The sequence below is a fragment of the Salvelinus namaycush genome, chromosome 18 (genome assembly GCF_016432855.1).
Source record: "Salvelinus namaycush isolate Seneca chromosome 18, SaNama_1.0, whole genome shotgun sequence".
In the NCBI taxonomy this organism is placed as follows: Eukaryota; Metazoa; Chordata; class Actinopteri; order Salmoniformes; family Salmonidae; genus Salvelinus; species Salvelinus namaycush.
Genome location: NC_052324.1, coordinates 21,770,315 through 21,839,738, shown reverse-complemented (window position 1 = coordinate 21,839,738; position 69,424 = coordinate 21,770,315). Strand labels below are relative to the sequence as shown.

Here is a 69,424-nt window from a genome sequence, read left to right as displayed (position 1 = left end):
ACTGTTACACTGGCAATAGTAAAGTGCCTATAAGAACATCCAATAGTCAAAGGTATATGAAATACAAATCGTATAGAGAGAAATAGTCCTATAATTCCTATAATAACTACAACCTAAAACTTCTTACCTGGGAATATTGAAGACTCATGTTAAAAGGAACCACCAGCTTTCCTATGTTCTCATGTTCTGAGCAAGGAACTTAAACGTTTGTCAGGGTTGTGTGCGGAGAATATTCGGAGTCAAACGCAGGACACAGGTGTTGAGCGAAACCACAGTGTTTTACTCAAAATTAATGCATAATTCCACAAATGGAAATAAACAGATACATACACGTATCAACTACAACACCTAACGCACAAACAATCACGGACAAAACAGAAATGAAAGCCAGAGGGTTAAATAGGGAACATGATGGGGGAATTGAAACCAGGTGTGTATAATACAGACAAAACAAAACGAAACTGAAAAATGGATCGATGGTGACTAGAAAGCCGGTGACGTCGACCGCCGAACACCACCCGAACAAGGAGAAGGGCCGACTTCGGCGGAAGTCGTGACAGTACCCCTCCCCTGACGCGCGGCTCCAGCAGCGCGACGACACCGGCCTCGGGGACGACCCGGAGGGCGAGGTGCAGGGCGATCCGGGTGGAGACGGTGGAACTCTTGTAACATGGATGGATCTAGAATGTCCTCCACCGGTACCCAGCATCTCTCCTCCGGACCGTACCCCTCCCACTCCACGAGGTACTGAAGGCCCCTCGCCCGACGTCTAGAATCCATGATGGCCGTTACGATATACGCCGGGACCCCCTCGATGTCAAGAGGGGGCGGAGGGACCTCCCGCACCTCAGACTGCTGGAGCGGACCAGCCACCACCGGCCTGAGGAGAGACACATGGAACGAGGGATTAATACGGTAATCAGGGGGGAGTTGTAACCTATAACAAACCTCGTTCAGTCTCCTCAGGACTTTAAATGGCCCCACAAACCGCGGACCCAGCTTCCGGCAGGGCAGGTGAAGGGGTAGGTTTCGGGTCGAGAGCCAGACCCGATCCCCCGGTGCATACACCGGGGCCTCACTGCGGTGGCGGTCGGCACTCGCCTTTTGTCTCCTGATGGCCCGTTGTAACCGCACATGGGCAGCGTTCCAAGTCTCCTCTGAGTGCCGAAACCATTCATCCACCGCAGGAGCCTCAATCTGGCTCTGATGCCATGGTGCCAGGACCGGCTGGTAACCTAGCACACACTGAAACGGTGATAGGTTGGTAGAGGAGTGGCGGAGGGAGTTTTGGGCCATCTCCGCCCAGGGGATGTAAGCTGCCCACTCCCCCGGCCGGTCCTGGCAATAGGACCTCAGAAACCTACCCACATCCTGGTTGACTCTTTCCACCTGCCCGTTGCTCTCGGGGTGGAAACCTGAGGTAAGGCTGACCGAGATCCCCAGGCGTTCCATAAACGCCCTCCAGACTCTAGACGTAAATTGGGGACCCCGATCAGAAACTATATCCTCAGGCACCCCGTAGTGCCGGAATACGTGGGTGAACAGAGCCTCCGCAGTTTGTAGAGCCGTAGGGAGACCGGGCAAAGGAAGGAGACGGCAGGACTTAGAAAACCGATCCACAACGACCAGGATCGTGGTGTTACCCTGCGACGGGGGAAGATCCATCACAAAATCGACCGATAGGTGTGACCACGGTCGCTGTGGAACGGGAAGGGGTTGTAATTTCCCTCTGGGCAGATGTCTAGGTGCCTTGCACTGTGCACATACCGAACAGGAGGACACATAAACCCGCACGTCCTTAGCTAAAGTGGGCCACCAGTACTTCCCAGCAAGGCAGCGCACCGTCCGACCGATACCAGGATGACCAGAGGAGGGTGACGTATGAGCCCAACAGATCAAACGATCGCGGACATCAAACGGAACGTACATACGCCCAGCTGGACAGTCAGGTGGAATGGGCTCTGAACGTGACGCCCGTTCGATGTCCGCGTCCACCTCCCATACCACCGGTGCCACCAGGCGAGAGGCTGGAATGATGGGAGTGGGATCTGAGGACCTCTCCTCTGTATCATACAGCCGGGACAGTGCATCTGCCTTAACGTTCTGGGAACCTGGTTTGTAGGAAAGGGTGAAATCAAAATGGGTGAAAAACATGGCCCACCTTGCCTGGCGAGGGTTCATTCTCCTCGCCGCCCGGATGTACTCCAGATTGCGGTGGTCAGTCCAAATGAGAAAAGGGTGTCTTGCCCCCTCAAGCCAATGTCTCCACGCTTTCAGAGCCATGACAACAGCCAGCAACTCCCGGTCCCCCACATCATAGTTTCGCTCCGCCGGGCTGAGCTTCTTCGAAAAGAATGCACAGGGGCGGAGTTTTAGTGGCGTACCCGAGCGCTGAGACAGCACAGCCCCTATCCCCGCCTCGGACGCGTCCACCTCAACTATGAATGCTAAGGAAGGATCAGGATGAGCCAGCACGGGAGCTGAGGTAAACAGAGCCTTCAGGTGACCAAACGCCCTGTCCGCTCCAGCTGTCCACTGCAGTCGCACCGGTCCTCCCTTCAGCAGTGAGGTAATGGGAGCCGCTACCTGACCAAAACCCCAGATAAATCTCCGGTAGTAGTTGGCAAACCCTAAAAACCGCTGCACTTCCTTTACCGTGGTTGGAGTCGGCCAATTACGCACGGCTGAAATGCGGTCATTCTCCATCTCTACCCCTGACGCTGAAAAGCGGTACCCTAGGAAGGAGATGGACTGTTGGAAGAACAGACATTTCTCAGCCTTGACGTACAGGTCATGCTCCAACAGTCGACCAAGCACCCTGCGCACTAGGGACACATGCTCGGCGCGTGTAGCGGAATATATTAGAATGTCATCTATATACACCACTACACCCTGACCGTGCAGGTCCCTAAAGATCTCATCCACAAAGGATTGGAAGACTGATGGAGCATTCATTAACCCGTACGGCATGACGAGGTACTCATAATGCCCAGAAGTGGTGCTAAATGCTGTCTTCCACTCATCTCCCCCCTTGATACGCACCAGGTTGTAAGCGCTCCTGAGGTCCAATTTTGTGAAGAAGCGCGCCCCGTGTAATGACTCGGTCATACTCGCTATAAGTGGTAGCGGGTAACTGTATTTTACCGTGATCTTATTTAATCCGCGATAATCAATACACGGGCGCAAACCTCCATCCTTCTTCTTCACAAAAAAGAAACTTGAGGAGACAGGTGAGATGGAAGGCCGAATGTATCCCTGTCCCAGAGATTCGGTGACATATGTCTCCATAGCCACCGTCTCCTCCTGTGACAGAGGATACACGTGACTCCTGGGAAGTGTAGCGTCTACCAAGAGATCTATCACACAATCCCCCGGTCGATGGGGTGGTAATTGAGTCGCCGCCTTCTTACAGAAGGCGAGTGCCAAATCGGCATATTCGGGAGGAATGTGCATGGTGGAAACCTGGTTTGGACTTTCCACCGTAGTGGCACCTAAGGAAACACCTACACACCTCCCTGAACACTGACAGGACCATCCCTTAAGAGCCCTCTGTTGCCACGAAATAATCGGATCATGAGAGGCCAACCAGGGAAGACCCAACACAACAGGAAACGCAGGAGAGTCGATCAGGAAGAGACTGATTCTCTCCTCGTGATCCCCCCGCGTTCTCATAGCGATGGGCGCTTTGACCTCCCCAACCAGCCCCGACCCCAAAGGACGACTATCTAAGGCATGTACAGGGAAGGGAACATCAACTGGAATAATAGGGATCCCTAAGCTATGAGCCAAAGAGCGGTCAATAAAGTTCCCAGCTGCGCCTGAATCTACTAGCGCCTTATGTGGGGAAAACCCAGGAAATTCTATAGATAACCACATGTGTGCAACAGAAGGCTCTGGGTGAGTTATGTGCCTACTCACCTGAGACGACCCACCAGTGCTCCGCCTGCTACCTCGACTCCCAGGAGAAACACCCCAGCACCGGACAGCAGTGTGCCCTCTGCGTCCACAGTTGGTACATGGAGTGGTTCCCCCTCCGGTCTCCCTCCTAGCAGCCCCTCCCAACTCCATAGGGGTTGGATCCAAGGAGCTGGGTAATGGAATGGGCGGACCCCGATCTAGACGCCCGCGGGAGGCCAACAGGTTATCCAGCCGGATAGATAAATCCACCAGCTGGTCCAGGTTGAGAGTGGTGTCCCTGCAGGCTAGCTCCCTACGAACGTCCTCTCGTAGACTACACCTGTAGTGGTCGATCAGGGCCCGCTCATTCCATCCCGCACCAGCGGCCAGAGTACGGAAGTCCAAAGCGAAATCTTGAGCGCTCCTCATCCCCTGCCTTAGATGGAACAATCGCTCTCCCTTCAGGTGGATGGTCAAAGACTGCCCGGAAGCGGCGAGAGAAGTCATCATAGTTATCCAGGGTAGATCCTTCTCTTCCCCAGATGGCGTTGGTCCACTCCAGGGCTTTACCAGTCAGACAGGAGATGAGAGCGCCCACCTTCTCGTGTCCCGAAGGGGACGGATGAACAGATGCCAGGTATAGCTCCAGCTGTAGGAGGAAACCCTGACACCCGGCTGCTGTTCCGTCATACGCTCCTGGGAGCGAGAGCCGAATTCCACTGGTTCCGACCGGTGGAGGGATGGATGGTGGTGTAGGTTGAGGTGCGGGTGTTGGTGCTGGGTTATGATTTACCGGGAGACCTCCTCTCTCCCATCTGTCCATAGTTTGCAGCACGCGATCCATGGCTGTCCCTAAACTATGCAACATGGTCGCGTGCTGTTGAACCTGCTCCTCTACTGGGAGAGAAGGGCTGGCTGCGCCTGCTGACTCCATATGAAGTTTGGTCCGTGATTCTGTCAGGGTTGTGTGCGGAGAATATTCGGAGTCAAACGCAGGACACAGGTGTTGAGCGAAACCACAGTGTTTTACTCAAAATTAATGCATAATTCCACAAATGGAAATAAACAGATACATACACGTATCAACTACAACACCTAACGCACAAACAATCATGGACAAAACAGAAATGAAAGCCAGAGGGTTAAATAGGGAACATGATGGGGGAATTGAAACCAGGTGTGTATAATACAGACAAAACAAAACGAAACTGAAAAATGGATCGATGGTGACTAGAAAGCCGGTGACGTCGACTGCCGAACACCACCCGAACAAGGAGAAGGGCCGACTTCGGCGGAAGTCGTGACAACGTTAGCTTTCTTACATGGCACATATTGCACTTTTACTTCTTCAACAGTTTGTTTTTGCATTATTTAAACCAAATTGAACGTTTCATTATTTATTTGAGGCTAAATTGATTTTATTGATGTATTATATTAAGTTAAAATAAGTGTTCATTCAGTATTGTTGTAATTGTCATTCATACAAATACATTTTTAAAAATCGTCCGATTTTTTTTTATTTTTTATTTTATTTTATTTTTTAATCGGTATCAGCTTTTTGGGGCCTCCAATAATCGGTATTGGCGTTGAAAAATCATAATCGGTCGACCTCTACTCTCTTGGCAGGTTTGTTGTGGTGCCATATTCTTTCAAATTTCAAATGCTCCGTGGGATGTTCAAAGTTTCAGATATTTTTCATAACCCAACCCTGATCTGTACTTCTCCACAACTTTGTCCCTGACCTGTTTGGAGAGCTCCTTGGTCTTCATATTGCCGCTTGCTTGGTGGTGCCCCTTGCTTAGTGGTGTTGCAGACTCGCCTTTCAGAAAAGGTGTGTGTATATATATATATATATATATATATATTTATATACTGAGATCATGTGACACTTAGATTGCACACTATTTAACTAATTATCTAACTTCTGAAGGTAATTGGTTGCACCAGATCTTATTTAGGGGCTTTATAGCAAAGAGGGTGAATACATATGCACGTTCCACTTTTCCATTTGACATTTTTTGAAACAAGTTATTTTTTTCACTTCACCAATTTGGACTATTTTGTATATGTCCATTACATGAAATCCAAATAAAAATCAATTTAAATTACTGGTTGTAATGCAACAAAATAGGAAAAGGGGGGTGAATACTTTTGCAAGGCACCGTAGTTATAACATGGTTTTAATGTGATATACTGGGCCTCAGATGTTAAAAATGCCTTGTTCCCTTGCTGCTGAATCTATTAATATTTCTATGAAAGCTTCTCATCTACTGTGGGAATCCTCTTGCCAAATTCACTTCAGAAAGTGACAGCGAACAGCTGTCATGTTTTTTTAAAATCAACTATCTTCCCATAGCTTGGCAGCTTATTTGAGGGGGCCTTACGGAGAGGGAGTGCAGATGCAGAGTTAGTTTTACGCCCTGTTAGGCTGCAGTGCAAGCCTAGTGGAAATCCCTGGCCCTCGCCTTCCTCAAACTCCTGTTTTGGTTCTTTCATCCCAGTACTGTACCAGGGGTATAAACGTTCTGATCCAATGTGTCCAGTGTTGACCAATAAAAATCCCTGTATGAAGACATCAAACTTGTACACGTTTAGTTAATGTAGAATGAGCTATTGAGAGCACTTGTCGACGCAAGCATATGCCATTCTTTTTTTGTTCTCATTAGTATACAAGAATACACACTTGGACAAGCTTGTTGAAAAGAGTGGCCTTTGTCCTCTGGAACCCCTAAGAAGAAGGATTCCATCAGAATTCAAAGCATGAAGCTGGCATTCAGGTAAGGAAGGTGGCCGGCTGTGGGCCTGCTGGCTACATTTTTCCCTGTACCAGGTTCCTTTCAATATTTTGTTGGCTGCCTGACTGATATTGCTTTGTGTTATTGATGCTTCACAGTAGTGTTATTCAAGTATTCCTGTTTCTGAATGTCGTCCAAAAAACGAAGTGTTGCTATAGTAATGGTTGATGGGGTTGAATAAATCATTTATATGTGGGGATCATTTCAAGTTCCTTTTAAAGAAAGGTATTCCCGTACTGGGGGTACCCCAAATAAAAATGTGATTCACATTTAAAAAAATATTTTACATTTTTATATTTTCCAACGTGGCTATACATTTGGGTTGAGTTTTTTTCCCCTTGCCTGAGTAGCCTCGTTTCACTGCTAAAAATACAATTAAACCATCTAGTGTTCAGCGAAATAACGTCAAATATAGGTAGCCTAGTCAAATAATTAACATCCAGTCACATTAACCGTTACTCTCTTGCGGGAATTCCACATACTGTGTATGTAGCCAAACATAGCTGCTGCTCATGTTGGTATCTGTACTGATGGCGCAAAAGCCATGACAGGGAGACGGAGTGGTAACGCTCGTGCAAGCAGTTGCTCCCGACGCCACTTGGGTACACTGCAGCATCCGAGAGGCTCTTGCTGCCAAGGGAATGCCTGACAGCTTGAAAGACGTTTTGGACACTACAGTAAATATGGTTAACTTTGTTAAAGCAAGGCCCCTGAACTATTGTGTATTTTCTGCACTGTGCAATGATATGGGCAGCGACCATGTAACGCTTTTACAACATACAGAAGTGTGCTGGTTATCAAGGGGCAAAGTATTGACACTTTTTTAAATTGAGAGAGACTAGCTTTGTTTTTACTGACAATTTTCACTTGTCTGACCGCTTGCATGAGTTTTATACGACTAGCCTATCTGGGTGATGTTATTTTTCGCCCAAATGATCTAAATCTAGGATTACAGGGACTCTCCGCAACTATATTCAGTGTGCGGGACAAAATTGAGGCTGTGATTAAGATGTTGGAGCTCTTCTCTGTCTGCATTAACAAGGACAACACACAGGTCTCTCTATCATTGTATGATTTTGTGTGCGAATGAACTCAAGCTTATGGACAATGTGATGGGTGCTTCGCAATGAGTGAGTTGGGTGCGCAATTACGCAGGTACTTTCCAGAAACCGATGATACAAACAACTGGATTCGTTATCCCTTTTCGTACTCTGCCTCTAGTCCCCTTACCGATATCTGAACGAGAGCCTCATCGAAATTGCAACAAGCGGTTCTGTGAAAATGTAATTTAATCAGAAGCCGCGGCCAGATTTCTGGATTTGGGCTGCGTTCAGAGTATCCTGCCTTGACAAATCGCTCTGTTAAGACGTTGATGCCCTTTGCAACCACGTACCTATGCGAGAGTGGATTCTCAGCCCTCACTAGCATGAAAACTGAATACAGGCAAAGACTGTGGAAAATGATTTGACTGACACTCTCTCCAATACAACCCAACATTGCAGAGTTATGTGCATCCTTTCAAGCACACCCTTCTCACTAACAATTTTCGATAAACAAATAAGGTTTTATATAGAAGATGGTTAAATAATGAGCAAAATTATTGATGAATATTATTTGTGCCCTGGTCCTATAAGAGCTCTGTCACTTCCCACGAGCCAGGTTGTGACAAACTCGCACTCATTCTTATGTTTAATAAATGTATTGTTTAGTGTGTGGCAGGCTTACAATGATGGCAAAAAAAAATTGCGAGTGCGTTGACCCTGGTGCTAGAGGGGGTACGCGGCTGGAGGTTGAATGTTTTGAAGAGGTACGGGACTAAAGTTTGGGAACCACTCCATTAAGGGATACATTAACCAATTAACACTAAAATAACTCGTTTTGAGACTGCTGAGGTATTATTGCAGGTGGTGTAGGATATTTCCTTTCAAATAAATTGTGAATATGAATATCGCTAGCAACAGAAACCAATTGAATTAAATACCTACAGTAGAAAAGAGAATACAACTGCTGGTAAGCTTTGACATGGGCATACATTTTTGCCAACACATGACTGAACTTTGTTTAACCAGCTAAACAACTGCTCTTATTGAAAATGTGTTTGGAGTTACCTTTCCAGCTCAAGGAGTACCGGTACTGAGTCAATGTGCAGGGGTATGATGTTGAGTTAATATGTACATGTAGGTAGGTGTAAAAGTGACTAGGCAATCACGATAGACAAACCGTAGCAGCAGCGTATGTGAAAGTGTCTATGTGCAAGTGTCTCGTCAATATGTGTGTGTGTTGGAGTGTCAGTGTGGTATGTATGTGTGGGTAGAGAGTCTGTCCAAATAATCAAATGGCTACCCGACTATTTGCATTGACCCCCTTTTTAACTGTTCAAGCCATAAGACTGCTGGGGGTAGAAGCTTTTCAGGAGATTTTTGGTCCGAGACTTGGCACTCTGGTACCGCTTGCCGTGCGGTAGCAGAGAGAAGGGAGAGAACAAGATGCTCTCAATGGTGCAGCTGTAGAACTTTGAGGGACCGTGCCAAATCTTTTCGGCCTCCTGAAGGGGAAGAGGCGTTGTCGTGCCCTCTTCACGGTTGTGTTGGTATATTTGGACCATGATAGGTCCTTAATGATGTGGACACCCAGGAACTTGAAGATATCAACCCACTCCACTATAGCCCTGTTGATGTGAATTGGGGCGTTCCCGTCCCTCTGTTTCCTGTAGTTGACGATCAGCTGAAGCGTTACAGATACTGCGCTAGAAATGTAAAGGTCATTTCCAATTTGAGCTGAGATATGCAGCATTTACTTGTGTCGTTAATGAAGGTGTTAGAGTTGTGGGGCCACGCAGTCGTGGGTGAACAGGGACTACAGGAGGGCTCTAAGCGCACACCCCAGAGGGGCCCCCGTGTTGAGGGTCAGTGTGGCAGATGTGTTGTTACCTACCCTCACCACCCGTCAGGAAGAGGGAGGTGTTCAATCCCAGAGTCCTTAGCTTAGTGATGAACTTTGAGGGCACTATGGTGTTGAATGCTGAGCTGTAGTCAATGAACAGCATTCTCATGTAGGTGTTCCTTTTGTCCATGTGGGAAAGGGAAGTGTGGCGGGCAATAGCGATTGTGTCATCTGGATCGGTTGGGGCGATATGTGAATTGGAGTGAGTCCAGGGCAAGGGTCTTCAACCTTCTAGCACGAGAGCTACTTAAAAAAACAAGAGTGCTACGAGCTACAACTTTTTTCCCCCTAGTGTTCACATAGGCACATTCTTCTCCCCTGCAACTCTTACCCGGGTCCTTAGTGTACAATAGAAAGTAGTGCACTGTTTTCTGTCAATATTCCTGGTAAATTGGTTATTAAACAACTCTAAAGGGGGCTCTATAAAATCTATTACACCCCCCCCCAAAAAAAAAATTGTTGTATATTTTCCCAAATTATGTTCGGTTTTATTTTTTACTCAAATTACAATTGCCCAAGGAGAAAGAGCAAAATTGCATGTTCTGAGTACATGTCAAGACATTTTTTTTTAGGTCTGGAAGAAAACTAACCTTTTCATTCTCGAGTATAATTGCGCATCTAGCGAGTGAGAAATGTGCCATCTAATGTTCAGGTCTAATGATGGTTCTGTACTGCTGCTGCTCATTTCCTGGCAAAGCTAGAAAATAACAAATACTAGATACAAATGATATACTTCTGCCAGGTAAGCCTACTTTGCAGTTAACATTTAGTTTTAGGTAAAGTATTTCTGTCAATCAACAAGACGGTTATCACATCAACTGACTACACAAGAAGTGATGGACAAACGCGTGCACCACAGACAGACGGGCAATACTGCTGGAAATTAATTGCCAGATATTATGTTACGTTTGGCTTTTTAAGCCAATAGTGGCTAACCAGGGGTGGGATAATGTCAATGTTGCATTGATTAGATAGTAACTGGGAGCGTGCAGTGTCTAATATTTGTGAGATTTATGATAGTTTGCAGTGGAACACGTGAGAATTGCATGTAGTGTACTTTCAGAATTGTTTGGCGAGTTACTCATGAGTGTGCTGGTAGCTCACGATCGACCTGTTGTGGAGACCCCTGGTCCAGGGTGTCTGGGATGAGTGTGTTGATGTGAGCCATGACGAGCCTTTTCAAAGCATTTCATGGCTACAGATGTGAGTGCTATGGGGCAATAGTCATTTAGACAGGTTACCTTGTCATTCTTGGGCACAGGGACTATGGTGGTCTGTTTGAAACATGTACACGTCCTGGTAATCCGTCTGGCCTTGCGGCCGTGGGAATGTTAACCTGTTTAAAGTTCTTACTCACATCACCTATGGAGAGTGATCACAGTCGTCCGGAACCGCTGGTGCTCTCATGCATGGTTCAGTGTTGCTAGCCTCCAAGCGAGCATAGAAGGCGTTTAGCTCGTCTGGTACGCTCGCGTCACTGGGCAGTTCTCATGGCTGGGGTTCTCTTTGTAATCTGTGATAGTTTGCAAGCCCTGCCACATCCGACGACCGTCAGAGCCGGTGTAGTAGGATTTGATCTTAGTCCTGTATTGACGCTTTGCCTGTTTTTCGGAGTATCTTAAAAGTGTCGCAATAGGCTATGGTAGTTGGCACTTTCTCTTCCAATTATAATTTAGGATGTCAAAATAATGATTACTTCTCCTTTCCATTATCAATCATCTAATGAAAAGATAAGTGTGCTAACGTACGATGGTTTGGCTTGGAGGGGGTCCCTGTTCTATATATCGATTCATTATCTGGCCATGCACTCAGTGACATGTTGTCCAGCCAGGACTCCTTTCAGCCAGGGTAAATTATTGCCAGTGATTCTGCTGAGACCCCATCCAGTACTCAGGTGGCATCCCAACAGTGAGGAACTGCCTCAGCAGCCTTTCAGGGGAATTTCCCTTTTAGGTGGCTTTGTTTCCACTGCTGATGGACAGGGCAGCATTATGTTCTGCCTCTGTGTGATGCAATGGCTTCAAATGGATCCATTGACCAGCATGCAATACACAGAGGAGCAAGAGGAAGCAGTATGAAAACCTCAAACCATTGCATGGTTTACACAACCAACCTTTATCAACTCGTTGCAAGCACTATGGAGAAGATGTTTTCGGCCCTTGCACCCTTTCAGTGCTTTACTATTTTGACTTTTTCTGCGCAAATTCAGACTGAGGCAAGTTCAAGACCAAAATAATGGTTGCAACCCCACTTGGAAGAAAACTACATGGTTAGGAACTGTAAAAGCAACTTTTTGTACAATGTACTGCATTTAATAAAGATAGTGCTTCTGCTGAGAGCTTCACCTAATCCTTGAATTATCTGGCCTATTCACCACAAGGTTAAACATTTATCCGACCTTCCCCATAGGCCTATGCCATTTTTATACGCTTCCTTAGGTCTGACCGGATTATTCAACAGCTCACCATAATAAGTGGGGTGTTGTTTATCCTGTTATCAAGTAAGCCCAATAGAGTAGGCTGTGAGGCCTATGAAAACATGCGGTAGGGGCAGAATTCTGCTCTTTCACAATATCAGTGTATCACTCAAGAATGTGGCTGTTTTAGTGCAGAACTGTCAATGTAGTGTCTGCTCAAAGATCATAGCATAGTGTAAAGCTAAAATGGATCATATTCAGTCAAAACCCTTTAAAAACTTAATATTTCTGTCTTGTCAGGCATGGTGGCAGAAAGTGGTGGGCACATGTCCAAATGGAGCTAGTCACGAATAAAAGGATGGTGAGATGAGCTCAATCCAATTAAAATCACACCGCTCTGCTCTTTTTGTTTCCATCATTGAAAATAGTCAACCAGTTATGTTTTACAACAACAGTGTCTGAGTTTGATGGATTATTTAAATCAGGAAACTGCATCTGGTCTTTCATCTTCTATTCTTTGAACATTTTGCCTAGATTCAGCAGAAGGCAAACTGTTGCCAGGCCACTGATGATAACAGATTGTGGATCATGTTCAATCTCTATAAATTAATAGGCTACATGATTCTCTGCCTCTAACCCTATTACAGGGGCTGAGTCACTGGCTTACTGGTGCTCTTCCATGCTGTCCCTAGGAGGGGTGCGTCACTTGAGTGGGTTGAGTCGCTGACGTGATCTTCCTGTTTGGGTTGGCGCCCCCCCCTTGGGTTGTGCCGTGGCGGAGAGCTTTGTGGGCTATACTCGGCCTTGTCTCAGGATGGTAAGTTGGTGGTTGAAGATATCCCTCTAGTGGTGTGGGGGCTGTGCTTTGGCAAAGTGGGTGGGGTTATATCCTGCCTGTTTGGCCCTGTCCGGGGGTATCATCGGATGGGGCCACAGTGTCTCCTGACCCCTCCTGTCTCAGCCTCCAGTATTTATGCTACAGTAGTTTGTGTCGGGGGGCTAGGGTAAGTTTGTTATATCTGGAGTATTTCTCCTGTCTGATCTGGTGTCCTGTGTGAATTTAAGTATGCTCTCTCCAATTATCTTTCTTTCTCTCTCTCGGAGGACCTGAGCCCTAGGACCATGCCTCAGGACTACCTGGCATGATGACTCCTTGCTGTCCCCAGTCCACCTGGCCGTGCTGCTGCTCCAGTTTCAACTGTTCTGCCTGCGGCTATGGAACCCTGACCTGTTCACCGGACGTGCTACCTGTCCCAGACCTGCTGTTTTCAACTCTCTAGAGACAGCAGGAGCGGTAGTGATACTCTCAATGATCGGCTATGAAAAGCCAACTGACATTTACTCCTGAGGTTCTGACTTGTTGCACCCTCGACAACTACCGGGATTATTATTATTTGACCATGCTGGTCATTTATGAACATTTGAACATCTTGGCCATGTTCTGTTATAATCTCCACCCGGCACAGCCAGAAGAGGGCTGGCCACCCCTCATAGCCTGGTTCCTCTCTAGGTTTCTTCCTAGGTTTTGGCCTTTCTAGGGAGTTTTTCCTAGCCACCGTGCTTCTGTACCTGCATTGCTTGCTGTTTGGGGTTTTAGGCTGGGTTTCTGTACAGCACTTTGAGATATCAGCTGATGTAAGAAGGGCTATATAAATACATTTGATTTGATTTTGATTTTATGTATTTTAATGTTGCTTAATTGTTTATTTGTTAATTTATTTGTGAAGTAGCTTAATATTTGGTTTTTGATAGGCCCAACCATTCATAATAATTTCCCCCGGTCTCAGACATACATGTGTGGGTTATATGTTAATGTGGTAACCTAATAGGCTACTAGCTGTATAAATGCTACTACTAGCCTACTGTTTTTAGGGTCTGGATGTGGTTTTAGTAAAACTTGACTAAGAAAAAAGGTAGGCATTAAAGTCCACTCCACCCACTGGGTACAGACATCAATTCAATGTCTATTTCACGTAAATTCAATGTAATTTCGTGGAAACAACGTTGTTTCAAAACATCGCCTGCGGAAAAGAGGTAATCTGAGTGGACTTTTAGTCCGACTCAGGAGGTGCGCACAACATCCAGCACTTCAGAGAAATTTCCTCGCTAATGTTGTACACTGGATAATGAAAGGGCAGGGGTGTATGTTTCATGATTAACTACTCATGGTTTGATTGTGATAACATACAGGAACTTAAGTCCTTTTGTTCACCCGACCTAGAATACCTCATTCAAATGCCGACCGTATTACCTCCCAAGAGAATTCTCTTCGGTTATAGTCACAGCCATGTATATTCCCACTCAAACAGATACCACGACAGCCTTCAAAGAACTTCACTGGACTTTATGCAAACTTGAAACCACATATCCTGAGGCCGCATTTATTGTAGCTGGGGATTTTAACAAAGCAAATTTGAGGAAAACGTTACCGAAGTTCTAACAACACATTGACTGTAGTACTCGCGCTGCTAAAACACTCGACCTGCTGAAACACTCGACCACTGCTACTCCAGCTTCCAGGATGCCTACAAGGCCCTCCCTTTGGCAAATCAGATCACAACTCAATTTTGGTCCTCCCTTCCTATAGGCAGAAACTCAAACAGGAAGTACCCGTGCTAAGGACTATTCAACACTGGTCTGACCAATCGGAATCCACGCTTCAAGATTGTTTTGATAACGCGGAGTGGAATATGTTCTGTGTTGCCTATGAGAACAACAAACTCAGTCACCGTATCAGTGTATTCGTTTATCAGGAAGTGTATAGGTGATGTTGTACCCACTGAATATTAAAACCTACCCTAACCAGAAACCATGGCTAGTTGGCAGCATTCACGCAAAACTGAAAGCGAGAACCATCGCGTTTAAACATGGCAAGGTGACTGGGAATATGGCCGAATACAAAGTGTAGTTATTCCCTCACTAAGGCAATCAAACATGCAAAACGTCAGCATAGAGAAAGTGGAGTCGCAATTCAACGGCTCAGACATGAGACGTATGTGGCAGGGTCTACAGCCGATCACGGACTACAAAGGGAAAACCAGCCACGTCGCGGACACTGACGTCTTGCTTACTGGCAAGCTAAACACCTTCTTCGCCCGATTTGGGGATAACACAGTGCCACTGATGCGTCCCGCTACCAAGTACTGTGGCCTCTACTTCTCCGTGGCCGTCGTAAGACATTTAAGCGTGTTAACCCAGACGTCATCCCTAGCCGCGTCCTCAGAGCATGCGCATACCAGCTGGCTGGACTGTTTACGGACATATTCAATCTCTTCCTATCCCCACATGCTTCAAGATGTCCACCATTGTTCCTGAAACCAAGGCAACTGAACTAAATGACTATCGCTCGGTGCACTCACTTCTGTCATCATGAAGTGCTTTGAGAGGCAAGTTAAGGATCATATCACCTCCACCTTAACTGACACCCTAGACCTACTTCAATTTGCTTACCGCCCCAGTAGATCCGCAGATGATGCCATCACACTGCCCTATCCCATCTGGACAAGAGGAATACCAATGTAAGAATGCTGTTCATTGACTATAGCTCAGCATTCAACACCATGGTACCCTCCAAGCTCATCATTAAGCTTGAGGCCCTGGGTCTGAACCCCACCCTGTGCAACTGGGTCCTGGACTTCCTGATAGGCCACCCCCAGGTGGTGAAGGTATGAAAAAACACCTCCACTTTGCTGATCTTCAACACTGGGGCCCCACAAAGATGTGTGCTCAGCCCCCTCCTGTACTCCCTGTTCACCCATGACTGCGTGGCCATGCACAGCTCCAACTCAATCATCAAGTTTGTAGACGACAACAGTAGTAGGCCTGATTACAACAATGACGAGACAGCCTACAGGGAGGAGATGAGGGCCCTGGGAGTGTGGTGCAAGGAAGATAACCTCTCACCCAAAGTCAACTAAACTAAGGAGCTGATCGTGAACTTCAGGAAACAGCAGAGGTAGCACCCCCCTATCCACATCGACAGGACCGCAGTGGATTAGGTGGAAAGCTTCAAGTTCTCCAGCGTACACATCACTGACAAACTGAAATGGTCCACCCACACAGACAGTGTGGTGAAGAAGGTGCAACAGCGCCTCTTCAACCTCCGGAGGCTGAAGGAATTTGGCTTGGCACCTAAAACCCACAAACTTTTACAGATGCGCAATTGAGAGTATCCTGTAGGGCTGTATCACCGCCTGGTACGGCAACTGCACCGCCCGCAACCGTAGAGCTCTCCAGAGGGTGGTGCGGTCTGCCCAACGCATCACCGGGGGCAAGCTACCTGCCCTCCAGGACACCTACAGCACCCGATGTCACAGGAAGGCCAAAAAGATCATCAAGGACAACAACCACCCAAGCCACTGCCTGTCCACCCCACTATCATCCAGAAGGCTAGGTCAGTAGAGGTGCATCAAGGCTGGGACCGAGAGACTGAAAAACAGCTTCTATCTCAAGGCCATCAGACTGTTAAATAGCCATCACTAGCCCACTAGAGGCTGCTGCCCTATATACATAGACTTCAAATCACTGTCCATTTTAACAATGGAACACCAGTCACTAATAATGTTTACATTTTGCATTACTCATCTCATCTGTATATACTGTATTCTATTCTACTGTATTTTAGTCTATGCTGCTCTGACATTGCTTGTCCAAGTATTTATATATTCTAATTCCATTCCTTTAGATTGTGTATATTGTTAGATATTACTGCACTGTTGGAGCTAGAAACACAAGCATTTCACTACACCCACAATAACATCTGCTAAACACGTGTATGTGAGAAATAACATTTGATGTGTACTCACACCTGCTTTACTTAACAAAGGGCACATCTCAATAGATGGTCTGGGTATCCTCATGACATGGCACAAGTGGGCGGGGCGGGGGGGCATTCCTCTTTTGTTCTCCATCTCTCTTTTATTGACCGGTTGGTTGTTTAAGCTACAAAATCAACGCCAATGATTTGTATAACTAACCCAAGATAGACCAATGCCTGTTTCCAACGGGAGCAAATTAATCATAGTGGGCAGAACAAGCTAGGTGGACAGAGCCAAGCACGAGCTAGCGAGAGCCTATTGGCGTGTTCTAGCATGTATTTGCATATTTATGTTAGGGAACGCCTACTCTGAAGTGTGCATGTGCAATAACTCAATTCGGCCTTGCACTACTAAACAATGCAATTGTTTAAAGCTTTCGCAAAGGGTAAAGTCTACAAAACAGAACTGTATTGAGATCAAATGTTTAATCGATTAGTAAATTAGCATCTCACTCCATCTTCTCCCACTGCCGGTCACTGAGTTTCCTCTCACCACCATATTTGGTAATGAGTAGAAACGCAAACAGGATTTCTCACAGTTATACATCTGGTGAAATATCTGTCTCATTGTATCTGTGCTGACGCGTGCGAACTATGGGGCAAAACAAGCGGGTGGCTTAGATTGTTGACAACATGTAAACTATATTTCTTCTCCGATGTTTATTGAAAACAGATACATTTGTACAATGAGCACTTGTTGTCTTTCAAATACATCGTTACAGTTGTTGGTTACCTAGCAAGTGCATTTGTGCCAAATTAGCAATGACATGAAATCAGTCAAAAGAAGACATGGTATCAATAACTAGCTGAAACGAGTTACGTACGATTCCCCACATGGCAGTTTCTTGTCATTGTTGGTAGCTATCTGGCCATCCAGAATTACAACTCACGAACTTCTGCCCCATTGAAGCGTGCACATCGTTGTGATATTTGTCATCTAACCCATCAGTTCATGCAAGCAAGCGGGAGACGGATGACATGACTCAGAGGGCACCATCAGACCAACAACTCCATGAATGGCCTACTACTCCATGAAGTTTGCACTTGTGTCCAACATTTTTTGTTGTTGCTCAAAACACATTGTTTTACCCTAGTGGGTGTACATTACTGTATTTACACCTGGGATATTGTTTTTCAGAAATTGTTGGAATGTGTCTTTAATAACTGGGTACCGTGGGCGGAGCTCCGAAGTCAATGTTGTGTCATGAACAACAACTGCTTGATCTGGTCGCGCAGGGCAGAAGGAACTGTTCTGGCGCAGGCAGCAGATGCAGGGTCCAGGTATAAATCCAATTACAACGAAGACAGAAATCCTGTCCTGCTATTTCTCAGCAGACATGGAAGATAAGTCTATCCTTGAGCAGGAGTTCAGACGACAGACGACTCCCGCCATCAACCAAAAGCGGGCAAGTTAAAAACAGCAGAAACAAATGATCAAGATGAATTATACGACCGACTTCTTCAGCGACATATACAGCACCGTATCAGTAAGCTGTTTGTAACACACGCAAAGGATTTTGCCATCGCGTCTAACGGAGTTCTTCCCGCGGACTATTTCTGTAATTCGATCGTTATCATGGAAATGTACACTGACGTCCTACTTGTCACCGCAAATGTTGGATCATTATTCGACAATGTAAGTATTAAACACATGTTTACTTGACTATATACTGTTTTTAGTCACTTTGAATTGCGATTATTCCATTTTTCAGTGGAACAGCGAGTTTCCTATGTAAGCAGTTAGATCTGCCGGAGAACACTAGAACCGTACAAGACAATTCTACTGCTTGTAACAACATTCCATAGATTCGAATGGAGACTAATTCAAATCCCACAGGCTGTCATCGGGCATGCGATCCAATCCACTATTTAAATTGATCATTAATAGGCCTTATAAAATGAGTTAATTTTCAACATCAGGCTTCCTTGGACTATTCATTTTCATCATGAAAACCATTATTTATGTAGCCTAAATGGTTTATTTTTAATCGATATGTGGATCATAACTTTGAAGTAACTTTAACGCGCTGTAGCTGCGCCTTGGGACACTGTTATTGCGGCTTCTGACGACATACTTGTTTTGTTATTTACTTCGATCGACCTATACAACTGCAAGTCCTCTGCCTAGTTATCCTCATCCCGTATTTAGAGAGTTTTTTTTGCGGCATGATTATTGAGGTTGCGTGCGTGTCCTCACATCAGCTCCGCGGAGAGAACCATTAAGCACCAACGGGTCCCAGACAGTTTAAATCAAACAGGAAATTGATGGCGTGCAACAACGTCACATTTAAAGGAGAAGTTCACTTTTTTTTTTTTTTAATGTTTGACTCACCCTGAAAGTAGTCTATGGTTCTGTTTTTGATAGGGCAATATTTAGATTTCTGCCTAAATAGACGTAACTATTTTTCATGGCCATAAATAATAACTGGCAATGTTGCATAATTTTAGAAAGGTCTAGTCTGGAACTCACCTTTCTGGTAAAAATAGTTTATACATTGCTGAGGTGTACTCACTTTTGAAGACACAAGCTCAAGTACATAGTGTACACACAGTACATATATTGTGAAATTATGAAAAAGCATATGATTTTTCCCCTATTCAACAAAAGTGAGGCAATAGGGCTTGAAATGACAAATGACAAAAACAAATTACTATAAGATTTCACCTTTCTTATAACTGTCAAATATGATCATAAAGTACAATATTGGCACCATTTCATATAACTGAAAACAGATAATTTTCTCTTAAACATCCACTGAGTGCTGCAGACACCATTGAAATGTGTGCAGGCTTGTTACAACTGGGCAATTCCATGGTAACGGAATGAGACTCCGATTTTTCACTTAAAATTTATGCCAAACAAAAACCATTGATTTTAAAAGTTTAACAAACCATACAGCTCAATGCACAACAACTACTTTTAACAATTTTCACTGAACATTTTACAAGACACATTTACTGAAAGAAATGTGCAGTTGCAAAGTTTTTCGGTAAAATCTCTCTCAGTTTGTTAACGTCGGTAGCCCTGCCCCCTGGTAAACAGTGTATGATCGCTGGATGATTCGTTTTAAGTCTAATACTGCGGGTAATGGAGTCGCCAATGACTAGGGTTTTCAATTTGTCAGAGCTAATGGTGGGAAGCTTCGACGTCTCAGACCCCGTAACGGGAGGAGTAGAGACAAGAGAAGGCTTGGCTTCTGACTCCGACTCGCTGCTTAATGGGGAAAACCGGTTGAAAGTTTCTGTCGGCTGAATGAGCGACACCGGTTGAGCATTCCTACTGCATGACATTTAGCAGATGCTTTTATCCAAAGCAACTTTTCCCCCCCTTTTTCGTATGGGTGGTCCTGGTATCGAACCCACTCTCTTGGGTTCCACTGTCACTGGTCATTGCTCACATCAACACCATTATCCCAGAAAACCTAGACCCACTCCAATTTGCATACCTCACCAACAGATCCACAGATAATGCAATCTCTATAATGCAATCTCTATTGCACTCCACACTGCCCTTTCCCACCTGGACAAAAGGAACACCTATGTGAGAATTCTATTCATTGACTACAGCTCAGCGTTCAACACCATAGTGCCCTTAAAGCTCATCACTAAGCTAAGGACCCTGGGACTAAACACCTCCCTCTGCAACTGGATCCTGGACTTCCTGATGGGCCACCCCCAGGTGGTAAGGGTAGGTAACAACACATCCACCACACCTCAACATGGGGGCCCATCAAGTGTGTGTGCTCAGTTCCCTCCTGTACTCCCTGTTCACTCATGATTGCATGGCCAGGCACGACTCCAACACTATCATTACGTTTGCTGATGACACAACAATGGTAGGCCTGATCACCGACAATGATGAGACCGCCTATAGGGAGGAGGCCTGACCATGTGGTGCAAGGACAACAACCTCTCCCTCAACGTGATCAAGACAAAGGAGATGATTGTAGACTACAGGAAAAGGAGGACTGAGCACACCCCCATTCTCATCGACGGGGCAGTAGTGGAGCAGGTTGAGAGCTTCAAGTTTCTTGGCGTACACATCCCCAACAAACTAACATGGTCCAGGCACACCAAGACAGTCCGAAAGAGGGTACGACAAAACCTATCCCCCCTCAGGAGACTGAAAAGATTTGGCATTGGTCCTCAGATCCTCAAAATATTTTACAGCTACACCATCGAGAGCATCCTGACGGGTTGCATCACTGCCTGGTATGGCCACTGCTCGGCTGCATGGCACTACAGAGGATAGTGCGTACGGCCCAGTACATCACCGGAGCCAAGCTTCCTGCTATCCAGAACCTCTATACCAGGCGGTGTCAGAGGATGGCCCTAAAACTTGTCAAAGACTCCAGCCACCCTAGTCGTTGACTGTTCTCTCTGCTACCGCACGGCAAGCGGTACCGGAGCGCCACGTCTAGATCCAAGAGGCTTCTGAACAGCTTCTACCCCCAAGCCATAAGCTACCCAGACTATTTGCATTCCCCCCCTCTTCTACGCTGCTGCTCGTATGCATAGTCACTTTAATAACTCTACCTACATGTACATATTACCTCGACACCGGTGCCCCCGCACATTGACTCTGTATAGGTACCCCCTGTATATAGTCTCTTATTTTTATTTTTAGGTATTTCCTTAACTGCATTGTTGGTTAAGGGCTTGTAAGTACACATTTCACTGTAAGGTCTACACCTGTTGTATTTGGCGCATGTGACAAATAAAATGAGATTTAATGGCCAGTGGGGGCCATGCTGAATCTGATGTTGGGTCATGATCTAGAGCTAGGCTACTATGCTGGAAGATTTTATTCACATACTCTACTTGTAGGCACCAGGAACCCTTGTTGTCACGATTACCTGTAATATATACATTTACCTATCTGTATGATCTTAAGCATCTCAGATACCTTCCCAGCTGACACACTGATAGTGATAGGCTACTGGAAACACCACTGCCACAGCCTTATTAGTCACATGGTGTGTATTATGATTTGAGATCATGGAGACGGTTGCCTTGATGATATGATACTTTGTGTGTGTGGAAATAATAGGAAGGAATCAATATAATATATGAGTAGAGAGTGATTCCTCATGAAACCCAGGACAAAAAAAGGCTAGGATTTGGGGGATTTTCACAAAATGTAATCAGTAGAGTAGTCCTTTGGAGGACGGATTGTTGACAATTGTATCTAAAAGTATAATTGTGAAATAATTGATCAAAGTTGGCATATTTATTACATTTTGGCCTTCCACAAGCTCATTGGTTCATTTATTAGCATTGGTCAGAAAATGACCAAAACCCTGTGACGTGTCTTAATCAATCAATGTGATTTTTTTTCACTGAATCTCTGTCAGTATATTTGGTTAATTCTATGGCGGGGAAAATAAGTGGAAGTGGTATAGCTCATCTATTTGTTTGCTCATCTATCACTGATCAGAAACATTTAGCATGTAATAATGTAGCCTAAATCTAGTGTAGGTCTATTATTTTGCTGGGTCGTGTTTAGGTTGTGAAATATGAACACAAGACTTCAGTGCTTCAATATAGATTGCTATTATTTTCTATCAGTATCATTTTGAAGATACTCTCAATATTAGACCTTACACCTGCTCTCTAACATAACAGAGTGATGGTAAGAAAGATATGAAATGCGGATCAAAAAAGCATGGGCATGCCTTGGGCTCTATTTTCAAAATATATATTTTTATGACAGCGGTTGGCATGACGCAAGTTGTGTGGTAAAAATATAATTTGTATTTTAGTTATTTCATTATATTCTTAATTAACCTAGTATAAAATATGAGTGTGTTGACTGTGATCAGGGTAGCCTAAGTGTGTCTTGTCTGTTTAATGAACAAAATAACTATTGATTTCATGCTGCAGCCATATAGTCTGCACAGACCAGTAACATCATTCAACTCAAAATATGCCATTCTATTCTTTTGAAAATACATTTTATTAGTCTTATAATGTTTCTTAGGAACTGCCTAAAGAAATGAATGGATTTATTTTTGATGGTGTATATTCTCAATAGATTTATTAAAATAGACGCCCACCCACATCTGCCCTCCACTAAAACCATTCGTTGCTGGCATGCTCATGGGAGTTATAAAGTGTGGTACAAATGGGCCTGTTTGTAAGGAGGTCATATAAACATTGCCCAATTTGTTTTACAAGTGTAATAGCATAAATCCTATCTGAAGGCAGTATCATATTACAGAGCAAGTGGTAAAGCTTCATATGACACCAATGTTTGCTTTGTAACACCAACAGATGGAACACTATGGAGTCTTAAAGGAGGCCTAGGTAAGGCGAAATGTCATAAATATGCCATGGTCTTTACACTTCAAAAAGCACAAGAAAGAGGATTTGACACCCACCATCTCAGATTGTTCTGAAATATTTTATGTTGTTAGAAACAGATCAAATGAGCCTTCCTGCAACATTATTTTGTTGAAATATAATTTGATCTCTGAGAAATGAAGCTAATTGATTGCATCCAAATTGGACATTTTAAATTGATAGGATTCATATAATATTCAATAATTATAGTACCTGACATAGTACCTGTACCAAACTTTTCTAACAATGAGTTTTCGACATGTGAAATCCAGAGGAATGGTGAAAAGCCACCCGTGGACCCCCTACACCAATCCCACCCGTGGACCCCCTATACCAATCCCACCCGTGGACCCCCTATACCAATCCCACCTGTGGACCCCCCACATCAATCCCACCTGTGGACCCCCCACACCAATCCCACCCGTGGACCCCCCACACCAATCCCACCCGTGGACCCCCTACACCAATCCCACCCGTGGACCCCCTACACCAATCCCACCCGTGGACCCCCTACACCAATCCCACCCGTGGACCCCCCCCACACCAATCCCACCCCAACAACAAGTATATAGTATCAGTTCTCTGTGTCTGACAAGTAGTAGGGAGCTGCGGCTCAGAGTATTGTTGTATGTAATTTATTCTCAGTGAATTTGGTGATGCGTTTCTTTCCCCCCTGTTCAGAGAAATTAGTAATTGAAGTTGTTAGCTGTATGTCCCATCCTACATCCTGATATTATCCGTTTCTGACCACTAGTTTGTGCAGTTCCTGCTATTAGGTGAAAAGTTTGAAGATTCCCCCCTACCAATTTTAAAAGGATAGTTCACCCAAATGACAAAATTACAGTGGTTTACTTACCCTGTAAGCAGTCTATTGACAAAGTATGACAGCAACCCATGCTTTGGTTTTGTTGGCCACTGTTTCAAATGCTAACTTTATAGCATTTGTAGCAGAAATCCAATGTAAGTAATGGTACCTACAGTATGAGTCAAAAGTTTGGACACCTACTCATTCCAGGTTTTTTCTTTATTTGTACTATTTTCTACACTGTAGAATAATAGTAAAGACATTAAAATGATTAAATAATACATATGGAATCATGTAGTAACCAAAAAAAGTGTTAAACAAATCAAAATATATTTTGTATTTGAGATTCTTCAAAGTAGCCACCCTTTGCCTTCATGACAGCTTTGCACACTCTTGGCATTCTATCAACCAGCTTCATGCGGTAGTCACCTGGAATGCATTTCAATTAACAGGTGTGCCTTGTTGAATTTATTTACTTCTTAATGCGTTTGAGCCAATCAGTTGTGTTGTGACAAGGTAGGGGTGGTATACAGAAGATCGCCCTATTTGATAAAAGACCAAGTCTATATTATGTCAAGAACAGCTCAAATAAGCAAAGACAAACAACAGTCCATCATTACTTTAAGAAATGAAGGTCAGTCAATCTGGAAAATTTCAAGAACTTTGAATGTTTCTTCAAGTGCAGGTGCAAAAACCATCAAGTGCTATGATGAAACTGGCTCTCATGAGGACCGCCACAGGAAAGGAAGACCCAGAGTTTAACACTTTTTTGGTTACTACACGATTCCATATGTGTTATTTCATAGTTTGTCTTTAGTATTATTCTACAATGTAGAAAATAGTAAAAATAAAATAACTTTTGACTGGTACTGTATATTAGAATTTTCACACATGTTCAAAGTTACACAATGTTACTTATAGATGATTTGGATATGAAACGCCAAAATTATTTAGTTACCATTGACTTGAATTGGTGCCACAAATGCTCAAAAGTTAGCATTTGAAACAGTGGCCAGGGAAACAAAACCAAAGCATTAACCTAACAACTTCAATTACAAATTTCTCTGAACTGGAGGGGGAAAATACATTACATAGGATGAAGAAACGATACTCAGAGCCGCAGCTCCATACTTCTTGTCAGACATTGAGAACTGATACTGTATACTCATTGTTGGGATTGGTGTGGGGGGTTCGTGGTTGACCATTTCTTTGGATTCCTCATGTCTTACTCATTTTTAGAATTTGTTTTGGTCCAAATCGGATGTTCTTTATTTATTGAATATTATATGAATCCTATGAATTATAATGGCCAATTTTGGTGCAATCGTTTAGCTTCATTTCTCAGAGTAAATTATATTTGAACAAAATCATGTTGCAAATTCTAATCTTATTAGTTTCTAACTACTTTAAAAAAAATAAAGGTTAAATATTTTAACTAGGCAAGTCAGTTAAAAACTATTTCTTACAATGACAGCCTACACCAGTCAAACCCAGACAACGCTGTGATACAGCCTGGATTCGAACCAGGGTGTCTGTAGTGACGCCTCTAGCACTGAGATGCTGAGATGCAGTGCCTTAGACTGCTGCGCCACTCGGGAGCCCTAACTACAGAAACGATTTCATAACAAATCTGAGATGGTGGGTGTCATGGCTTGCTGAAACAACACGCCAACTTTGATAAATTATTTCGCAGTTATGCTTTTAGATGCACATGTCAAATATAAGTCAACAATCCTTCCTCAAAAGACTATTCCATGGATTGCATTATATGAAAATCTCGGTATTTCTTTTGTCTGGGTTTTGTGAGGAATCACTCTAGCCCTACTTTAGGTGGGTGTGCTCTGATAAACTCCAGTTCGTTAGTCTTTAGTTTTGGGCCGTGATGTTTTGGGAAAAAGGGGCTTGGCTGTCATTGTGACAGGGACAGGGGGGAGGGAGGAACATACACTCATGGAAATTTGGCTCAGGACCATGTTTCCGGTTGCCGTATATGGCACTGTTGAAAACATGTTAGATCCCATTGGCTGGCCTCGCTTTTTAGGGCCTGTTCACATGAAGGAAAAATGTGAGGGGTCTGCACTGGAAATCAAGGTTTGTTAGGGCTAATGTATACATCTCGATCAAATCAATGCACATGAAAGTCACCAGGCCATGAAATTAAAGGACATTTTGTTGTTGAGGAGAACAGTATAAATCACCTCTAGGTTTAGAATAATTTTTATGTAGGCTGACTTTTCTTTAGAGGGCATGATGGAGCAGAGATTGACCCATCATCCATGTACTGTACAACAAACAGTCTCAATTACAGGTTTTTGCTATTAAACATGCCTGGTGTTGTTGCCTTCTTCAGCAAACATATCCTGTTGGCACAGTATACAGTTAAGGTCATAGCAATGGAAATAATATAATTACCCTGGTCAGAAAAACAGTCAATGTTAGATGGACATAGGGTCGGAAACTTTCCGGTGAATTTCCGAACATTTTCCATGGGAAGTTAAGCCTTAGAATTTGGGGAATTTTGCTTAAATTCATCAAATAAGTTAGCTTATAACAGTGAACCTTTTTTTGTGGGGTACACAAGGAAATTCTAGGTCTTGTGGCATATTTTGGTTAAACTATCCCCAATTCAATGGAATTGCAACCCTCTGCATGTACAGTGCATTCTTCCATCACATATACAGCTGATTCTCAAGATCTTGCACACTAATGAGATGCTATTGAGGCCACTACTACACTGTCTGAGCCAAGGACTACATGCTTTCTGGTAAGTTTTGATTACAATAATGGGTGGGGTGAATATATTTTATGACATGATTTTTTGTTAACTAGTAAATAGTAACCTACTGCAAAGTGTGTTTAAATCATTTCTTACTTGTTAACAATTTCTGATGGTTAGTTTTTGCTACCATGTGGGTTTTAGCTTGCTTGAGCCTGCTAACTGAGGAGTCTTAATTTACCTGTTTCCATTCATGTTTCATTTTAAAACATTTATCTTACAAAGGAGTTGTTTAATCTAACTGCTTAACTATTTATCTGCATATGGAATTGTATTATTTTTTAAATTTTCTAATCTTTACAGGAAAATGCCACAGGCACTATCTGATGTGTGGAGACATTTAACTGCAGCTAATGTTGAAGGAAAAGCTGTATACATTTGCAAATACTGTGCCAAATCATATAATATGTGAAGAATGCAACAAAGATGCAGAATCATCTGGCCCAGTGCATAAAGTTCCCTTCACACTCACAACAAACAACCTCTGACAAAATTCCCTCTACTTCTATTTGAGGTGAAAATTATGAATCGGACACCTTATCAATAGCACTTTGACTCAATGGAGGAACGTAGTCAGAGAAATGCTGATGAATGTCTTGCTCGAGCTGTGTATGCAACTGGTTCACCGCTGATGCTCACAGGCAATGTGTATTTCTGAATGTTCGTCACCCAGCATACACCCCTCCAACCAGACATGCTTAATCTACTCATTTGCTGGATGCAGAGTTCAAGTGAAGGTCAAGCAAATCATAGAGAAAGCAGACTGTATTTCAATCTCTGATGGGTGGTCGAATGTTTGTGTGCAAGGAATAATTAACTACATCTACACCACTCAAACAGTATTCTACAAGTGCACAGACACAAGGGACAACAGACACACTGGTCTCTACATTGCAGATGAGCTGAAGGCAGTCAATGACCTTGGACCACAGAAAGTATTTGCACTGGTGACAGACAATGGTGAGAACATGAAGGCTGCTTGGTCTAAAGTGGAGAAGTCCTACACTCACATCACACCCATTGAATCTGCTCCTCAAGGACATCATGGCACTGAAAACAATGGATACACTCTACAAGAGAGCCAAGCGAATGGTTAGGTATGTGAAGGGTCATCAAGTTATAGCAGCAATCTACCTCACCAAGCAAAGTGAGAAGAATAAGTGCACCACATTGAAGCTGCCCAGCAACACCCGTTGGGGTGTTTGACATTTTCCTGGAGGGGAAGGAGTCTCTCCAAGAAATGGGCATGTCACAGTCTGCTGATATGGACAGCCCCATCAAGAGGATCCTCCTGGATGATGTATTTTGGGAGAGAGTGTTAACCAGCCTGAAACTCCTGAAACCTAAAGCAGTAGTATTTGCACGGATTGAGGGAGACAATGCCATCCTGTCTGATGTTCAGACTCTGCTTGCAGATGTAAGAGAAGAAATCCGTACTGCCCTGCCCACTTCATTGTTGCTCCAACCTGAGGAAACTGCAGTTCTGAAATGCATCAAAAAGTATGAAGACTCCTGCCTGAAGCCCATACACGCCGCAGCATACATGTTGGACCCCAAGTGTGCTGGCAAGAGCATCCTGTCTGGTTCAGAGATTAACAAGGCCTATGGTGCCATCACTACCGTGTCTCGCCACCTTGGCCTGGATGAGGGCAAGGTTCTTGGCAGTCTGGCGAGGTACACTTCCAAGCAAGGGCTTTGGAATGGAGATGCAATATGGCAGTCGTGCCAACATATCTCATCAGCCACCTGGTGGAAGGGACTTTGTGGATCTGAGGCTCTGTCCGATGTTGCCTTCATCATCCTCCAAATCCCACCAACATCAGCCACCTCAGAGCGTAACTGGTCCTTGTTTGGGAACACACACACCAAAGCACGCAACAGGCTGACCAATACAAGGGTTGAAAAATTGGTGGCCATCTGGGCAAATTTGAGTTTTTTTGAGCCTGACAACAAGCCATACTCAACAAGGTTGGACAGTGAAGATGAGGCCTCAGAGTCTGATGTTCAAGAGGTGGACATTGATGAGGTCAAGGGAGAAGACATGGAAGCCTGAGAGGAAGGCAACCAAGCTTTAGTTTCTAGACTATTATTTTACAGATGTATGTTAAATGTTTTTGGGAGATGCGATGGATCATTGGGGATCATTCAATATTCCCTCATTTAATTAACTCATCAACTCATTTTTCCTTTTTTTTCTATTGGAATGGTTTCATTATTTGCAATTATGTCTACTTATGATAAACATTTTACCTTATATTTCTGTCTCCATATGATATGGTAAATATATCCAATGCAAAAAACATCTACATTTTAAATGGTATTAATATTAATTCCCATATATTCCCGTTAATTCCCACGGAAAGTTTCCACCTCTGAATATTCCCCGAAATGTGCAACCCTAGATGGACATACATTTATCTTGGCGTTCTCTACCTTTAAAGAGCATTGTGTCAATTAATATGGGTTGCCATGGTGTTTGGATCAGAATAGGGAAAGTTTCACTTTCTGTAGAAAACCCTTTCTGTTACTTCGAAAGGACTTCAGATCAAGATCAGAGGGATTTACTAGAGTGCCTTGGATCCTTTTGTTTGTCATTTCACATGATCTTTGGGTGGGTTTTCAGGATTTTGTATTTTTACCTTGTTACATCTTGCTGTGTCTGTATAAAATGTTATACCCTAAGAAACTGAAGAAAATGGAGTGTTGTTTCAGACACCAAACCTTCAATAAAAAGCTTTGCGATTTAAAATTGCATCTCAGCATCTGTTTTAGACCTAACCATTATGTTTTTATGGATGAGTTTCGCTGGACGAAGAGAATACTGTCCCATGAAGCATGAGGACACATGCAGTTGGGCTTCTTCAGTCAGACACCTGTATTATGGATGAGCACCCCTCCTGTCAGGTCTCATAGCCTGGGTACGGTGGGCAGCAGCAGTCATTCAGCCATGCAAATGCCCTATGCAAAGCCAGTGTGGTGCTGCTACTACTCTGGCAGATTGGCCTGGATCAGGCTGGCGCTGGGAAAGACAACACCATCTGTATTCTGGTCTGGCATTGCGGGGAAACACCAAAACACCCACAGTACTCTGGATACTCAGTTACTCACAGGGTTTCCCTGGAAATGTTTCATTGAAGAACAGTCATCAACCTCTTAGATGCAATTGCAAAATGTTGATTTCCGCCTAAATAGACATACCCCAAAATAACTGCTATTCATGTGTAATTACATGACATGCTGACACTTGGTATATTTGGAAAGACGAGATCTGGGAGATTATGAGGAAATTATAAGAATATAGGAGTTACATAGTTCAGAATACACAAGATCAAGCACACACGAAATAACAGTTATTACTTTTAAAATAAAATCTTTCATTGACAAGCTATAAGTGAATTATTGATGCCCAGAGCTGGAAACACATCAGATGGCTTCCACAACATGTGAACAATATCAGAAGAAAAATGGGATTGATAGACCTAACAACTAGAAATGGGCAGATGTTATAGTAAGTGGTGTCCCTAAACCTTTCCAAAGTGGCAAATGTCTATAAATTAGATAATTACAGTGCTATTATATATTTGCAATCCCTAAATGCTATTTGTTCAGTATAAAAACACAATTTCTACCATATCAACCTCACTCAAACATTGTGGTGGTGTTATGTATGTGGGACCAATACATTGGATATGCCTAGGCTAAACATTCAGGCACCTTGGAGAGGTTGAAAAAACTATTGGATATCCCCTGTATGTCCCCCAACACCACCACAATGTTTGAGAGGTTGATGTTGTAGAATTTTGTTTTTATAGTGAACACTAACTTTTAGGCACATGCAGAGTGCAAAAACAGTGCAATTACCACATTCAGACACTTTGGAGCAGTTGAAAGCACACTTGAATGTACCCTGGATCAGGGGATATCCAATAGTTTTTTCAACCTCTCCAAGGTGCCTGAATGTTTAGCCTAGGCATATCCAATGTATTGGTCCCACATACAAATGAACTGTTAACAAAAACAATATAAAAAATATATAAACATGTTTTATCAAACACAAACTTGGTTACACACGTGTCCTTCACTAAAAAAGGAGCAAATATAGAAATATGCTGAACTATTTACAAATGGTGTTCGTTTTACATCGCAGGTGTAGACGATTATATTTCACTTTCAACTTAGTTTGTGCATGTCGTGATAGTCTTTGAAGCAGTACCTCTCTGCCAGGAAACAAAAAGCAAACTGGCATTTCGGACAGAAGATCTGTCATTTCACCCTTTCCCCCCCCCATGTGTTTTGTGCAATGCTTTCAGTTCTTCCTTTTCTCTTTTGGCATGTGTGTTGGATAGTGACGTTCACCTTGAATGGGGGGTCTTGTGATGGTTGCTTTGGTCCCCCAATTCAGCCATTTCCAATACCTGCTGCTCTTGGAAGGCCAACTGGGAGAGAGGGTTTTGACCTTTTGCTTTGGCCATCTGCTTGTGGAGAATGAAAGCATTTACTGTAGCAATGTCCACAAAGTAGTAAAAAAAAAGTCATACCTCTTCCTGGTCTTGTGGAGGACCTGGTAGTAGCCTATCAGAGCATCAGATAGGTTGACATCCCCCATGCTGGCATTGTAGTCCTTCACAAGAAACAGGAATGGGGATATTCTTCCTTTTTCCCCCTCCTTGAGACATGGTTGTTATTGAATGCCTTATGCTGTGTGGTGAGCATGGTTACTTTCCTAGTGTCCTTCCATTTCACAAAAAGCAGCTTGTTAGTCTTGAGCCAATGTATGGTCCCCCTCTCTGCTGTCTTTGTCATGTCTTTTACCTTCGTCTTGGGGAAACCGATTCTGTTAGGACGAATGGTGCCACAAACACCTATTTTATTTTTCAAGAGGTCTATGAAAAGTGGATGTAGAACCATCAGTCGGGGTGATTGACATAGCAGTGGGGGGTGAAAACCTTGACCGTTGGGGGCGCTTGCTGAGAGGGGTGGCTCCCAAACATCACCATCCAAATCATCTGCATTTTCCACTCTGTGGTGAATTTAAAAAAGGGATATTGTTGTAAGACATACAGAATTACAGTTGACAAAATTTACAAAATGACATTACTGTGAAGTAAAAACACCAAGCCTAAACTTTATCTGTACAGTGAGTGATGATTGTGTCGGAGGAGATTGTTGCCGTTTTATGGGCTCCTAATCAATTGTGCTATTGTCTGTGGTTTTTCGAGTTATTTGTAACTTATTTTGTACATAATGTTTCTGCCACTGTCTCTTATGACAGAAAAGAGCTTCTGGATATCAGGACAGCGATTACTCACCACAGAGTGGACGAAGATTTTTTCTTTAACGAGTCAGACGTGGAGGATTTACTTCAGACACCCGACAAGGCCCAAATCCCCGTCATTCGTATGAAGAAGAGACAGAGATATCGGGGGACGTAGGTCAGGGTGCCTTGTAAGGATCTGACGGTGAGTGAGTAATCCCCCTCTACCATCAGTCCTATTAGCCAAAGTGCAGTCATTGGATAACAAAATGGATGAGCTCCGATCAAGACTATCCTACCAACGGGACATTAAAAACGGTTATATCTTATGTTTCACTGAGTCGCGGCCGAACGATGACATCGATAACATACAGCTGGCTGAGTTTTCGGTCCATTTGGCAAATCTGACCATAACTATCCTCCTGATTCCTGTTTACAAGTAAAAATAAAAAAATAAAAAAAGCAGGAAGTACCAGTGACTCGCTCAATAAGGAAGTGGTCAGATGACGCAGATGTTAAGCTACAGGACTGTTTTTCTAGCACAGACTAGAATATGTTCCGGTTTTCTTCCGATGGCATTGAATACACCACATCAGTCACTGACTTCATCAATAAGTGCATCGATGAGGTCGTCCCCACAGTGACCGTACGTACATACCCCAACCAAAAGCCATGGATTACAGGCAACATCCGCACTGAGATAAAGGGAGCGGGACGCTTATAAGAAATCCCGCTATGCTCTCCGACGAACCATCAAACAGGCAAAGCATCAATACAGGACTAAGGTTGAATTGTACTACACCGGCTCTGATGCTTGTCGGATGTGGCAGGGCTTGCAAACTATTATGGACTACAAAGGGAAGCACAGCCGCGAGCTGCCCAGTGACACGAGCCTACCAGACAAGCTAAATGCCTTCTATGCTTGCTTCGAGGCCAACAACACTGAAACATGCATGAGAGCATCAGCTGCTCCGGATGACTGTGTGATCACGCTCTCCATAGCTGATGTGAGTAAGACCTTTTAAACAAGTCAACATTCACAAGGCCGCAGGGCCAGACGGATTACCAGGACTCAAAGCTCATCACTAAACTAAGGACCCTGGGACTAAACACCTCCCTCTGTAACTAGATCCTGGACTTCCTGACGGGTCGCCCCCAGGTGGTAAGGGTAGGTAACGACATCTGCCGCGCTGATCCTCAACACAGAGACCCCTCAGGGATGCGTGTTCAGTCCCCTCCTGTACTTCCTTTTCACCCATGACTGTATGGCCAAGCACGACTCCAACACCATCATTAAGTTTTCCGACGACACAACCTGATCACAGACAACGATGAGACAGCCTATAGTGGAGGTCAGAGACCTGGTAGTGTGGTGCCAGGATAACAACCTCTCCCTCAATGTGATCAAGACAAGGAGATAATTGTCGACCACAAGAAAAGGATGAACGAGCACACCCCCATTCTCATCAACGGGGCTTTAGTGGAGCAGGATGAGAGCTTCAAGTTCCTTGGTGTCCACATCACCAACAAACTATCATGGTCCAAATACACCAAGACAGTCGTGAAGAGGCCATAACAATGCCTATTCCCCCTCAGGAGATTTGGCATAGGTCCTCAGATCCTCAAAAAGTTATACAGCTGCACCATCAAGAGCATCCTGACTCGTTGCGTCACCACCTGGTATGGCAATTGCTCAACACTACAGTTGCAAGACACTACAGAGGGTAGTGCGTATGGCCCAGTACATCACGAGGGCCAAGCTTCCTGCCATCCAGGATCTCTATACCAGGCAGTGTCAGAGGTTGGCCCAAAAAATTGCCAAAGACTCCAGCCACCCTAGTCATAGACTGTTCTCTCTGCCATTTCATGGCAGGTGGTACCGGAGCACCGAGTCTAGGTCCAAAAGGCTTCTTAACAGCTTCTACCCCCAAGCCATAGGACTCCTGAACAACTAATCAAATGGCTACCCGGACTATTTGCATTGTCCCCCAACCCCCATTTTTACGCCACTGCTGCAGTCTGCTTATTATCCATGCATAGTCACTTTACCTCTACCCATCAGTACACATTAGCTCAATTACCTCACCTAACCAGTGCCCCCGCACATTGACTCTGTATCGGTACCCCCTGTATATAGCCTCGCTACTGTTATTTTATAGTTGGCCCTTAATTGTTATTTTTCTATTTTTTTTTTTACTTCAGTTTATTTGAGTAAATAATTTCTTAACACGTTTTTCTTAACTGTATTGTTGGTTAAGGGCATGTAAGCATTTAAAATGTAAGGTCTACACCGGTTGTATTCAGTGCATGTAACATACGATTTGATTTGACTCGCATAGAAGGTGTGAAGCACACACACACACCGTTGCAAACAGTAACACTTTGGAGACAAAGGCAGAGGTGAGAACCACAAATAAACAATGGCCATGAGAGTGTAATGGTCTCTCCAAAGTTAAAGGGATTTAACTTAGAACTGCAAACAGTGAACTAATATGAAACATGGACAATAACTACTTTGGAATTATATAACATTGAAATTACTTATTACATAGGCCTATAAACTAAATCCAAAGCACAAAAATCAGACAACATTAAAAAAAAAAAATGAAATACATATAGTAAATCATGAAAATAATTGACTTACAGATCTAAAAGTGGATCCAATCCTTCTAGAAAGCGATCTTCGTCGGCCGAGTCGAAATCCTTGTCCAAATCATTCCCCTGATCCGAGTCCAACTCTAGTATACATTTTCATAACTGCCTCTTTTTAGCTTCCTGTTCGATATTCTTAGTTTAAAAAAGAAAATCCCCCTTGAGAAACCATCTTTTGTGCTAATGTTATGAAATGAAAGATATGAAATCTGTTTACAATGTAATGTAGCGTGCTTGATGCGGCTCGTCTCCGAGCCAGGTAGCAATGGTTCGCATTACGCTTCGATCACACCGACAGCATCATTGCGTTTTGGTACACCAGAATTACATTAATTTCCAATGAAATGCTGCGTTTGCCTTGCAGCATTGCGTTGCAGAGGCAGTTGCAGAGTGGTGCATACTTTAGATTTATCGAACATATGCGTCAAACTGTATGCGTGACGGCTTGACAGAAATGATAGCAGAAGGTGAATGTTTTTCTTTTGTTGCATACATATCCAGATGATGCTGCGTGCTATTTTGCGCAAGGACGCTGTCGGTGTAATCGAAGCGTTACACATAACACGGAACCCAAACCGGCTGCACGCGTGCGCTATCGTGCATAAATGTATTTTGCCCCCCCACACTAAACGCGATCACGACACGCAGGTTAAAATATCAAGACAAACTCTGAACCAATGACATTCATTTGGGGACAGGTCGAAAAGCATTAAACATGTATGGCAATTTAGCTAGTTAGCTTGCACTTGCTAGCTAACGTTAATTTGTCTTATTTAGCTAGCTTGCTGTTGCTAGCTAATTTGTCCTGGGTTATAAACATTGAGTTGTTATTTTACCTGAAATGCACAAGGACCTCTACTCCGACAATTAATCCACACATAAAACGGTCAACCGAATCATTTCTAGTCATCTATCCTCCTTCCAGGCGTTTTCATCTTAGAATTTATATGGTGATCGCATCTAAACTTTCATTGTATTACCACGACAACCGGCAACAAAGTTCGTCTTTCTATCACCCACGTGGGTATAACCAATGAGGAGTTGGCACGTGGGTACCTGCTTCTATAAACCAATGAGGAGATGGGAGAGGCAGGACTTTCAGCGCGATCTGCGTCAGAAATAGGAATGACTTCTATTTTAGCCCTTGGTAACGCAGACGCTCGTTGGCACGCGCGAGCAGTGTGGGTGCAATAATTGAATAACATGGATTTCTAAATTTATTTTGCGACGTGTCCGGTCTGGGCAGCATGTAAGGTTCTAGGCCTTGCTTTGTCCCACCCAGGTCAACTGCATATCCCTGTATATGCCACGTAAGCAGGACACATCATATTTTTCATGCGCAAAGATAGGCACTCGGTGGACATTCAATGTTGCCATTAAGTCATACATCATCAAATAATATTGTCAATATGTTAGATTTGTTCCTACCAACCTAAGGATTAATTTCATAACCCCATGTAGTTATAGCTCAAACACAGACCAAATCGAAGCTTACCTTGTAAGATGTTTGCTGTTTGATAAAAACGTTGTGTTAAATAAACATTTTGACTCTCGGGGTTGGTGATCAATAACAGTAGGTCACAAGCAGACAAATAAGACATCCTCATGATCTGTGGAGTCCCGGCTTTCGGTGTGAATCAACGTATTCCCTGTTTATTTTGTTCATGCTTCACCACGCTAACCGGAATGTAGGTAGCAGCCATCTTGAAATTAGGTAATCTGCTCTGCCTGCCCTTATACATTCGTATGCCCATATATAAATCACACCAAAGATTAAGGCACAGATCAATAACCAAGACACTCAGCTTTCTGCATACACCCTGCTTTTGCAGATAGGGGCTACTGTTCTCATACCAGACTGAATTGAATAAAAAAACTCTAATAAGGTCACCAAATATGGGGACTTTACATTTAAGAGGTTAAACAATATGGAAGGACAAATAGCTAGTTTAATCTCACATTAACATTGTGTATTGCATTAGTTAAGTGTTCAACATATAATCTTACCTGTTTGGTCAATCATGGTGGGTGTCTGCATAAACCTTACTGTATTCCCACCGAAATGTTTGACAAGACTGTGTTGTGTTTATCCACCTTTCTGCATGTTTTATATCCTCCACTGTCAAATGCTAATATATTATTAAACATGGTCAGTGGAGAGGAAAGGTGCCTGGTCAGGTTGATTGGTACACCTGGGTTGACATGATAACTTCCGGGATCTCATTTAAACCATTATGTTTATGCCCTTTGTGTTTTATATGTCTCAACTGTTCAGTTATTATATTTGACTGTAGGCTAAGTGGTAGAAACCATGTGTGAATTTAAAATGTTTATGTTTTTAAACCAACAGGTGGGTGAGATTGAGAGTGACTGGATGCGAGAATTCTTTGGGGTGAGTTTGGATCCCTCTCAGGTGTCCACTATAGAATGGATCCTCAAGTAAAACAAATATTTCTGTGACTCTTCCTTACTGTTACTACATAGGTCAGCTGTTTTACTGTTGAAATGCAAACACCTTAAGTCACTCACTCATTCTGTGACCAAACCATGAACACTCCTGGATGGTGGACTTTGACCAGATATGGGCATTATAAACTGTCATTGCTACTTAAGCTTTTCAATATCAGTCATTAGATACTGGCTCCATTCCCAAAGAAGTGAAAAAGACACTTTCTACTATTTAGCCAAAACATTATGCCTAGTAAAAGTCCAAAGTTGTAAAAGTAATCTTAAGAAATATTATTTACTTACCAGAATTCAGTAGCTAGCCCCACACTTACCACCATTATGGCACATGATTGTGGTAGATTAACGGCCTGCCTGATGTCTCTGTTTTTTCACAGACAGTCCAGATTCACAAACCACGCTTCATCGCCCTGCATTTCCAGGAGGTTGGAGGGAAGGACTACATGGTCAACATGGGCCATGCAGAGAACTTCTTTTGGTAAGATATCACTGTGCCAAACTCTATGGTTCACGTTCCAAAATATTCATAAATGCTGCCTAGACTCATTATAGTTTTCTGACTATTTTATCTAATCAGCAGTATAACTCTCATGATTTATCTGGCAGGTGTTGTGCCAGAAGGGATTTTAACTGTGAACATTTTTATAAAATCTGTGTGAAAGACTATATGATGTTATCATAACCTCAGACATCTACTGTCCACACCTCCCACCAGACAACCAAGTTCCTAAAAAGTAATGATACTGTGATATTGTATGCAGCAATATGTTCAGCCTATTCTTCTCTCCTCCTCTGGTCTTCAGGAACATTGAGTCCAATAAGGAGATGAGGGACTTTGACAGGGTCTGCACCTATGTGGACAACCACTTCAAGAACGTGGACAGCTTCACTGTGAGTTCTACAGTGATCAACTGACTGAAGTTGAATTGAGAGACTCTCTGTAACCACCATGCTTGGTCTAGGGTTACACAAATTTCAGTTGTTTGACATGAACATCGATATAGTAATGCAGTGGAGCTTGATGGACATGAGGCCTAGGTTAAGCAATGACATGTTGTGTAAATCCTTACAAGTGTTACCATTGGTGTCTTTGTCTTTAGGGCTCAGACACACTAATAGCATTTGCTGGCCGAGTGTACTTAGCACCTCTGAACGTAATTTGTGAACTGAGTTTTACATGTAGAATCGTGTGAAAAATGAGGCTGTCAGACATCTACAGTGGGTGGTCCCTAAAACACAGTGGGGTGAAGGATCAGTAGATAAATGCTAGATCCACATTCGGTGGAATGTGTACAAGCCTTTAGAAGAGCTTGTATCTCCTACGACAGTCAAATTATTGTTCAGACAGCAGTGTACCTCTGTGACCACAAGGTGGGGCCCTGCTCCATACTACTGCTCTACTGAGGGCCAGAGGCCCTTATAAATGCCCTGTTGTTTATTTTTAGACTGAGAAACAGAGGGAATATTGCATATTAGAATATCAATATACATTTTATGCTTGCCAAAGCAAAATGCTATCTTCAGGACATCAATTCTGTAAAGGTCTTACTTAAATAATTTGACATTTCTTTTCAAGCATACCTGATACACTCACCTTGTTGAACATGATATGAGTATTTTGAACATGATCATAGGGTGAGGCTTTACATTATCGTTTCATTACATAGACAGGGTAGCCATATTTCTTTCACAAAAAGCTTATCATTTAAATATATAAGTATCTGCTTTTCTCCAATAGTATAATCTGAGGACCAAGCTTCAACAACATGAAAGCAGTCAATGCTAACCCACCGGACAGCTCAGGTTTATCATTGACTTAGGGTCTCGCAGTTTATTTGACCATTGAAACTAGGGTGACTGAACAAAAATGTAAATGCAACATGTAGTGTTGGTCCCATGTTTCATGAGCTAAAATAAAAGATCCCGGGAAATTATCCATACACACAAAAAGCTTAATTTCTAAAATTGTACATTGGGTAAAGGTAAAGACTCCACGCTAGAAAATGGTATGTCATACACTGCAGTTGAGGAACAATGGGAAAGTAATTCTGCTTTGAAAGTTGATCAACTTGTAACCCCACTTTTGAGAAAATGGCCCTTGAATGTTTTGGTACACCTACAGGAGAGCTCTTCTTTGTCTACACCCATTCTGCATCGTTCACACCCTCTTAAGCCTTAGCCCCACCCATCTCTTTAAGGATTCACATGTGAGGCCATCTGGTAAACACATACTATGTCAAATAAAATGTAAGTTTATTTGTCACATGGACAGGATACAGATGGTGTAAACGGTACACTGAGATGGTTACTTGCATAATAGCAATATCAAAATAAGAAAGTGTCCAGATCAAAATATTTTATACATATTTTATAATTATTAGATTATTACCCGACACACTTGTCTAAATTGATGGGTCATGTGAAGGAAATGCTATAACCACCCCCCAGCCACGTCTAGCTAAGTGGATGGGTCACTATTGTCTAGACATGTACACATGTTCATGAAATACAATAGATGGCCGTAATCACCCCTGGCTATTTTGATGGGTCAAGTAATAATCCGGACGAAGTGGAGTATTTTGTTTAGTCATGTAGCTAGCTAAACAATGAACCGGCACAATCCCAACTCATACTACTACCAATACAAACATTGTCATAGGTGTAGTATGAATCTGCAGGTAGCTAAAGCTAACAAACTAGGTTCAATGTTAGCTAGCTAATGCAAATAGATTTCTGATTTGAATAATATTACTATACAGATCATACATGTAACGTTAACTAGCGAGCCAGTAAGCTAACATTCGCTAGCTAAAAACATTATACTTTAACTTGCAATAAAAATAATTTCTGACAAAATTAGAAACTTATATCTGAAAATGTAGCTAGACTCTTACCCATATATGAACGCTTCACGGCAGACTGGAATCATTTAACTCCGTTTTGTTTGTAGCTACATCTTGTTTGGCCAGCATTGTGTCAAGTCACTCCGATTCACACTGACCGTGACATGTGCAGAAAGCAGAGGTCGGACCAAGTCATTGTTTTACAAGTCACAAGTAAGTCTCAAGTCTTAGCACTCAAGTCTCAAGTCAAGATAGGCAAGTCCGAGTCAAGTCTCAAGTCAAGACTGTCAAGTATCAAGTCAAGTCTCAAGTCTTTAACTTTGAGTTTCGAGTCCTAAACAAGTCATAATGTGCTCTTTTTTCACCTTTATTTAACCAGGTAGGCTAGTTAAGAACAAGTTCTCATTTACAACTGCGACCTGGCCAAGATAAAGCAAAGCAGTTCGACACATACAACAACACAGAGTTACACATGGAATTAACAAACATACAGTCAATAATACAGTAGAATAGGTCTATATACAGTGTGTGCAAATGAGGTAAGATAAGGGAGGTAAGGCAATAAATAGGCCATGGTGGCGAAGTAATTACAATATACCAATAAAATACTGGAGTCATAGATGTGCAGGAGATAACAAGAGTAATAGTTGGTATATTACATTTACGCAAATCATGAATGCTTTTAAAAATATCAATATATTTATTGCTTTGCAATAAACGTTATATTTCCATGGAAATACATGGGTAGCCATGAGAAAGACCGCACCCCCCCAACCCCCAATAGTGATCAACTATCGAGGATTGCTAAACAAAGTTGGAAATTGTTGCGCCTCCATCTGTAATTTTCTTCCCGCATGTTTTGCAAGTTGCAATCCGTTTCTTGTTGATACAGCGTTGTCTTTATATCCGAAAATAATAATTTTGGGTATCATCTTTCCAAGGGCTCCATCTGAATTCACCCGCTGACGTTCCTCTGCACTGCCACGGACAACTTATTCTCAGCTGGCACAATTTTATTGGCTGCTGTTCGATTCAAACTGTAATCCATTAAATGAAGAGTTGATGCGCTGCACACTTTTTTTAATAGCATAATGTTTAATATTTGGGCTTGGGGAGGGTATCAAGTCAGGTTGAGTCATAAGGCTCAAGTCCAAGTCAAGTCACGAGTCAATGGTGTTAAAGTCAAAGTCGAGTCCAAGTCATCATATTTGTGACTCGAGTCCAAGTCATGTGACTCAAGTCCACACCTCTGGCAGAAAGTAGCCCATCACTTTTCCAACTGATCTGTCGATTGCACCTGCTAAATTCAGGGGATCAATGTTGTTGAGAAAAGTAGCAAAACTTTTGTGGCTAACGATATATCTTACAAAAACGGCACGGTAGAAAGGAATATCAACATATACTAAACAGCATGGTTAGCAGATGTTATTGCGAGAGTAGCGAAATGCTTGTGCTTCTAGTTCCGACAGTGCAGCAATATCTAACAAGTAATCTAACAATTCCACGACAACTACCTAATACACACAAATCTAAGTAAAGGGATGGAATAAGAATATGTACATATAAATATATGGATGGGCCATGACCGACCAGCATAGACGAGAGGCAATAGATGGTTATAAAATGCAGTATATACATCTGGGATGAGTAGTTCAAGATATGTAAACATCATTGTCAAAGTGGCAATAATAAAGTGACTAGTGATCCATTTGTTAGAGTGGCCAATGATTTCAAGTCTGTATGTACAGTTGAAGTCGGAAGTTTGCATACACCTTAGCCAAATACATTTAATCTCTGTAAAGATTCCCTGTCTTAGGTCAGTTAGGATCACCACTTTATTTTAAGAATGTGAAATGTCAGAATAATAGTAGAGAGAATGATTTATTTCAGCTTTTATTTCTTTCATCACATCCCCAGTGGGTCAGAAGTGTACATACACTCAATTAGTATTTGGTAGCATTGCCTTTAAATTGTTTAACTTGGGTCAAACGTTTTGGGTAGCCTTCCACAAGCTTCCCACAATAAGTTGGGTGAATTTTGGCCCATTTCTCCTGACAGAGCTAGTGTAACTGAGTCAGGTTTGTAGGCCTCCTTGCTCGCACACGCTTTTTCAGATCTGCCCACAAATTTTCTACAGGGTTGAGGTCAGGGCTTTGTGATGGCCACTCCAATACCTTGACTTTGTTGTCATTAGGCCATTTTGCCACAACTTTGGAAGTATGCTTTGGGTCATTGTCCATTTGGAAGACCCATTTGCAACCAATCTCTAACTTCCTGACAGATGTCTTGAGATGTTGCTTCAATATATCCACATAATTTTCCTTCCTCAAAATTGTCCTTCCTTTGTGAAGTGCACCAGTCCCTCCTGCACCAAAGCACCTCCACAACATGATGCTGCCACCCCCGTGCTTCACGGTTGGGATGGTGTTCTTCGGCTTGCAAGCCTCCCCCTTTTTCCTCCAAACATAACAATGATCATTATGGCCAAACAGTTCTATTTTTGTTTCATCAGACCAGAGGACATTTCTCCAAAAATATGATCTTTGTCCCCATGTGCAGTTGCAAAGCATAGTCTGGCTTTTTTATGGCGGTTTTGGAGCAGTGGCTTCTTTCTTGCTGAGCAGCCTTTCAGGTTATGTTGATATAGGACTCGTTTTACTGTGGATATAGATACTTTTGTACCTGTTTCCTCCAGCATCTTCACAAGGTCCTTTGTTGCTGTTCTGGGATTGATTTGCACTTTTTGCACCGAAGTACGTTCATCTCTAGGAGACAGAACGCGTCTCCTTCCTGAGCGGTATGACGGTTGCGTGGTCCCATGGTGTTTATACTTGCGTACTATTGTTTGTACAGATGAACGTGGTACCTTCAGGCGTTTGGAAATTGCTTCCAAGTATGAACCAAACTTGTGGAGGTCTAAAGTTTTATTTCTGATTTCTTTTGATTTTCCCATGATGTCAAGCAAAGAGGCACTGAGTTTGAAGGTGTATGTCAACTTCTGACCCACTGGAATTGTGATACAGTGAAATAATCTGTCTGTAAACAATTGTTGGAAATATTACTTGTGTCATGCACAAAGTAGATGTCCAAACCGACTTGCCAAAACTATAGTTCGTTAACAAGAAATTTGTGGAGTGGTTGAAAAACGAGTTTTAATGACTCCAACCTAAGTGTATGTAAACTTCCGACTTCAACTGTAGGTAGCAGCCTCTCTGTGTTAGTGATAGCTGTTTAACAGTCTGGTGGCCTTGAGATGGAAGCTATTTTTCAGTCTCTTGGTCCCAGCTTTGATGCAACTGTACTGACCTCATCTTCTGGATGGTAGTGGGGTGAACAGGCAGTGGCTCAGGTGGTTGTTGTCCTTGATGAGCTTTTTGGCCTTCCTGTGGTAATACAGCCTGACAGGAAGCTCTCAATTGTGCATCTGTAGAAGTTTGTGAGGGTTTTAGGTGACAAGCCACATTTCTTCAGCCTCCTGAGTTTGAAGAGGCGCTGTTGCGCCTTCTTTACCACACTGTCTGTGTGGGTGGAGCATTTCAGTTTGTCCGTGATGTGTATGCCAAGGAACTTGAAACTTCCCACCTTCTCCACTGCTGTCCCGTCGATGTGGATAGGGGGGTGCCCCCTCTGTTGTTTCCTGAAGTCCATGATCATCTCCTTTTTTTTGTTGACGTTGAGTGAGAGGTTGTTTACCTGACACCACACTCCGAGTGCCCTCACTTTCTCCCTATAGGCTGTCTCATCGTTGTTGGTGATCAAGCCTATTACTGTTGTGTCGTCTGCAAACCTGATGATCGGGTTTGAGGCATGCATGGCCACGCGGTCATGGGTGAACAGGGAGTACAGGAGGGGGCTGAGCACGCACACTTGTGGGGCCCCAGTGTTGAGGATTAGCGAAGTGGAGAGTTTCCTACCTTCACCACCTGGGGGCGGCCTGTCAGAAAGTCCAGGACCCAATCGCACAGGACGGGGTTGAGACCCAGAGCCTCAAGCTTAATGATGAGCTTGGAGGGTACTATGGTGTTGAATGATGAGCTGTAGTCAATGAACAGCATTCTTACATAGGTATTCCTCTTGTCCAGATGGGATAGGGCAGTGTGCAGTGTGATGGCGATTGCATCATCTGTGCACCTATTGGGGCAGTATGCTTATTGCAGTGGGTCTAGGGTGACAGGTAAGGTGGCGGTGATATGATCCTTGGCTAGTCTCTCAAAGCACGTCATGATGACAGAAGTCAGTGCTACGGGGCAATAGTCATTCAGTTCAGTTACCTTTGCCTTCTTGGGTACAGGAAGCATTTGGGGACAGCAGACTGGGATAGGGAGAGATTGAATATGTTCGTAAACACACCAGCCAGCTGGTCTGTGTATGCTCTAAGGACGCAGCCAAGGATGCCGTCTGAGCCGTTTAAATGTCTTACTTGCGTCCGCCACGGAGAAGGAGAGGGGGGGGCGCAGTCCTTGGTAGTGGGCCGCGTCGGTGGCACTGCATTATCCTCATAGCGGGCAAAGAAAGTATTCAGTTTGTCTGGAAGCAAGATGTCGGTGACTGTGACGTGACTGGTTTTCTTTTTGTTGTCCGTGATTGCCTATAGACCCTGCCATATACGTCTCATGTCTGAGCCGTTGAATTGCGACTCCACTTTGTCCCTATACTGACGTTTCACTTGTTTGATTTCCTTGCGGAGGGAATAACTACACTGTTTGTATTCGGCCATATTCCCGGTCATCTTTCCATGGTTAAATGCGGTGGTTTGCCATCAATCCACGGTTTCTGGATAGGGTAGGTTTTAATAGTCACAGTGGGAACAACATCTCCTATGCACTTCCTTATAAACTCACTCACTGAATCAGCGTATAAATCTATATTATTCTCTGAGGCTACCCGGAACATGTCCAAGTCTACGTGATCAAAACAATCTTGAAGCGTGGATTCCGATTGGTCAGACCAGCGTTGAATGGTCCTCGTCACGGGTACATCCTGTTTGAGTTTCTGCCTATAGGAGGGGAGAAGCAAAATGTAGTCATGGTCGGATTTGCCGAATGGAGGGTGGGGGAGGGCCTTGTAAGTTAGAGTAGCAGTGATCCAGTGTTTTGCCAGCCCGGCTACTACAATCTCGGCTTGAATTTTGACTCAAAGGGATCTTGACTCAGAAAAGGTTGGTGACCACTGTTCTAGAGTTTTTCCTGTTAACACTGTTAACGTTTCCCTTTACTGTGGCAATTGTGATCGAATCAACGCAATATTAGCCACTTACAATGCAACATACCAAAACAAAACGAACTATGCAAGAGATTTTGTTGTAGGCAGAACACATCACAGTAGGATTCTATTGCATTTACATGCACTACTCAGCCCATACTCTACACAGACCAGTGCGGCATAAACAATCAGAGCTACAGTAGGCCTATATGCAAATAGACCATTGCAAAATATGGATCTGTGCCATTTACTTTGAACTGGACTTTGTTTACAGCATGAGCGGTCATGAGTAGATGAGCTTGTTTTGAGATTAAAGCGAGAGCTGCATGTAGCCACGTGTGCACATTTTGTTCATATCCTTTGCTTGTATCCTTTGTGAGTTATTAGCCCAGTTCTAGATCATTTGTAGTCAGCAATAGGGGAGTGATTGCTTCCTACAAGAGCACAAAACGTATACATTTCTAGACATCTTTGAAAAGTCAGGTAAATTGCTTTTTTTTGTCTTAAAGGGGCAGTGTTGTAGCCAATAGGCAGATGGCAGCATAATTTGTCTGATTCTCTGTAATAATGGTATTTTATTTTGTAAAGTGGTTTCTTGCATCAAACACGAACATTTTCAGTCACCTCCTTGTCTGAAGGACAAGTGGATAAACAGTTTAATATCAAGCCCTGAATGTTTTTGTTTTTTTTAAGTCTCATGGAATGTAGGCTTACATTGAACACCACACATTGGCTGCTACCGTAGGCTGAATGATATAACAGCTATTTCCATGTTAAAATGTTATGGGATGCATTTTCTATATTGTTTTTGATGAGCATGTTTGGGATGCTCTTGATCAATGTGTACTACAGCGTGTTCCAGTTCCCGCCAATATCCAACAACTTTGCACAGCCATTGAAGAGGAGTGGGACAACATTCCACAGGCCACAATCAACAGCCTGATCAACTCTATGCAAAGGATATGTGTCGCGCTGCTTGAGGCAAATGGTGGTCACACCAAATACTGACTGGTTTTCAGATCAACGTCCCTACCTTTTTTAAAAAGTTATCTTTGACCAGCAGGTGCATATATGTATTCCCAGTCATGTGAAATCCATAGACAAGAGCCTAATGAATTTATTTAAATTTCCTTATATGAACTGTAACTCAGTAAAATCTTTGAAATTGTTGCTTGTTGCCTTTATATATCTGTTCAGTATAGTTTGACCTAGGGTTGCAAAATTCCCGGAACATTCAATAAATTCCCTGGTTTTCCCTAAATCCCAGTTGGATGTTTTGTTCTCCGTGTGTAGGCAGGACCTTGGGTTACATGCTGAGCTTGTATATTTGACCTGTGAAAGGAATAGAAATACCAACACACTTAACTGTTGTATCCTTTTGTATAGTTTATTGCAACGTGACAGTATGTGGGTGGGAATGTTTCTCTTAGTTATAGTATGATGAACTGTATATTCTGAAAGTTATAGAGTGTGAGTACACACAGAGGCCATGTGTTTAAAGGCTGGTTTATACACTTGGTCTTGGCTCTCCCCAGGTCTTATCATAATTTATTCTCTGGCCCCCCACCTCTCTCTAAATGTAACTACAGTATATGACTGTGTGTCGGTACAGCACTAAACTGCCATTATAGAGCTGTAGGAGGCTGTCTCGGTCATGGACGCTGTCTCAATCTCCACACCTGTCATACTGCCAGCTCTTAGACCAACTCTATCTTCAGCCTCCTTTCCAATGGCCTCTGTACCTGGAATAAGTACTGTTTGCCAGCGTTTTTAATTCTGAGCCACATTCTAACTGTCATAGTAGAGCCTGGTTCCTAATGGTCTGGCAGGTCAACACAGTAGTTGTTGCATAAATCCAGTCTTGGGAGGGTCCATCCCTATCACGTGCAGAGTGGCACAGTATTAACCCTAACCCCACCCAGGTGAGACCCTAACACTGGAGACCTGACAGTGGGGGTCAATGGATCTGTCCACACTCAGAGTGTGTGAAGTGGAGGGGAAAGTCAATGGCCAGGTGTGGGGAGACAGGCCAAAGTCAATAAATTTAACTCTAGATTAAAACTATTGATCCCAGGCCATTTGTAAACAATAAATAAGGGCTGAGGGGAGTGGCGGACAGCTGGGACTATGTTTCCGCTGTGCTGGGGTGTCTGCGCCCCTCCTCCCCTGCCCTAAGAGGGCTGCAGCCCCCAATGCCTCATTCTCATTTCGCCTGTGCCACCCACATTGATTTTCAATTTGTTTCTCTTCGGCTGTGGATCATCAGCTCCCTGGCCAGGAGAGGCTGAGGGATAGGGGGGAGGGGTCTCTGTTCAAAGGGGCTGTGAGGAGGGAGGCAGGCATGCAGGCATTCCCTGTACAAATGGTGTTTTGATAAAAAAATCACTTGTAAGTCGATAGTTTTTTATTAAACTGTGCACAAACCTGATTGATGAAGATAGGTGGTTGGCAGAGTATGTGGAGGAGAACCTTTCTGTGTGTGTATGTGTGTGTATGTGTGTGTATGTGTGTGACATTAAGGTTTTTATGAAAAGGCACAGCAGACTTTTACAGTCATAAAACAGTTTTATGGTTTTAAGAATATCAACAACAAAAACATCCAATGCTATTGATACCTTCACTATATATACAGTACATTATACAATGTTTCTTAGTCGGTAAACACTCTTAAAACTGCCACCATGTTGTCTCCAAACTGAGCTAATGCTCAAGCAAACTAAAATGTGATGTAATTTAATAACTGCTATAACCAAGGGATTCAGTTTAATTAGTCGATGTTAGATCGAACTTGCGAGACCCTCCGTTTAGTCCGTACCCCCTTTCTCTCCTCTAACCCCCAGCTAACCCCCCTTCCTCCCTCAACATAACATGGACAGGTCTGTACCTAATCGCTGGTCACCCGGGCTAGTTGGAGTAGGGACAGCTCCATCCCATTAAATGAGGATTGCTCTGGCAGTGAAGATGAATGGTCTCTTCAGGGAGAGATCTCTCTTGCCGTCACGCCTGAGACCCTCTGGGTGCCGCCATATTTTTCTTCGTCCCCGAGTCGCAGCCGTCAAGGCGGCAGACAGCAGCCGTACTGCTTAATACCTTTTAAATTGTTTTAATTTTCTGTCTTTATTGATCTCAGGGTTTGATTAATCAGATCATTGAAGCAGGCAGTTAGTACAATCAAAATTGTCAGCCCATGTCAGGGATGATTAGGTGCTAAAGTGTGTTTGTGTGCTTGCGTGTGTGTATATGTGTGTGTGCACGTTTGAGTGTGTACTGTGTACATGTTATTGCAGTAAGACTATGTGTTTCTGTGGAGAAAAGTGAGTTGAGCGTAATATAATTGCTTGAAAAAAGGGGAGGATTGAAGGCCGGGTGTGTGTGTGTGGCAGGAGACTAGATCTACTGAAGATTGGGATGGTTAATGATAATAATGGAATCAGGATCAGATCATGTTGGATGACACTGACTCAGCCATTAGGTTGTTTCTTTAAGTCATTATGACTGTATTTTACCACTGAAGCCTGAGGGCTGTGTCTGACCAGCATGGTCTAGCATGTCTCTTGAGCATGTTGAAGTGAATAAAGCTGTTTCGCAAGAAATGATGACGTTGAAACTTGAAATAACTATTTGGCATGGATTCAAACTATAAGTGAGAACTGTACGAGGTATTTCTTGAAGGATGCAATATTGGAAAATCAGACATTCTATATTCACTAACAGAAAAAAATCTGTCTACCTGTACTGTACTAGCTAATGCACGTAATAAAATTGCAAACTTAAATCAAACTCTATACTATCATCAATGCAGCAAACTGCCATTCTCTGCAATTGTTTTAAAGGAGCTTGTATTTTATTATTTGTCCTTACAGGCCTTGGGAAGCATGTACTTCATCCATAAGTCATTGAAAAACATCTACCAATATGATTTTAATGGTAAGGACATTACAATCATATCTGTATGACATCATTATTGACTTTGAATAACAAAAGATTAATGACACTTTGTTATCACCTTATGATGGATCACTTCCATTCAGGCCCTGCACATGGCAATAATTTCAGAACATCTGCATCAGTCCTGGTGTGCAAACTTGGCCCTTTGTAATATATCATGATTATAATATAATTAGCGTTTGGCACAAAAGAGTTTAGGAGGAAGCAAGATCAATTTTGTATGTCAGTCTGGAGATTCCTGTCTGTATTTTTATATAACGTGTCTGATCATCTTTTGAACGCCGCCGGGGGAGGGACACATCTTTTGGCCCAGACATATCAGTGAATCTGAATTGAAAGTGGGATGTATTCTTTTCTTGTTGCATAGTCCAGTCACGTTAGGCATGGAAAAAGCTCTTCAGAAAAGGCTTATGGAAGAGCCATTAACATCCCATGCCTGCCATGTTCTGTGTTGCCAGTCAGATCAGTGCACAGTGACCAAACACTGCCTAATGGCCTGATTATAGGTTCTCTGATCACATATGGTGCTGTTATAAGCTGAACGTCACTTTATTGATTAGTGTTTGCATGTTTTCTCACTATTTTACCCTTCCACGCCTCTCTCCCCCTCACAGTTAAGGATTTTAAAGCAGTGTCTGGACAGAACAAGCATGTAGGCTCCCTGGATGAAGTAACCACAGTGGAGAAAGAAAAATTCCTGAAGAATTTCTGGCCCGATGTAAGTGTGTGTGTGTGTGTGGGCTGGGAGGTCAGGGTGGGCCGGGATGTGTTGGGACAAATGGGTCTATAGGGGCTGAAGGGGGAGTCTGCCCAATCTGACAGGGATATGAGACAAATTGTATTGAATAATCAATAATTACCAGAATGGCCCTCCAATGAGTTAGTTAAATGGTGCTATTTGTTGAACATTTCACATACAAAACATTCATCGGTATAGCTTCTGTTGTGTGATGTGTTTTGCAGTTCAAATGGTCTAGGAAGGGCTTTATGAGGACCCGGTGGATCATTCACAACCAGTACGTGCTCTACTCTACTCTACATTACTCTACTCTACTGTCTACTATCACAGCTCATCAATAGACAGGGACCCACAGAGAGAGAGGCTGCTCGAACAGTCACAGCCAGCTGTCAGCCCATTGCTCACTGCTACTGCAGTGGTTGAAGCTGAAGCTCAGCAAACACGCTCGGTTTCCTCTGCACAATAGTTACTATTTGCCCTCCTGTGTCACTACCACCGGGTCTTAGACAAAAGGAGTTCATGGGCAGAGTGCTACAAGGTCACCCTGTAAGTAAACACAGCCTGCCAGTTGTATGCACATTAATTGTGTTCGGGTGGCAGCAGCAGAAAAGGAGTTAATGCTTGGCACAGGAGACAAATGTGTTTCTTTGTGGACTAGCATGCACCTCGAGTGCACTCACTAATAAGTAAGCTCTTCATAACTACCACTGAACGGTTCCCACACATACACACGTGTAGATTCGATAGAAGGCAATAACAAATATCTTCCCAATGATTTCATTTTTTCATAGATCTGCCTGCCACTTCTCACTTTGTGTGTGTGTGCTTGCTTGCGTGCGTGCGTGCATGTGTGTGCTCTCGGCAGGGGTCTGGACCTAGTCAACGTACACCTCTTCCATGATGCCTCCAACCTCATTGCCTGTAACGCCAGTCCCTCCATTTACTCAGACAACCGCCAGAAGGCCCTGAGATATGTCATCAACAGGTAAGCCTGTCCATTCTCAGCTTTGGAGAACAACTCAAGTGCAACTACTTGAGAGATATAAGGCTTTTGCATTGAGCCCACTTCGATTAAGACCACTGTCGTTTCCTTCCAGGATATCAGACAGCAGCTACACCCCACTCCCCTTCTTCTTGTTTGGGGATTTCAACTTCCGCCTGGACACCCTTAGCCTGGTCCAGGTATTATTACATGGCCCACTTCCTTAAGAATTTAATGAGAATCAGGAAACTTTACTAATGGTTAGATGACTATTGAGTTTTAGTTGACCTAACTGTGTGTGTGTTCCAGAACTTGTCCACTTCAGCAGTGGTGCAGACAGTGAAGAAGGACAGCAGTAATGAGGTGGAAAAAATTATCTGTGAGCAGAAGGACAATGACCACAAGGTGAGTCTCCCCACCCATCAACCTCTTCCATCCTACTGTCTCCCTGTTGTTATTCAGATTCAGACGTTTACTGTATCTCCTGTTCCTTCATCTCAAGGTTCTTCTCCATATTGAGACCAAGATATTTGCCTACCTGCACCAGGCAGTGTTCACAGAGGACAACGGCAGAGCGGTGAGAACATTATCTACTGTATACATCAACCCCACCCATATTAATCTCATGGGCTACCGCTTGCTGCCTTGACAGCAATCATTAATGCCTTGGCGCCGATGACGTGGATGTCGATTAAGGCAGCACCCCCCCTCCCCACCTCTCTGATTCAGACGGGTTGGGCTGAATGCGGAAGACACATTTCGGTTGAATGCATTCAGTTGTCCAACTGACCAGGTAGCCCATTTCCCTTTCCCGTCCCTACCAGTTCTAAACCGAAAACAACCACAGAAGATACTTCATTAACTTCTTATGGCTGCAGGGGCAGTATTGAGTAGCTTGGATGAAAAGGTGCCCAGAGGTGCCCAGAGTAAACTGCCTGCTCCTCAGTCCCAGTTACTAATATATGCATATTATTATTAGTATTGGATAGAAAACACTCTGAAGTTTCTAAAACTGTTTGAATGATGTCTGTGATTATAACAGAACTCATATGGCAGGCAAAAACCTGAGAAAAAATTCAACCAGGAAGTGGGAAATCTGAGGTTTGTAGGTTTTCAACTCATCGCCTATCGAATACACAGTGGGATATGGGTCAGTTTGCACTTCCTATGGCTTCCACTAGATGTCAACAGTCTGTAGAACCTTGTCTGATGCTTCTACTGTGAAGTGGGGCCGAAGGAGACGGGAATGAGTAAGGTCTATCATGAGCTGACCATGCTCTGACCATGCGCGTTCACATGAGAGGGAGCTCTGTTCCATCGCACTTCTGAAGACAATGGAATTCTCCGGTTGGAACATTATTGAAGATTTATGTTAAAAACATCCTAAAGATTGATTCAATACATCGTTTGACATGTTTCTACTGACTGTTACGGAACTTTTTGACATTTCGTCTGCTTTTAGTGAACGCGCTTCCTGACTTTGGATTTGTTTACCAAACACGCTAACAAAAATAGCTATTTGGACATAAATGATGGACATTACCGAACAAAACAAACATTTCTTGTGGGAGTCCTGGGAGTGCATTCTGACGAAGATCAGCAAAGGTAAGTGAAGATTTATAATGCTATTTATGAGTTTTGTTGACTGCACAATTTGGCGGGTAACTGTATGGCTTCCTTTTGTGGCTGAACGCTGTTCTCAGATTATTGAATATTGTGCTTTTGCCGTAAAGCTTTTTGAAATCTGACACAGTGGTTGCATTAAGAACAAGTGTATCTTTAATTCTATGTAAAACATGTATCTTTCATCAAAGTTTATGATGAGTATTTCTGTTATTTGATGTGGCTCTCTGCAATTTCTCCGGATATTGGAGGCATTTCTGAACATGGCGCCAATGTAAACTGAGGTTTTTGGATATAAATATGAACTTTATCAAACAAAACATATATGTATTGTGTAACATGAAGTCCTATGAGTGTCATCTGATGAAGATCATCAAAGGTTAGTGATTCATTTTATCTCTATTTCTGCTTTTTGTGACTCCTGTCTTTGGCTGGGAAAATGGCTGTTTTTCTGTGATTTTGCGGTGACCTAACATAATCGTTTGTGGTGCTTTCGCTGTAAAGCCTTTTTGAAATCGGACACTGTGGTGGGATTAACAAGAAGTGTATCTTTAAAATGGCGTGAAATACTTGTATGCTTGAGGAATTTTAATTATGAGATTTCTGTTGTTTGAATTTGGCGCCCTGCACTTTCACTGGCTGTTGTCATATCGATCCCGTTAACGGGATTGCAGCCATAAGAAGTTTTAAAGGGGGGGATGAACTTCCTGATTTGGCCTCATTTTTCGGCTTGGTCATTAAGAAATGCAGCGGCCATGACTGAAGCCACACGTCTTGTGAGGGTGGTTTAATTTCGGTGTCTCGTGTGTGTGTGTGTGTGTGTGGTTGCACGTGGCAAGAGTTTGTATATTCACTCTGTCAAAACAGTACACAGTTAGTCACTCACCCTTCTAGATAACTTGAAACAGTCTAACCAGGTCTTGTCTTGAAGTCACCTAGGCTAGCTAGTGCTTGCCAACTTCTTTCACCAATTAGCTTCAGCCGGCTGGTGTGCAACAGTAGCAAAGTTGGTTTGACATTGGGTAGCCTATCTCTAGGGCTAGTTGGGAACAATCAATAAATTACACAATGTAAATGGGACAATATTTTCATGTTGCACATCTTTTAGTTGTCTCATTAAATGCTTTCAATATTTGTATATGAACTTTGACAATTTATAGTTGGTTTTAGGTTTTTAAGTCGTTGAAATTTGGAACTATTGACATAAAAAAAATATTGTCCCATGTACATTGTGTAATTTACTGATGGTCCCTAACTAGGCCGATGGTCCCTAACTTATGGATATCGATTATGATTGGGTTGGGTTCAGCTGCACCCGACCCAATCACTTGGATGCTGCCAGCTGTGGGCATGTGGCCAGGATTGAAATAAACCCAACTTAATGAAAACTGTTATGGTACACTTCATGCTGAGGAGTATTTCTGTCTGTAAAAAAGCCATTTTATGAGTAAAAACTAATTCTGATTGGCTGGGCCTGGCTCCCCAGTGGGTGGGCCCGGCTGCCAAGTGGATGGGCCTATGCCCTCCAAGGCCCACCCATGGCTGCACCCCTGCCCAGTCATGGGAAATCCATAGATTAGGGCATAATGAATTTAGATCAATTGACTGATTTCCTTATATGAACTGTAACTCAGTAAAACATTTGAAATTGTTGCATGTTGCGTTTAAATATTTTTGTTCAAGTATTGGTGAATTCTAGGTGAAATTGAATATTCACATTATGCAGATCTTTATGGTTTGCAGATACCATGTTTTCAGACCTCCAGTAATTGTTAATCCTTCTATATCCCTCAGATTCTGAAGTATGACAAGGAGATCTCAGCCTTTCAAGATGTCATTACAGAGGAAGACATCCTGTTTCCACCCAGGTAAGCCTCATCCCTGGCAGGCTAGTCACTATTACGATCAATCCCTGTTACTATGCCTGAGGAGTGTTACTGCTCACACTAACTGCCATGCTGTGTGTGTGTCTGTCTGTCAGTTACCCATACAGTGAGGACTACACTAAACCCACCCGGTACGTGAACACTCGCTGCCCCTCCTGGTGTGACCGCATTCTCATGTCTCACACTGCCCAAGACATCATCCACAGGGTGAGTCACTTGGCAACACTCTGCCATCCACACTTCATAGATTAATTGATGTATTTACCATAGATCCATGTTCTACATGCCTATTAAACAGCTGTGTGTTTCATTTTAGAGAGATGAGGGAGCGAGCAGTGTGGTTTACAACACAGTGGGCCCTAATGTCTGCATGGGAGACCACAAGGTAATGTTTTGTTTTTATATAATGTTACATGTCTGGTCTTGAAAAGGGCCCTTGATAAACAGGAGGAAACTTATGTACCATTGTGTATTCCTCCTTTTTTCCTAGCCTGTTTTCTTGTCCTTTGCACTGAAGACGAATGGCCATTGACAAGGATCCCGCTCAATGGTAAGAGTATATGTGCTAGTGAGTGTGTAGTATATGTTGTGTAGGTATACAGGACCATAACCAGGGGGTCACTCTGAAAGAGCGATTACAGGCCAAAATCATTTCCAGCTCCTGGGCCTTATTCCCCAGAGAGCCAAAGGCCAGGCTGGTCCAGTGGAGTGCTGTGGGGATGAACTAAGATGAAGTGGCTCTGTGGACAAACTGTCTCCTTTGTGCATAATGTAGTTTAATGTCACTTCTGTTGATCTATGTCTATAGAATGTTCTCTTCTGTCACTGTGTGTAGCTACACCAAGCCCAATGTGGGACCTCTGTTCATTCATTACCAGACAGATCGCCGGCCAGAGAGACATGCATCGTGCAGAGCAGTGTATTGGCATTTTTACAGCCGTGATTTTGTTTTGCTGCCTGTTATATGGCTTTTTCATAGGATGGTTCTCTCCTTTATAAGGATTCCTCTTCAACAGTGATGAAAGCCATTTCAGAAAGGAAACACCACATAAAAATATGTTTAACCATTTATTAAAGAATTAATAATGCAAGTCTTGGCGATATAGGCTCTGCTCCTTCAGGGTAGCTCACAACCCAATCAAAGCATCAATATATAAAATGACCTACAAGCAGTGAGCGTGGATGGCTATACCAATCCCCCAGTAGGAAACAGAACCTAACAGGTGGAAGCTGGTTTGGTGGTGGGAGCAAACGCATACTAGCAGTAGCAGCAAGCGGCAGTAGGATGTTTGAACAGAACCCGTCAGTTTAAATGGACCGCCAAATAAGGTAAGCGTGATTGTTACTAGCATCTAATTAGATGCACTCAGGTTCCCTTTCTGAACTGGCTTCGCTTTATGCATGGGAAGAACTTAGGGCTGTCAATTAGCTTTTCAATGAGAGGGACAGCATTCCAAATAATATGTGATTATCTGGTCTGCCATGCCTATCCTGGTTCCATCTATGAATCCAGTAGGATTTCACCCAATTTGGACTTTTATGTTTTATTTTTTTATAACTCCTTTACCAATCCTATATCATTCATTTACACATTGAAATAACAAATTATTTATAGATGTTATGTTTTCCTTGTGGATGGTAAAGAGTGTATTAACTTTTCTCCCTTTAGGAATGCCAGTATCTATCCAACACAAGTCCCACTGGCCATCACCATCACACTCCCACTCCACTATCTGTACCAGAGGATAAACAGAACAGCTCCTAGCCAGTCACGGGACCCAGCCTCTCCCTGATGTGCATGCAGTCAGTCAGTATCCACCCCACCAGGTCTCTCACGTTCTCTTCTCCTCTCACTCCAAGTTATTGATTGCCATGGCTTGGGTGACATCACCACAGATTTGATCATCAGCATTATGGATTTTTTTGACGGACAATTTGCTCTGTTCTGTGCTGGGCCATATATCTTAAATCGTCTGAACCCAAAATACACAGAGATGCAGGGTTATTTTTTTGAGTCCTACCTTCAGTGCTCGACCATTGGAACCAGAGTATGTGTGGCAGATTGCTGGATGGAATAGGGCCAACGAAAAGACAATGTGGGACTGCTGATGTTCAGCCCATGGTCTTGTCATGGAGGGCGCAAGTCTGTCCCAATGGGATTAAGGAGACATGTGAGGACACACACACTGGCATCTTGCCAAGTAAATACCCTAACTTCAGCTGATCAAACGGTTTTCAAGTGTCAAGGGTTTACGGTTAAGTATTCCTTCTGATATCCCTGAATGGAATATGCATGCATGCTTTTCAGTTGTATTTTAGTAGTCTTTTATTTTACCTATTTATTTTCAAACTTTTAACTGGTTACTATCAATATAAGTATGCTTAAATCAAATATTTAGAAACACAATAAACAAAAGCTACTACAGTATTTCAATGCACCCTCAGCATGTTTGGCCAGCTTGCATCCCTCTTCAGAATAGAGCAGTAGCATAATACACATTTCTCTGTGCATTCTCATGTTGTGTTGTCTTTTGTTAAAAACATACATTTCACCAGTACATACAGCGCCTTCAGAAAGTATTCATACCCCTTGACTTATTTCACATGTTGTTGTGTTAAAGCCTAATTCCAAAAATGGATTAAATGTAAAAAAATCTCACCCATCTACACGCAATACCCCATAATGTCAAAGTGAAACATGCTTTTATACATTTTAGCAAATTTATTGAAAATGAAATACAGAAACATCTCATTTACATAAGTATTCAGAACCCTGAGTCAATGCTTTTTAAAAGCGATTACAGCTGTGAATCTTTTTGGGTAAGTCTCTAAGAGCTTTGCACACCTGGATTGTACAATATTTGCCCGTTATGCCTCTTAAAATTCTTCAAGCTCTGTCAAGTTGATTGTTGATCATTACTAGACAGGCGCTATTAAGTCTTGCCATAGATTGTCAAGCCGTTTTAAGTCAAAACTGTAACTAGGCCACTCAGGAACATTCAATGTCATTTTGGTAAGCAACTCCAGTGTAGATTTGGCCTAGTGCTTTGTAAAAAATAAATACCGTTTTTACCCTTTTTTCTCCCCAATTTCGTGGTATCCAGTTGGTAGTTACAGTCTTGTCTCAACGCTGCAACTCCCGTACGAGAGCCGTGCATCCTCCGGAACACAACCCAGCTATGGTGCTAGCAAAGACTTATAGATGACCTGGAGCCAGTGGGTTTTGCGACGAATATGTAGCGATGGCCAGCCAACGAGAGCATACAGGTCGCAGTGGTGGGTACTATATGGGGCTTTGGTGACAAAACGGATGGCGCTGTGATAGACTACATCCAGTTTGCTGTGTAGAGTATTGGAGGCTATTTTATAAATTACATCGCCGAAGTCAAGGATCGGTAGGATAGTCAGTTTTACGAGGGTATGTTTGGCAGCATGAGTGAAGGAGGATTTGTAGCGAAATAGGAAGCCGATTCTAGGTTTAATTTTGGATTGGAGATGCTTAATGTGAGTCTGGAAGGAGAGTTTACAGTCTAACCAGACACCTAGGTATTTGTAGTTGTCCACATATTCTAAGTCAGAACCGTCCAGAGTAGTGATGCTGGTCGGGAGGGCGGGTGCGGGCAGCAATCGGTTGAAGAGCATGCATTTAGTTTTCCTAGAGTTTATAGGCAAGTTGTAGGCCACGAAAGGAGTGCTGTATGGCTTTGAAGCTTGTTTGGAGGTTTTTTAACACAGTGTACAAAGAAGGGCCATAAGTATACAGAATAGTGTCGTCTGCGTAGAGGTGGATCGGAGAATCACCAGCAGCAAGAGCGACATCCTTGATATATACAGAGAAAAGAGCGGGCCCGAGAATTGAACCCTGTGGCACCCCCATAGAGACTAGTTTAGTATTGTGGAGTGAGTATAATGTTGTTGATCCATCGTCAGTTTTCTCATATCACAACCAAAATCTCAAAAATCCCTGAGTAGTTTCCTTCCTCTCCTCCAACTGAGTTAGGAAGGACACCTATATCTTTTTAGTGACTGGGTGTATTAATACATCATCAAAAGCCTAATTAATAACTTTGCCATACTCAAAGGGATATTTAGCAGCGTCTGCTTTTTATTTTTGTATTTAGGCTTGCCATAACAAAGGGGTTGAATACTTAATTGACTAAAGGCATTTAAACTTTACATTTATTATTAATTTCGAAAATAATAATAATATTATTTTATTTTTTTTACATTATGGGGTATTGTGTGTGCATCAGTGACACAAAATCTAAATGTAACCTATTTCTAGTACAGGCTCTGACAACAAAATGTCGAAATAGTAAAGGGGTGTGAATACTTTCTGAATGCACTGTACATACTATCCCAGCTCATCCCTCGAACAGTCGAACTTCAAAAAAAAATGCCACGCTGAGGTCTCTTTTCCTAACCTCCTTCCATAGCTATGGTTATAACTCAGCTTAAATCAATAAGATCATGTAAAAGACCAGTGGGGCCAGATTCAGGCTGGGAGCCCATCAGGTCAGTATGAAAAATGGAAATGCCCTCCCTCCCCATCGGACCTCTACCTTGGATTCCCGCAGACTCTAAAGTATAATATCTACATGCTGCTGAATACTGATTATCACTGGGCTTTGCCTGCCTGCTACTCCACTCTGCTGGGTATACTCTCTGGCGGGTTGTACATTGACATATTATGGGGTGGGCCCATGTAATGGACAAACTTATTATGGTTCAACTGTAAGGTTAGTCCCTACTCTACAGGACATTAAGTCAGGACACCATGATAGCTGGCAGTTATGTAGTCTGTTTTCATTTCTGATGTGTATTGCCTGTGGTACGCAGCTATGTTGTTACCATGAAGTGCTTTATTCCACAAACTATGGGCTAATCCTTTAAAGTAGCTCCTCAAAGTTTCAAATATTTGTTCATAACTTTTTAGAGAATTGAGGAGTGTGCTAATAGAGATTTCTCTTGTTCAGGGGAACTGGCTGAATGTTATTTTGTTTTTAATGATGCATTCACCTAATTTTAACATTCTGTCATAAAAAGCACATGTTCAACCTAATAAAAATAAAAAATACTATAGAAAGGGCCTATTAAGTGCCAAATAAAGTAACAGGGTTGACAATTTAATCTTAGTGGCAAGAAAAAGTATGTGAACCCTTAGGAATTACCTGGATTTCTGCATAAATTGGTCATAGAATTTGATCTGATCTTCATCTAAGTCACAACAATAGACAATTAGTTTAAGCACACTGTGTTTGTCTATTGTTGTGACCTAGATGAAGATCAGATCAAATTTTATGACCAATTTATGCAGAAATCCAGTTATTTCCAAAAGGTTCACATACTTTTTCTTGCCACTGTAAATCAGCCGCAAATCCCCTTGTGACGGGGAATATAAGCTTGTTGTGTGCAACAGAGTGGCAATTGAATGCAAGCTTCACCCCAGAAATGTAATTGTTAAATAAAATGTAGACTGTCTATATGTGGGTAACAGGGTTGACGTGTTGTTCTCGACCCGCTCAGTTCTCCACCACAAAACACCAGAAAATGGCCAAAAAGAGTAGAACCAGCTCACCTGCTTTTACACTATGATTTGACAATTAGATGTTAATGTTTCTTTTGGAAAAACGATATTTAAAAAGGAGTAGTTTAACCATATTAAATGAAGAGTTCAGTTCATGTAACAGGGTTGACCTTAAAATGAGGAACAGACATAAATGAATCACTAATCACATGAAATAAATTATCTTCAGAAATGACTGTCAAAGCAACAAAATAGCTAGGGCTTTACAATGATGGTGAAAACTTGGAGAAGTGTTGGGGTTAAGTGGGTTAATCTTCCTAGAAGTCACAGAGGGTACACGGAGGGATGTTTAGAGAGTCTTTACTCATCTGATTTATTGAATTATCTGTGTGGTCTATATTAAAGGGCACTTAATTGAATATAACTGGCTTTTAAAATTAAATATTTGTGCATCATTTATTCTTAAAATATCAAAGGGACGCAAAAGACACTCATTTCGTGGAACGACCCATCTATTGTTTTACTGTTTCAGTTACTGTGATCAGTTTAACTTCTGCCAAATCACTATAACTTGTTTACCATACAATTATTTTAAATCAATGTGTCTGGAATGGATGTCTGATACCACAGCCACACACAAAATCACATGCAAGCACGCACATACACACCCAGGCACATGCTCACACAAACACACGCAAAGTTCACAACATTTTAAGCTTGAAACCACTATATTATTTTGGTTGAAGTTATTTTATTGATTTGATCTATTTTCCGTGTTCTATGCTGATTTGTGCTGCATCAGATCTTTGTTCATTGTCCATCCTCTGTATTTTGTATGAAATGGATGGCTGGTTTGCATAATTTTGTTTTATTATGGACTAATTCAAAGACTTTTAAAATATAATCATGGTTTTCATGTTATTTTATAGTTGTATGTGTTATTCAGAATGCACTTAAATGATCAATGCATATTAATGACTTTTTTATTTTTCTGTTATACTCTCTATATTTTGAGGTAGAAAATGCATAATTTGTAATCAATCTTCCTCTGTAGTATGTGTTGACTGATTTACACTCAATCTGCTGTGAAGTAATTGTAGACTGATAATACCAGGATTCATTAGTTCAAATGTATAGATCATCCTTTTAATCTGGACCCTCTCAAATTTCCTTACGTTTGTTTACAATTAATGATTGATGTGTCTGCGTGGAAATTGCAAGGCCTACCTGTCAATAATATATTTGTAGTAGTTGATTCATGTTATGGTCAACATATTCTAATAATGCCCTCCAGGGAATGCTCTTGGTTTGGAGTTCAACATGAGGCCAGTAGTATTGTTAGATGGAGTGGACTAATGTTGTTTGTCATTTCTGGTCGAACACAAACAAACACTACATTCTTGTAATGCTTCCAGTTTTGTAAATAAATGTTGACCACTGCAATTACATTACTGTATAACTCTCCCTTAATGAGATTCTACCTTGCAAAATCAATATCAATTTTAGAGCTACTAGCTTGTTTCTTTTCAGTTGGCTTTCTAATTGCAATTTATCTTAGAGTTGTGCAAGGGTTTTCCTTTTGGCAGGTAACTCTGACCACTATTGGGCTTTCTCTTTCAGTCACACCAGTGCTCTGCATAACACAACCATTGCCAAGTGATTTCAAATAAAGCTCATTATGTATGGTTTCACTCCAATGCTTATCGACACCACTGGATGCAGCTGATTTGTAACATACCATAGACGACGTACCACTCCTTTAATGTAGGCCTAATGTATGAAACGAGAATGCCTGGAATCTCCAATGCTTGTGGTGGAGTGTCCTTAAACAGTTCCCATCAACTGGGTTACAATGGGTTGTACTTGCTGTCAGGGAGGAACACACACAGATCACTGCAAGGTGTTTTGGAGAGGTCATGCTGAAATAGGTCAACTTTTATTTGATTATTCTCATGCTAAATGTCCATCTGGACCTTACACACTCAACTTTAACTTATTATGGCCATGTTATTTATTCCCATTCTATGGTTTGAGAATTCAGCCCAGCCTGAGACATGCCTCTTTGGTTGGAGAGAGAAAAAGTGAGGCTGCGTATTGATAGGACTTTGTGTGAAGTAGATGGGATATTAAACGTGCCCTCTCAAGGTGGAATGGGCTGGCTATTTCGGACAGTCAGAACTGGCCAAGTTGTTTCGATCAATACCCTTTAAAACTCCAGAAAGGAAAAGCCAACTGAAATTGTGAGTTGCTCTGAATTCGATTCTCACAATTATTGCATTTTGGAGGAGAAATGTTGATCCAATACCGTTGCCTTGGATTTATCAAGTGCTAGGCAAAATAATCAGCAGAAAAAGTACAGTCTGCAGTCAGCAAATGTAAATTGCACACCAAAAACAATGGAAATGAACTGTCCTGGCCTAGATGCTGAAAGATTTAAGTAAAGCAGATCCTATGAATATGCAAGTCTCATTTATGAAGAGCTTTTGCAGTTTCACAGAACTGGGCTCTTAGAAATCTTTTTTTTTTTTTTTCACTTTCATACGAAGCTGCACAAGAACTAAAGTGTTCTGAGAGTTTCCTAGATTCAGTGATACAGCACAGGCTTCGTTTCCTAACCATGCCCAGACTGATATCAATGTTGCTCTTCAGCTTTTCTCAGAGATGGGTTTCCCAGCCTTTACCACTGCCTTTTCTCTCCTGTTTATAGAACTTTTAGTAGTAGAAAGGTATCTGGTATAGTATATTCATATGGTTATATTCTCAAAGTTTGTAGTCTGTATGCTGTTACTGTTAATATATCATCTCTATCTTGAACTGTAGAGCGACCTAACTCTTGACGTTAGCGTCTTGTTACTCTCAGAAGTCCCAGACCTGGAGCATTGTTCACATTGTGGGAGGCAACCCGTCTGCCTAGGGAGACTAGCATCTTGTTGATGTTTTACTATCAACAATTGCAGAATTGTTTCAACAGTACAACAAGCACAATGCATATTTTCCCTGGTGCTGGGCACACCCTCACACACTCCCGTAGCATCTGTCCTAATGACAAACAGCACTGAGCTGCAGGGGCCAGGGGTGAGAGATATTCAATTAGTGAATGAAATAGAATAGTAGCATTGATTTTGTGATGGCGTGGATGGGTCTGATGGCTTTGTCTTCTACACAGAACAGTTCAGCCAGTCCAATTCCAGCACCCTGGTAACTACATAGATCACCTTGGGATTGGCCTTTGACCCCTCACTTCTACTCAATGATTGTGCCTTTCTACCCGCCATCTGTCTTAACTGTCGCTTTTAATGTATTAACAACTCTATTGCTGATATAGACTTCAATGTCTGTTTTAGATGTCAGATACAGCAGAGTATAAGTTGTTTGTTTGGGGATTGTTGTCTTTTATATGAAAACAATTACTGAAAAACCAAGGCATGACACAATCATTGTACCATTGTATTCAATAAATAATTCACAATAATTTATTGTACAATTAAAAATGTCATCATTCATTTACATTATCCTTATGCAACTTAATTTGGATGTGCAGAAACCCTCAAATGTCATGAAAGCTTGCATGTCTGCATGACATTAGCCAACACATTAGTCAAAATAAAAGGTCAAGACTTATCTTGATACGTGTACCCTCAACGCCAGTGTTAAAAAAAACAGCATTGCCAGGCTCTCAATTAAATGAATCAAAGTGAATAATAGAAATATTCTGTGTTTAGGGTACAGCAGTTGACTGAAACAAGTTCAAATGGACATTCAATATTAAGAGTACAACAAGCAAATTAATTTGATGAACTAAAATAAAAAGTCCTTGACCTGAAGTGTTTATTCTATTCAAATAAAACAGGTACTGTCCAACTGCATTATCCATGGTTTACATATCTATTTAGCTTTGGTCTGCAATAATGTGTATGTACACATGAGAAACTATTTCCTTTCACGTTTGATGCAACCATCATAGTGCAGCTGAGGATAAGAGATCATGATGGGTTTCCTACATAACAGTTAACCATTTGCCTCATTGAAACTCATTGATGAATTCTATTTTCAATTTAAACTGTTTCACCCATCATTTAATGGTAACATCTTCCCTGTTTCCATTATGGTTACAAATACGGTACGTCAAGGCATCACTTCACGTGAACCGTTACCCTTTTTTCTCCTTAAACGTACTGTATTATAAATGTGCCTTATTTTGAACATGCTTGAATATTTAGTTGTGTGTCTGTACTACAAAATGTGTTTAATTCTACCCCTTGCTACAACATGCACATCTGATGTGTGTGTCTGTGTGCGTGGCAGCTTTTGTATGTATGTGTCAGACGTGATGTGGTCCAAGGCGGAGTACAGAGAAAGCCCGGCGGTGTTTGCGCAGCAGCAGCCGTATCTTCTCGTCGTCCGAGTCGGGATCCAGAGGCTTGTTGTACTCCTCATCCTCCACCTCGTTCTCCGAGGCCTCCCCTCCCTGCTCACCCCGCATCGCCTGGGTGGAGCTGGGCTCTGAGGCACTCTTCTTCCTCCACTTGGTGCGGCGGTTCTGGAACCACACCTGATTAAATAATTTCTTTACTTAGTGGGATTTCTTATTTTAACCAGCATACATTCAATTATACAATACTGTAATCCTTTTTACTAAATTAATTCAGATGAAGTGTATAGTCAGTGCATGCATTTAGATCTGTCTATATGGGGACTTTTGCTTTACCTTGACTTGTGACTCTGTCATGCCCAGGGAGTAGGCCAGTCTAGCTCTCTCTGGCCCGGCCAAGTACTTGGTCCGCTCAAAGGTTTTCTCCAGGGCAAATATCTGATGTCCACTGAATGTGGGTCTGGTGTGCTTCTTCCTGCCTGAAATATCCTCTAGATGCCCAATGTCTGGAAATGAAGTATGCATTACAGTTATTTTCAATTTACGTCACTTGGAGACTGCATACAAATAGTGAGGTAAATAATGATGGTCAATTACATAGATATTTTTACATATCTGTAAAATATTAGTAGTAGTTAGTCAAATACTCATATTGGAGGAATCAAAATGAATATACAACCATTTGTACTGTATTTTTTGCGTGTTTGTATTACAGAGATGATCCGATATAATATTAGATACATTTCTCAATACAAACTTTTTGCACATCTTAAAATGTTTTATGTGACCTATGCAGCATTATCCTTGTATAGCATGTAATCAGATTTCAGATATTTGAATGTATGTTAAGTGAATGAGTCAGCCAAATTCTATGTACACTATCTTTACCGAAAGACTGAATGGTTAGTGATAACCAGTATTTAAACAATGACACATACAATTACATTATAGATTACAATAGACTGCCATACACTTTATACAATAATATATTTACACCTTTAACTAACAGAACCTTGATTTAAAAACTTTTATGAGAAATTAAGTTACTCAAATGTTTTAAGATATTTGTTTTTTAAGCAAACAGAGGAGTTACAAAGTAATTTACACCAAATATATTCATTTGTTTAAGCTTTGAGAAAAAACATGAAATCTAGCTAATAATACAGTTCTCTGAGTATTATGGATGGGTGATATAAGCCATGCCTCAGTCAGTTGGTGTGTGAGTCATGTGATGTTCAGGTGACTATGGTGCGGAGTTACTCACTGTTATTGCACTGCTGCCTCCCTCCTCTCCACTCGTACCCGCTCTCTACCCAGCAGCTGCCACTGCGACCCTTCACGGGGCACTCAGCGCCAGGCTTGGTGAAGCCGCCCAGTGAGGGGTTGTAGTCTGCACGGTTGTAGTAGACCCCCGGGGTGGCCACGGTGCCAAAGCCCCCCATGGTAGGGTATCCAGAGAGCAGGGTGGTAGTGCCCGTAGCGCCCATCATGGAACGGCTGAGGATGTCACTGATGCCGTGGGGTGTGCCTGCTGCCTGCAGCTGGCTGTTCAGGCCTGGGTTGAGCTTGTAGAAGGAGTTGGGCACTGAGTACTGACACACAGGTGCCTTTAAGTCCGAGGAGAACTGGTTCAGGCTGTTGTTGAACAGAAAAGACCCCGGTATGTTGGAATCCATGAGAAGTGCCTCCACTTTTAGATTTCACCAACTCACCTAACAAGGTCCAGTCATGAAAAGACCCAGTGCGGCCCACAAAGGTTCACGTTTACCTCTCTCACCAAGACTGGATGAATACGCGTTCGTTGATTGTGTTCTTATTTCTTAATCCAGTCTGTTGATGTTCAAATGATGCTGATGCCAATGTCCCCTATCTGAGGACTAGATTACTCCAGGTCACTGGTATCTGCAGAGGTGTCTCTCTAGCTGGCTATGACAGCAGAGGGCAGGTGCCAGCATAAAACCTCTTCACTGTCTTCCTTCACCTGCTTTGTGCCATAGTACTGAAGGTGACAGTTCCAAAATCAACATCAGGTGTTGTGCAACCTGAGAAACAATGTTCACAGTTGTTCCTTAAGACAAATATCTCCTCCCTGCTCTCTCCTCGGGGGTCATAAATAAGCAGTATCTTGAAGTGGAGTGGCACCTTGATAAAGAAAGAACATATTAGAATGCTGCCTTGGATTGGTCGCTCCCGCAGCTCTCGTATTTCTATTGGCTCCCGGGACAAAGCCAAGCCTTCTATTGGAAGGCAGCAGATTAATAGCATTTTGAACAGGTGGAGTGGGAACAAGTTGCTTTTTGATGACCTGCCATGGCTGGCTCTCTGTGGTGCTGAGGCAGAAGCAGCTTCAACACACAGGTTTATACGTCTTCTGTTTTAGTCCATAGTATGGCGTATCAACGCTAATATGGGAAAGACTGATATTGTGATGGATCAGCTTTATCGTAAAACAATAGCTCTGTATCATCTTTACCTTTTTTGTAAGATATTGTGAACAGTGGTTATTATAAAATGTATTGATGCACAATGGAATCATTGGATTTCTCTTTTGCAGTAAGTTTAATTATAATGTTGATACATTCAGTGACTACCCTCTGTCCATTTTATGCATCATCTTTAATGGTCTTCTGTATCTCTTCATACTAATTTGATGAATAGATGCAAATCAATTTGTTTGTCCTTTGTCTATATTGGAATGTATTTAACGCTCTATGGAAATATAAATATAAACAGTGAATTTATTAAAACAGATTATTTAAATCCAACTGTGCATATAAATTAAAATCCTTACTACATGTAGTAGGGTATATTTATTACAGAAAGTAACAAACTAATTATTATTATCATCATCATTAACTGGTGTATTTGTAATATGCGCACATATAGCTCTGATTTCTGTAGTTGTCTATATAGGCACATTTAGCAGAAGTCAAATTCATGACACATTCAAAACACTGTTTGCTCTTGCCAGGACAGATGAAAAAGTAAGGGGAAATGCCAAGACCATTGCATATTCTTGTGTAATCCTGACATTTAGAGTTGTCCTGGGGCAATTTAGTGGGAGGAAAGATATAACATGTGACATGTAGATCACTTTTTTGGTTACTCTTTCTCTTTACTATAAATCTGCCCAGTACTTTCCAAAAAAGGTGATTTTAGAATGTACTGTAAATGGTCTGTATCCTGTCACACATGATGCTGAACCTGCCGATTCCACAACCTCTAAAGATACAATATGTAACTTTTTGGGCGATCCGACCAAATTCACATAAACCTGTTCAATGTAAGTTATTTCTATGCTTCCCGTTCTTAAATGTGTTTTTTTGCGTCTTATACTTTCAGCTTTGTACACCAGCTTCAAACACAATCTTTTGGGTTATGGAAAATATATTTCACAGCGGTTTAGATGGTATAATGATTCTCTACACTATGAGTGCCAAATGCACATTTTATTTTTTTACCAAGTTAGTGTATTCACTGCTTCTCATATGGTATATTTCATTGAACACAATATAATCAGTGGGTTTGACAAGCAGTTTGGTTTAAGTTTTAAGTCGTCTGTTTATAACCATGAAAGGTTGACTTGACTGGATCAACTTGCTTTGTTTTGAATGGCATCAGAAAAAACTACCTGAAAATATGCTTTTGGAGTTACCATTACACATTTTCAGGATAATCTCAAAAACACAGTTTGAAATGGGTTACAGTTGAGCGGTAAGTGATGCAATCAGCCTACTTTGCAAATGGGTAAACTCTGCCACCATGCCAAGTCCCCTGTGAGAGACCCAGCCCTGGCCCAATAGATGACCTGCTCACTGAATCTACAATGGATTTTCATGCATGTCTATAGGGAAGCCTCATGTAATTTTATGTAATTAAAAATAACACAAAATGCACATCAGGTCATCCCTCCCAAAATTAGTCACACCCTGACCTAACCAACATAGAGAATAAAAAGCTCTCTATGATCAGGGCGTGACAGTACCCCCCCCCCCCCCTCCCCCCACCCCCCCCAAAGGTGCGGACTCCGGCCGCAAAACCTGACTCAATAGGGGAGGGTCCGGGTGGGCATCTACCGTCGGGGGCGGCTCCGGTGCGGGGCGAAGTACCCACTCCGCTCGCGGATACGTCATCTTCAGTGGCGGCTTTGGTGCGGGGATCGTCGCCGGAGGAACCGGACCGTGGCTCGTCACCGGAGGTTCCGGACTGCCGACCGTCGCCGGAGGTTCCGGACTGCCGACCGTCGCCGGAGGTTCCGGACTGCCGACCGTCGCCAGAGGTTCCGGACTGAGGACTGTCGCCAGAGGTTCCGGACTGAGGACCGTCGCCGGAGGTTCCGGACTGGGAATTGTCGCCGGAAGCTCTGGACTGGGAACTGTCGCCGGAAGCTCTGGACTGGGAACTGTCGCCGGAAGCTCTGGACTGTGAACTGTCGCCGGAAGCTCTGGACTGTGGAGGCGCACTGGAGGCCTGATGTGTGGGGCCGGTACAGGTGGCACCGGGCTGGTGACACGCACCTCAGGGCGAGTGCGGGGAGGAGGCACAGGACGTACTGGACTGTGGAGGCGCACTGGAGGTCTGATGCGTGGGGCCGGTACAGGTGGCACCGGGCTGGTGACACGCACCTCAGGGCGAGTGCGGGGAGGAGGCACAGGACGTACTGGACTGTGGAGACGCACTGGAGGTCTGGAGCGTAGAGCTGGCACAACGCGTCCTGGACAAATGACCACCGCACGGCAAGTGCGGGAAGCTGGCACAGGACGCACTGGGCTGTGAATGCGCACTGGAGACACAGTGCGTATCACCGCAAAACATGGTGCCTGACTGGTCACACGCTCCCCACGGTGAGTACGGGGAGTTGGCTCTGGTTCAAACCCTGGCTCCGCCAACCACCCCGTGTGTCCCCCCATTTTTTTTTTGAGGCTGCCTCTCGGGCTTCCGTCATGGCCGCGAACCCCAGTGTCGTCGTTGTTCCTCCCTCGCTTCCTCCGTCTGCTCCCATGGAAGGTGATCCTTTCCTGCCAGGATCTCCTCCCACGTCCAGGATCCCTTACCGTCCAAGATATCCTCCCATGTCCAGGATGTCTGCTCCTCCTGGCCACGCTGCTTGGTCCGTTTGTGGTGGGATCTTCTGTCGCGA

General features: G+C 42.8%; 2 protein-coding genes across 2 annotated transcripts; one reads left to right on the top strand and one right to left on the bottom strand.

The window, feature by feature from the left end:
* Positions 1-18,114: 18,114 nt before the first annotated feature.
* On the top strand, positions 18,115-57,025 carry LOC120063237 (inositol polyphosphate-5-phosphatase A-like). The gene is made up of 16 exons (XM_039013476.1): positions 18,115-18,503; positions 37,047-37,088; positions 37,540-37,640; positions 37,966-38,053; positions 49,071-49,134; positions 49,770-49,873; positions 50,119-50,171; positions 50,760-50,879; positions 50,992-51,076; positions 51,186-51,281; positions 51,379-51,453; positions 54,294-54,367; positions 54,481-54,592; positions 54,702-54,770; positions 54,876-54,935; positions 56,055-57,025. Exons 1-15 carry the CDS (start codon positions 18,444-18,446, stop codon positions 54,915-54,917), a joined length of 1,185 nt encoding a protein of 394 aa, XP_038869404.1. The 5' UTR covers positions 18,115-18,443; the 3' UTR covers positions 54,918-54,935; positions 56,055-57,025.
* A 6,788-nt stretch (positions 57,026-63,813) lies between these two features.
* nkx6.3 (NK6 homeobox 3) lies at positions 63,814-66,004 on the bottom strand. The gene is made up of 3 exons (XM_039012809.1): positions 65,549-66,004; positions 64,621-64,790; positions 63,814-64,464 (listed from the first exon to the last, which is right to left on the bottom strand). The coding sequence occupies exons 1-3, from the start codon at positions 65,958-65,960 to the stop codon at positions 64,234-64,236; spliced, it is 813 nt and encodes a 270-aa protein (XP_038868737.1). The 5' UTR covers positions 65,961-66,004; the 3' UTR covers positions 63,814-64,233.
* Positions 66,005-69,424: the final 3,420 nt, after the last annotated feature.

Coding starts and splice junctions, on each gene's coding strand:
- LOC120063237 (XM_039013476.1), top strand. CDS start 18,444: ATGGAAATGTACACTGACGTCCTACTTGTCACCGCAAATGTTGGATCA. Junction 49,874..50,118: donor TGAAGAATTTCTGGCCCGAT/GTAAGTGTGTGT, acceptor TGTGTTTTGCAG/TTCAAATGGTCTAGGAAGGG. Junction 54,593..54,701: donor CCCAAGACATCATCCACAGG/GTGAGTCACTTG, acceptor GTTTCATTTTAG/AGAGATGAGGGAGCGAGCAG.
- nkx6.3 (XM_039012809.1), bottom strand. CDS start 65,960: ATGGATTCCAACATACCGGGGTCTTTTCTGTTCAACAACAGCCTGAAC. Junction 64,791..65,548: donor GAGGCAGCAGTGCAATAACA/GTGAGTAACTCC, acceptor CTTCATTTCCAG/ACATTGGGCATCTAGAGGAT. Junction 64,465..64,620: donor TGACAGAGTCACAAGTCAAG/GTAAAGCAAAAG, acceptor TTATTTAATCAG/GTGTGGTTCCAGAACCGCCG.